We start from the raw sequence: 71,636 nt of genomic DNA on the forward strand, positions 1-71,636 counted from the left end.
GTCCAACTCAAGGAGGAAAGAAACCTCAGCAGCGCCAACTAAGCACCCGGCTAGCGAGCGCGTTCGGAGGGGTGTGTGGCCATAGCCATGTGCTCCTCCGCGGAGAGATATAGTACCCTCGCCCCGCCCGGACCCGCCCCGCCCCACCCCGCCCGGACCCGCCCGTCAGTGTTGCAGGGTGTGAGGCTTGCTCTTCCTCCCCGCTACGTGGGCTTTAGACCCTCAGAAATGCATAATTGACCTACATCTATTAAGTCCCTGTGATGTGTTCTGTGTCCCCCCTAAAGGGAAGATGTGGAGCGACCCTCGCTGATTCCCGTCCTCGCAGGTGGCGCTTCTTTGCAGTCGCCAGGCGCGTTAGGGAAAACAATTGCCAGCAAGGAAGGAGAAAAACTTCCCACATCCTAAAATCCTTGCTCGGGTTGATCCCTTGTTTAGGAGCGCAGGGCTCAGCACCCCGACTCTCGGAGAAGAACCCTCATGTTCACTTCTGTTTCTAGAAGGACCAATGTCCCTCCCTATCTCCCCCAAGGCTAGGTGCCCCCGAGGGGCTAGAAATGAGGGTTTGATACAAACAATCCGGTGGCCAGCTCTTTCACCACAGTTTGCTCAGGTACGGTGAAAACTGTCACGCCTTAACTCACAGCAATTTGAGAAGCGGAGCCCGGAACCAGATCTAGCTGGGTTTCAACTACAGGTATGGCTCACTTTCTGGAGCCAGACTAACAGCTGTGAGGTTGCACTGGGGAACAGTAACTTCACAGCCCAGGAATCAAGAAAACCTGCGGGGAAGAAATGCTACCTGGTTATAATCACTGCTCTACGAACCCAGCTAAGAAAATGAAATCTTGTGGATTTCTTGAAATTCCCAATTTAACCTCCAAACATCTGTGGTTTTGACACATGAGGGTTTGGATTATCTGATTTTTTCCTGCAACTATCCTTCTTCGAAGCGTATGTTGTAATGGGCTTCTCTGGCATTCCTCCAGGTGCCTGCCTTGTCTTCATGTGAAACTCGTTCTTTGATCTAAAGGGATAGTCACCAGTTTATTACTGTTTCTTAAACGCAAAGATTTGTTCAGAAATACCTCCCCATAGAAACAGTACATCACATTTCTTTCCAGGTGTCCCTGGAGTGGGAAGTGTCTACTGTGACTTGTTCATGTCAAGCCAGATCCTGATGTTAGAAAGAGATCCCAGAATGCTAACAAGTTGAGAATTCTTGGGTAAGTTCCCTTATGCCTGGACCTCTGTTCTCTAGATTGCGGAATGAAAAGATCAGATTAGACAGCTTCCAGATTGCTTTCCAGCTGTAGTATTTGATCCTGCTATGAAGAAATTGAACCCTAACCTAATTGTGTCATATTTAGAACTGTATTTAGAACTATTCCTGTTTCTAGTACTTTCAGCTTTTCAAAGTTGCTTTAAAATTTTTTTTTCCTCTTTTTTTGGTTTTTCAAGACAGGGTTTCTCTGTATAGCTCTGGCTGTCCTGGAACTCACTTTGTAGACCTGGCTGGCCTCGAACTCAGAAATCCGCCTGCCTCTGCCCCAGGATCAGTGAATTATACCCTTGACCTGTGAGTGCCTTCGAGATGGGGGCCTCTTCAATATGTGCTTATATTTTCTACACACAGTAAATTGGCTTTTGAGCTCTAGTCCAGAGAAGGTCCACTGAAGGAGGGAAGGAATGGTTTTATTCCATTCCAGGTCAGTGGTAGAAGAGCCTAGAGTTGATCTGATGAATTACCAAAAAAAAAAAAAAAAAAAAAAGCAACTAGTAAAACGTCTGCAGTGTAGAGGTTACAGCTCCTCTTCTTGACTTATCTCTAATTTTGGTTTTTAAATTAAGGGCATGTCATGGAAGAATCATAGATATTAAATAACTATACTCTCTTTAGAATGCATGACTTTGTTTTGAAGAATACCAAGATTTAGAAGAAACTTTTTTTAAAAAAACGAAACAGGGCTGGCGAGATGGCTCAGCAGGTAAGAGCACTGACTGCTCTTCCCCAGGTCCTGAGTTCAAATCCCAGCAACCACATGATGGCTCACAACACACCCTCTTCTGGTGTGTCTGAAGACAGCTACAGTGTACTTATATATAATAATAAATAAATCTTTGGGCTGGAGCTAGCAGGGGCTGAGCAAGTGCAATTGACTGGAGTGAGCAGGGTTGACTGGAGCAAGCAGAGGTCCTAAAAATTCAGTTTCCAACAACTACATGAAGGCTCACAACCATCTGTACAGCTACAGTGTACTCACATACATAAAATAAATAAATCCTTAAAAAACCAAAACAAGCTGGGTGTGGTGGCACACGCCTTTAATCCCAGCACTCGGGAGGCAGAGGCAGGCCTGGTCTACAAAGTGAGTTCCAGGACAGCCAGGGCTATACAGAGAAACCCTGTCTCGAAAAACCAAAAAAAAACCCAAACAAACAAAAAAAAAACCAAAAAAACACCAAACCAAAACAATGTGAGTCGTTCAAACACTTCATTGGTGTTCCGTCTTGTTGCTTCTCTGGCCTTTTGTGAAGAGACAGTGTCCTCTCCCAGCTTTTGACTGTCTCTTTTTCCCTACCTTTTTTTTTTTTTGGTAATTTGGAGGAATAAATATCAGGATCACTTCTTGAGTAGACATGGCCTCCTCTGGTCTGACTAATTTATACAAGTGCCTTAAGACACAGTGGCACTCTATACTCTCAATCACAGAAAGGCTCCCTGGCCTGACTTTCCCCTTTTCCTGAGAAGAAACTGAACTCCTGAGAGTGAGAAGCAGGGGCTGGCGCAAGCTTTGGGATCTCGCTACACTACTGATTCCTTTGACTTTGGACCTCTGAAAACATTGTACTCAAAGAGCCGTTGTAATAAGGAAAGCGGGGAGTGTTATCATTCTCAGGACCTCCCAGTGATTATGGGAAAGCCTACGATGATTCGATTCACTTTGGACTTTGTTATTTCACTTGAGGACTGGCTGTGCAGAAGTGTTCTCTCCCAGCTAGGCCTTATCTATATACTGCTGGTTTAAAATCTTTGACCTTCATCTAAGTTGCTGACACCGTCTTGTGTTAAGCCTTAAGGTCTCTCTGCTTCTCTCCTCTTCAGGGTGGCCCTATTTCCTTTCCTCAATCCCAGAAGATCACAGAGAAGTGGTTTTTTTTTTTTTTTTTTTTTTTTAAGATGGTTAGCAAAAGAATGTAGCTACACAATTAACATTTTGTGTAACATTCTGAAGTTGTTTTTTTTTTAAGAAAATGGTAAAGTGCTAATTAATAATAATCAATAGTCATGCACCCATATTCCCAGAGCTTAAGAAACTGAGGCAGGAGGATGATAAGCTTGGGATCAGCCTGGGCTACATAAAGATAGTGAGGATGTAGGGAGAGGAGGAGAAGGGGAAGGAAAAGAAGACAAAAGAAAATATGGGAGTGGTGTGTATGTGTGTGTGTGTGTGTAGTCCAGTTGATAGTGTGCTTTCCTTGAACACATGGAAGCTCTTGGTTCAAATCCAACATGGTAGTATATACCTGTCATCCCAGAATTGGGGAGTATAAACAGGAGGGTCAAAAGGTCACAATTTTATTTTCATTTCACATTATGCAACTTTTAGCTGGCGTCTTCAGTTCTTTTCCAGGTGGTTCCACAGGTATGGCTGGGCTTGTTTAACCCACTGTGCTCTTTCCCAGATCAAAGTGCTCACTGCCTGGCTTTAACAGCACACTGACTCCCTAACTGAGCAAAAATCCAGAGGGTAGGAATGGCCAGGCCTTGGAGGCCTGTGGTCCTGCCATCCGGAACATGGGCTGCAGTCTGCATTGCAAACCACAGAGAGAAAACACAGAGCTGGGTGCTTTTGTTTAGCCTCTGCCTTGCTTTAGAGTTTGAACGTTGAAAATGCTTCTATGAAAAGCACTCACTAGAGCATCTACAGTAAGGTTTTCGTGTTGCAGTTGAGTTCTGATTGTTTTCCCAGGTTTCCAACTTGATGTGAAACAAGCACTCCTCTGAAACTGTGTTCAACACGTAGAGCTGGAGCACCAAAATCAGTGGTCTTGAGTCACAAATCTCCTGGGCTTTGGAAGACATCGATGACCCAGCAGCATGCCTTAGGAGTGGTGGCATGGTGGGGAGCTCAGGAGCCCAGGGCTTCTGACCTTTGGAGCCTGCCTGTTGAGGGTGCTAATTCTCCTACTGCTCACCCCTCCTACTTGATCCTTCAGCTCTTCACTTTTGGTTCTGAATTGACTTCAGACTTACTCTGCTGTTTTGGCAGACTGATCTTTCAAAGACTGAAGGGAAGAAGCACAGTCTTTGTATGTCTCTGAAGCTTATTGTTTGCAAGCTAATTCCACGTGTGTTTTCCCTCGCATGTAACCCTCACACCAAGCCCAAGGTGTATCATCATTACACCGGTTTCACAGATTAAATAGTTGGTACTGGGGAGCAAAGGAAACAAGCAACCTTGGAAACTACACGATGCTGTTTTACAATTTTGTCTTTTGCTTGGGAAGTCACTGTTTCTTTGTCAGAACTAAATGAAAAAAGCCCAGTAGCCTGCCATTGAAACAGTGCAGAATTTCTGCATTTCATTTGGCTTATAGAAGAGGATGTGAAATGGAAGGGAGTGTAGCTATACTCATTTGTACAATGGAAAACGCACTTAAAAGGACTTCTTTTCATTGATCACGTAAATCAGCCATGCTATTGTGATGCCTAGAGTTGGTTAATTGGTCAATGGCTCAGAGGATAAATAAAACTCCAGAAGCCTCTTCATTAGATTTGGGCAGAGAGATAGCTTTTTCAAAGTCCAATTTGCCTTTAGTATTTATTTCCTTCATTATAAAAAGCAAGGAATGGAGCTAGTTATGTAACGTCCCGAAGAGAACTGCAGACAAAGATGGATCAGCCTTTTGGCTACCCCATTAGGGCAGAAGGCACAGGTCAGAGTCAAAGCAGGGACAGTTGAGCATGTTCTTGGAGCCATGTGAGGGTACCACCAAATTAGGAAAGAGAGATTTTGTGGTAGGTCATCAATAAAGAGACTTCTTTTGCTTTGTTCAATTTAATTTCTACGTCTTCTGTTCTCTACGGTTCCAGAAGTGACTGCACTACATCTAATTCAATAATCTATTAATATTGGTTGAGCCAAAACTACTGTGGTTTGAATATGCTCTACCCAGGGAGTGACTAATACTATTTGAAGTGTGGCCTTGAAGTAGGTGTGGCCTTGTTGAAGGAAGTGTGTCACTGTGGGCATGGGCTTTAAGACCCTCATCCTAGCTGCCTGGAGTCCAGTTTTCTCCTAGCAGCCTTCAAATGAAGATGCAGAACCCTCAGCTCCTCCTGTACCATGCCTGCCTGGACACTGCCATGATCCTTCCTTGATGATAATGGACTGAACCTCTGAGCCTGTAACACAGCCCCGATTAAATTACTGTCCTTATAAGAGTTACCTTGGAGCCGGGCTTGGTGGCGCACGCCTTTAATCCCAGCACTTGAGAGGCAGAGGCAGACGGATTTCTGAGTTCGAGGCCAGCCTGGTCTACAAAGTGAGTTCCAGGACAGCCAGGGCTACACAGAGAAACCCTGTCTCGAAACCCCCCCCCCCCAAAAAAAAAAAAAAAGAGTTGCCTTGGTCATGGTGTCTGTTCACAGCAGTAAAACCCTAACTAAGACAACTATCTTGAGTTCAAAGAGTATAAGGTGGTAATGATTGAGGAGGTTTGAATGGAAAGAAGCCACTGAAGATGCAGAGCATGTCAACTAAACATGCTGACATGTCGAAACTAACATGGCATTTGTGTCTTCGGGGATCAGCAAAGGGGTGGTTCATTGCTCTAAACAAAGAATCGTAGCTGTGAGTTTTAGGATGCTGGGGGTGTCAGGACCACTGATCTAAGCACTCATGAATCCATCTTTCTTTTTTTAAAATGTCAATGATACCACCCAACAGAAGTTTATCCAGTGATGCTTTCTTCTGCACTGTCCAATGCAGTAACCGCCATCTTTATGGGATTATGTATTGCTAGCAGAGCTGAAGAAATAAATTTAAATTTCTTGCTTTAAATAGCTACACATGATTAGTGGCTACTGTAATGGATAGTTTAGCTCTGGATGGACAAAGGCTATTATTCACTATGAATAAAAATCCAATCATACTATTATTTTACTAGATCCCTTTATGTTTGTGTGTGTGTGTGTGGTGTGAAAGCATGTGAGGGTGCACATGTCTGTGTGGAACACAGGAGTATAGAGAAGGAGTCAGATGTCTTCCTCTATCACCCTCTCTTGTCTTACTGTCTCAAAAAAGGGTCTCTTGCCGGGCGTGGTGGCGCACGCCTTTAATCCCAGCACTCGGGAGGCAGAGGCAGGTGGATTTCTGAGTTCGAGGCCAGCCTGGTCTACAAAGTGAGTTCCAGGACAGCCAGGGCTATACAGAGAAATCCTGTCTCGAAAAATCAAAAAAAAAAAAAAAAAAAAAAAGGGTCTCTCACGGAGGGGTTTGATTATGCTTGGCCCTTCAGAGGTGGCACTGTTAGGAGGTGTGGCCTTACTGGAGGAAGTGCAGCCTTGTTAGAGGAAGTGTGTCACTGTGAAGGCGGGGCCTTTAGGTCTCATCTATATGCTGAAGTCTGACCAGTGTGATCTAGACCCTCCTGGTTGCCTGCAGAAGAGAGGGCTCCCTTCAGATCAAGATGTAGAAATCTCAGCTCCTTCTCCAGCACTGTGTCTGCCTGCACACTGCCATCTTTCCTGCCATGATGATAATGGACTACACCTCTGAAACTATAAGCCAGCCCCAATTAAATGTTTGCCATTGTAAGAGTTGCCTTGGACATGGTATCTCTTCACAGCAATGAAATCGAAATTAAGATTGAACTGGAAGCTGGCTGTTAAGGCTGCCTGCCTGGTTGGCTGATTTGCTAGTGAGATCCCAGCATCTGTCTATCTCCCTGTCTTCCAATGCTAGAATTACAGTCACATAAAGCCATGCCTATCTTTTTATGTGGCTGCTGGGGATTCAAACCCAGCTCCTCGTGTTTATGCAGCAAGCCCTCTCACCCCACTGTACCATTTCCCTGTCTCCTACTAATTGGATCCTAACTTGTGGAATTGTCGAGACCATTTTCTTTGATATATTCTGCAATCAGCATCAATTTGTCTAATTTAGCGTTACAGTTCAGTTTTATGCCCATCAAGGTCTTGGTAACATTCCAACGTGTGTCAATCGCTACCTCTGCTCTTTAAGAAAACTGAGTCACAAAAAAACCCCAAACCAAACCAACAACAAGAACAACAACAACGACAACAACAAGAGCAACAACAAAACCCTACCATGCCAGTTGACTGTGATCCTCCCAAGACCGAACAATTACTGAAAGTCCGTTGTCATAAATCCGGGTTATGATGAGACCCCTCCCCTACACATCTAGAAGAAGTGGTACGTTACTGACTATACTTTGAATACTGATTCAAGGTAATTTTTGCATTTGGCTTTTGGTTAAGGAAAATAGTTGCTTAATTATTTCCCAAATGATATGATTTAAAGGTTTGGTCTTGGTAGCATGCCCCTAAAATCCCAGCATTCCAGAAGGAGAGGCCGCTAGAGTAGTAAGTTCAAGAGCTGCCTGGGTTTCATAGAGAATTCTAGGCTGGCCTGAACTGCATGGCAAGACTCTCAAAAAAGCTAAACAAAACAAAAAAAAACAAAAACCCCTACATTACACAATCTGTCAGATGCCTCTTTTTAAAGGAGCTTGAATTCAGTCTGTTTGGGTTCCAGATGCTTTCAAACATTCCCCAAAGCTAACACAGTCAGATTCTTCACAGCAAAATCCCTCACTTAGATACCAATATCTGTTCTAGTTTGTTTTCTATTGCTGCAGTAAATACCATGACCAAAATAAATTGGGGCAGGAAAGGGTTTACTTTAGCTTACTGGTTATATAGCCCATCAGAGAAGCTCCTAGGCAGGAGCTCAAGGCAGAAGCCAAAGGATGCATGCTGGTTACCAGCGTGCTTCCTCACCCCAGCCAGCTTAGTGCTCAGCTAAGGTTCCTAGATGGCCCAGGCCCACCTGCCTAGGGACGGCACCACCCATAGCAGGCTGAAACCCTCCTGCATCAACCACAAATTAAGAAAATGCCTCACAGAGATGGCCACATATCAGTCTGATTTGGGCAGTTCTTCAGTTGAAGTCCTCTCTTCCCAGGTGACTCTAAGTTTGAATCAAGTGGAAGGCTGAAGTTAACTATGACATCACCCTTTGGCTCACACTCACGGATATGCATCATTTTTCGTTCAGTTGTTTTAACTGAAAGCATAAAACTAAGATCTTATCCCGTTGGACATTTTACTCTCTCAAAGCATGCACTCGGTTCCTATGTCTCTATAACCAACGGCTGCTTGTGACTTAAGAGTTCAGTTGGTCAAAGCATAGAGATAATGAGGTCCAAGACGAGCCAGTTATTTCTCTGTGTCCTGGCTCCCTATCGCTGACTCCATCGTGTTGTGTTGTATATGGCTTTGGGGAAGGTATGGAAACATTTGGAACTTTAAGCTGGAAAACCTGTTAAGCCCTCAGTATTTAGTGGACTTTTCTCTAAGAACTTGGAAGACAAGATGACTGAAATAAATGCAGATGATGGAGGCCTGGCCTGGAAAGGTCCAGAGGGAACTGTGCCACTCAGAGACGTTACCAGGGTCGTTCATGCGATATATTTGAATTAAGACCCTTTGGAAGGGCTAGAGAGATGGCTCAGCAGGTAAGAGTACTTGCTCTTGTAGAGAAACCTGGGTTCAATTCTCGGAACCCACATGGTGGCTCACACCCATCTATAACCTCAGTTACAGGGAATCCAACAGACCTGGGACACATATATGCATATAAAGTAAAGTAAATAAATCTAAAACTTTTAAAAAGGGTCTGTGGACGTGAAGCCTTTGCTTCACTTGGACAATGAGTACTGCTCATGTAGGACAGAAAAATCAGCTGTGATTATAGAAGACACCCGGCTTGCTGAGGTAAAAGCCTTCTGGAACTATTTCCTTCGTGTCAGCACACAGAAGCTGTGGTCCAGAGGGGCCAAGGCTGCGCCACAAGCTGGCAGCTGAGCTTGGCAATGCTTACGAGCCTCCCACGTGGTACTGGTTTGGGCAGCGTGAAAGCTGGATTGAAGGGGTTCCTGAGAGGAGCTGAGGCTTGGCACAGGGTGGTCGAGATTCCTGGCCCGGGGCTGCATTCTTCTTACTTCTCTTCTATCTAGCATGATTTAATTTAAATGATTTCACATAGAACTACTTTCTTTAAATATCACAGAATGTTCCATAGGCTTTTGGGTTCTTAGTATATTATGGCATTTTTATGTGGCTTTTAAAAATTGCTGACCTCTTCATAAATTAAGACGTTAATTCACTGGGACATGAACATTCAGTGGACCTATGTTGTCAGACAGAAAACCTGACGTATGAAGTAGGCAAGTCTCTAACATTGTATCTTTAAATTTTCAGATACTGATTTCACTAATATACAATCTAATATTAGAGCCCTGAGCAAAGGCTCACGCTCTAGTTTATGCCCAATCACCGCCTCACAGGAAGATCCTGGGCAAGTCACTTGACCTTCTTATATTTCAGTGTGTGAAACTAGCCATAAAACTGTGCAAAGCATGACCTCATTACAAACCCACTACACTTGAAAGCTAAGACGCGCTTTGATATGTTAAAGAATTCCAAAAGAGCACTCATTTGTAAAATATAAACAAACAGAAAATTGTTCTATGAGGATTAAGATAATTCTAAGGTGAATTGCACTTAGCAAGTAAAGTCATGAAAAGGTTTCAAAGCACTTTATTCGGTGAAATCGTTAAATGACACAGGAAAGTATTTGACAGGTTTTGCAAAACCATAGATTGTAGCTATGTAAGCAAAATAACTATAAGGGATGGAAGACTACCAGAAACAAAAGGACCCCAATAATTAAACATATTTTCATTTTTAGGACATCATTTCTCCCTTGTCACTGCATACCAAATGTTAAAATGCATTTAGCTAACTTCCTTAGGAAGTCTGACAGAAAAAAAATATCCAAATTTCTTTAGTAATCATTAGTTATAATGAGCTTGGCTATGTAGACCTGTAATTCACTGGATTATTGACTATGCTTTAAACTGAATTTGTATTAGTCTCTTTTCTGTGAACATAGGGATATTATGTGTCTGGCTGTGAATGGTTTTTAAACCATTTGCAAGAGGGTCAGCAGTACCCTTGGGGGGTGGGGGCTTGCCTGCTACAGCTTCTCCTTAAACAGCAGGTTAACCCTTTCTGTAGCATTCTAGAAAGAACAAATTGAAGCGCAGTCCCACAGTTGCTGACATTCTGTCTGAGGTGATCCTAAGAAGTCCTCTGATGTTTGCAATGTTCAGGGACATTTTTGAATCTTTTAAAACACCTATCTGCAAACTTTGACAAAGCCAGGAAAGAAAGATAGCTAGTCTTTCCGGAGAGGAGCATGCTAATCACACATTTTGCCACAATTTCTGAAAGAAGAAACAACCTGCAGCTTGTCCTGGCCTTGCAAACAAAAGATCAGATTCTGCGCTTTGTCTTGGCAAGAAACGAAACTGCAGCATTTTGTTAAGATTTTCCTCTTCTTCTTTAAGTTCCAGACTCCAAACTAAGACCTGAAACAATTTTTGGTCGTCCCTGTCCCCACCCCCACCCTAGTTTACAGAAGAATGAAGAATAGTAAATTTGAAGGTTAAAACATTATTTAAGGACTATAATTAAGATTGTAATTAAGATAGTGGAGCGCCCTACTAGAATCAATTGGCTGTGCAAGTTCCAGCTGTAATCAGAGTGATCCCGTGTATCTTTCCCCTTCTTTGTAAATATCAATTTATGAATTTTCAGGACCAGGACAATTAGGAAAAACTCAAAAGCATGGGCTCTGAGGGCGACATAAGCCGCTCACTACGTTAATTTTAGAAGCAGGCCTAATAGAATTTGCCACAGGAAATAAGGAACAAACCTAGCAAGGGACAACTCTTCAAGCATCTTTAAAATTTTAGTAGGTATGTAAAAACACGAAAACTAGACTGGTTGAGTGTGTCAACACCACACAGACTTAGCAACTGAGCTTCTAACTGTGCCTCGGACACTTCTCCAAAATGAGAAAAGTAACATTATCTGACCAATTTCTTCCCCAAGGCCAACCACTGTGTCTTCAACACAGTCCTTTCGCCTCTGCAGCTAAGGTTGATTCCCCCTCCCCCGCGGCTGTCCTCAGCCCCTAGATCTCCTGCAAGTCCTCCCCTGTGGGGGACCCAGGCTTGGTGGCTCTGCAACCTCGAAGCCCCCAGGAGTGGTGGGAGGGGGACACACAGGTGAAGTGGGGCTGAGTGACGGACACGCGCCTGGAAGCCCGGGACGGCCCCCCAGATCTCGCTACGCAGGCTTTCCAGCTCTAGAGGACTCTTGCAGCAACAGACCAGCACCCTTGCTCAGGTCTCCGACTCCCCAGGTGCCCCCTGCCCGCGTAATAGGCCCGCCGCGCCGGGCGCGCCTGGGGGGCGGAGCCTTGCGCTGAGGTCCGGCTGCCGCAGCGCCGCCCTGCGCGAGGCGGTACTGCCGCGGCGGAGGGATACCGCTCACCGTATATATATCGCGGCACACAGGCTCGCGCTACGGCAGTGGTGCTGGGAGTCTCGTGTCCGTGGTGCCGTTACTCGAAGTCGGGCGGCGGCTGAGGCTCAGCGCACAACGCAGGTAGCGCGTTAGCAGCAGCAGCGGAGGCAACTCGGCGGTCACAGCCCCTGCGCTGGTGCAGCCACCCTCGCCTGCTCCGTTCTTCCTTCCTTCGCTCGCACCATGGTAGGTTGGGATCGGCAGTGGCAGAGGTAGCAGCTGCCCGAGCTTTCTGAACAGATTTGTAGTTGAGTCTTGGGGTCTCCCCCTTTTCCTGGTTGAGGTTACCCCCCAACCCATTTTGCCAGGTGTTACGCAGCAGCTGCAGTGAAAGGGGCTGTATTTTCGGGTGTGCATCTCCGCTTTGGCTGCCAGGGAACCTCCCCTGAGTTTTGGGCGCCTCTGGGGCTGGACTCTACAGCGGCTGGAGCCGCTGCCACAGCTGCACCGGGGCCTTCCGCATCCACCCCCTCCGCCAGCCCCGCACCCACTGCATCCAACGCGCCGCACCCGGGCTGCCTGCAGCGCAGCGCCTCGGCCGGGGCCAGCGGGGCGGGGGAGCCGGGCGGGGCAGGCCGCGACGTCCCGGTAGTCAGTCCCCGACCGCGGAGAATGAATGGGTCGCGGCGAGCCGGGAGACGTACAGGGCTTGGACCGCGGACTCCGGGTGTCCTCAGCCACCTTCAGACCCCCTGACCAACCCAGTCGGGCGTCCTCCCTCGCCTGCGGTCCCCTCCTTCCTCCCGGGGGGCGCGGCGCGGGCGTGAGCTGGGAAGGAAGGAGCCGGGGAAGGGTGGGGTTGGGGGCAGGAAGGCGAAGGCTGGGGGGCGGAGAGGGCGGAAGCGGCCGCCCTGCGCCCGGGCGGGGCCCCGAAGGGTGGCCGCGCGCGTGGCTGGGCCGTGCGACCCCGGTCCCCTTCCCGGTGCCGCGTGAGACGGGCGCGATCGCTCGTGTCCGCGGGGAGGCCCCTTCCCGCGGGAGGTGCTCGGCTCGCGCTAATTGGGGCGGCAGGGCGGGGGAGGAGAGAGTTGGCGCGCTCCTCGGTTTCCATTAGAGACGCAAAGTTTCTGCTGGGGAGGAGGCGGCGGCAGGCTCAGTGCCTGGGGGAGCAGGAGCGGTGGGAGGTGCTGGAGATAGGCAGCACCAAGGTCCTGGGGCCCTTTTGGGTCTTCACCCTAGTGCGGCCCCACGCCCGGCATGCCCCTTGTCCCTCGCTGCTCCCTGGGCAGCAGGGAGATGCCCATCCGTACGTTTCCGCTTTCTCTGCCGCCTCTGGATTGCCAGATGCGAATATGTGGTTGGCCGTGTGCGTGTGTGCCGTAGCCCCCTTCTCCCTCGCCAGGCAGAGCTGACATCACCAGCAGCACCTCCTGCCCTGGCAAGGCGGCTAGGTCTTTCTCGGCAGGTTCTGGAACTCCTTTGACCCAAGGCCAGAATGACTTGGGGTTGAGGTGGGGGAGTCGTTGTCCCGAAGGCACTTGACAGGCCTCTAGTCAGAGAATTTTCCCGAGGAGGTGGAACTCCTCTCCTTGGTGAGCTGGTTTCTCCTACGAGGTGTGACAGTGCTTCCTGTCGTGCAAGACTGACATGGCGAGCATTACATAAATCGTGTCTCCATTTGCCTTAAAAGTAGCTTCCAGTAATGGATAGAAGGGAAGACCCACTTAGAATTTAAAAAGTAGAAGTTCTTTCTCTCCCAAATCGATAATTAAGGCGAGTTGCCACAGAAAAGAAATGAGCTCCAGTGCCACCGGATTTCTCTTGGGGTTTATTTTATAACTGGCTTTATTAAAGCATATATTCTCCTGGCTAGAGGCACAGGTTCAGAGGTGCAGAAACTAAATAAATATTAATGCAAATGAAAACCACCTTTGTGGCCATTTAGTACCTAGAACATGGAAATACTGAGTGTTGGCATTAAAGCAGCGTCCCTGTCAATCTTAAGGTGGGCAGGATTAATACCAGGAAATGATAATAGTTACTCCTGTACACGAGGAAAGGGGTAACGTATCGCCTCATAATTGTGGTGGTTTCTGTGTGCTTTATTTTTGCAGTTTTGTAACAGTCCTAGGATTCAATCTTTTTCTAGCTTTAGAATCATAGGATAATTTGACTGAAAGGCATTAGCCATTGTAAATGGTAGGCTTTTAGCAAATAACTGCCTAATTTAAATGATTGGAAAGCATTTATTATACTGAAATGAAACCTGGGTTGGTAACCCATTACTGTATATTTTTCTACTTAATTGTTTCTCATAAAATGGGCATAAAAGCCTGTTAATCCAACCCAATACCATTATGTAACGCCAGTGTGGAGATTTTGGAGGGCCCAAAGCTATGCGCAAGGTGCACTAAAAAGCCTGCCCCTGGACAGGATCCTGGTCCTGGCTGCCTTGTCCGCGGCATTGGGCTGGGTCTCTCGGATGAAATCAGCAACCGCAGTGTTTATGGCGCAGTAGATGGCGCTCTTCCTTCTCTGCCTGCTGCTGCAGCTGCTGCTGAGGGTACTTTCACCACTAGAGGCGCCATTTCCCACATTACGACTGACTGGTTTCTTTGCAGTGCTTAGCGCAAGCCGCAGGCCAAGCAAGCCAAGCAAGCCAAGCAAGCCAAGCAAGCCGCAGGCCACAGAAATGAAGCCAGCAGAGGCTGTCACTTCTTTGTCACCCTTTATTGTTAAGCTAGCTTGAACAGTTTTCCTTTATTGTAGTAACTGCCACTAAATGCCAGTACTAATGATTTCAGCACACTTTTTAAAATACTGATTAGGAAAAAAAGCCCCACAATTTTAAAGTATAATTAGGAAAGCTAGGTTATTATCAACCAAATTTGTCTAGATTAAATTATGATCTTTTCTTTCTCTGCGTAGGCTGATCAGCTGACTGAAGAGCAGATTGCTGGTAAGTTGAAGACTCTGGAGAGGCCCCAGGAAACTGGGACTAGGCTCTGCTTTGGCCTTGTGTCTCCTCTCTTGTCCCTCCCATCTACAATCTGTGTGGTTTTCTAAGAATTCTTAAGCAGCAACAGTGAGGTCAGGTATTTTAGGGATGACATGGAATGGGCTCTGCTATGCCTGTCACACTCGGGTGTGCATAGCTGTGCTGTAGAATGAGATCCACCGAAGCTGCTACTCTGAAATAGACTTCATAGTTCTTAGGCCATAAATCTTTTAGTAATCTACCAGGAAAACTCTAAAACACATGGAAAGGTAAACATTAGAGTTGTAATAATTGGAAAGTGAGACATCAACTTGGGTTTTGTTTTGAGATGGATGTCTTATACTGTAGCTCCGGTTATTCTGGGACTTGCTATGTAGACCAGGCCAGATTTGAACTTAGATCTGTAGTTTGCCTCCAGAGTGCCACCATGCCCAGCAACTTTACCCTTTTAATGTTCCCACCTTAATGTATTAAGGACGCTCATTGGGCAAGGACACTAGCTGCTCTTTGCAGAGGACTCAGGTTAGGGTCCCAGGACCCATATGGAAATTTGCAGTGGCTTAGAACTAGTTCCAAGGGGTCCAATGCTGCCCTCTACCCTCTGCAGACAGCAGGAACGAATGTGGTATACATAAAGACACATATACAGGGGATGCAGGCAAGCACTATACATAAAATTAATCAATAAAAATGTTTCTGTTTAGGACTTCTGAAAAAATGTCCTGAGTGTGACAGAGAAAGAGTGTGGTGACTGCCTGGGAGTGCATGTGTCTAGTAACCACGTTGCTATGAAACAAGCTCACTGTGGCTATAAAAGTGCAGCAGGAAGGGACTCTGTTGAAGGGACTTTATTGTACCTGGTAAATCGGCAGTCTCGGATTACACTTAGTGACCCATTTAAGTATGTTCAAGCTAGTTTTCTCAAAAAGTAGGATATTGTGACTTTATTGAGCCTGGTCACTAGTGTTTGTTTTCTGGGCTACTGTGTGTTAGCCAGACCAACAGGTCGATTGTGATCGTTATTTCAGTAGGTTGAGGCCAGGTGGGTCCTGGCAACTCAGACAGCTTGTTGTGGCAAGCCCCAGTGAGGTGTGTGTCACAACAGTGTTGGGTAAAAACATTGATTCTAAAGAGTCAACTTCTCTTTTCAGAATTCAAGGAAGCTTTCTCCCTATTCGATAAAGATGGTGACGGCACCATCACAACCAAGGAACTGGGGACCGTCATGCGGTCACTGGGTCAGAACCCAACAGAAGCCGAGCTGCAGGATATGATCAACGAAGTGGATGCTGATGGTAAGGGCTTTAGAACTGAGTGAGCACCAGGGTTGTGTAGTTCAAGTTCAGACTCATTACAGAATGTTTCTAAGGTCCCTAGAGCAAAGCTGTGTGCAGAGTCACTTTCTCTGGTTGCCTTGGCCTCCTGACATTAGAATAGAAGACTGTAGGCCTGCCTGTCAGGTCGCCCTGCTGGCTGCCTAGTCTAGAGCATTTCCTGGATTGGATCACTATTGTTCTTTTCTGCTTACTGAGAGCTACAGCCCAGTCTTTTATCAGCTGCCTGCTGAGGCTGCACCAAATCCTGTGTGGGAAGTAAAAACAAGTTGCCGGAGAACCTGCTCCTTAAAGGAGCTGTTGTTTCTCAAAGGAGGAAGAGCCCGAGGGCATTGGGTGGAGGGCGCACCCCTCAACTTTAGCAGAGTCTGAAGACTATAAGGAATTTGTGGAATCTGAGAAGGAAAGCTGTGCAAGGCTCTGGGCCAGCAAAGCCAGCAGCTTCCCCATGACCATTGACTGTTCCTCCTCTAGATTACAAACTTACTGCTCCTATTTGTCAGTGTTTGGAGGCACCCTCTCCCCTAATTGAAAAGTCACATATACGTAGGAATGATAAGTGTTAAAGGAGCTAAGAAGGTACAATATGAATCTAAGGTGTGCTTTCTAGACAGTTGCTATGAGAGGAGCCATTAAGTGTCGTGATGGACTTGGGTTTTGTGTGCACACTGAAAGACTTCTAAAGGTTCTGCTTCTCGGCGCTGCTTCTGAGTTGATCCTCTGTACGGCAGCATGGGCTGGGCCTTTCCTGTTGTATGTAAATCCTGGGAGGCCAGGCTCAGTAGGGAGCGTGTATTTGACTATCATATCATATGGAACAGTGGGAGAGGTTGAATAAAGCCTTGTTTTGATACCAAAGGCTATCTTCTCATGCTTATAGATAACACTTAGTTTTATTTTGCCTTACATGAATAGAGAGTCTTTGATGGTGTGTTCGCTTATATTGGTATGTCACTGTGGGGATTGAACCGAGGGCATGAAGCCATCCATACACACCAGCCTTGGCAGTTACTTGTTTTAAATGTTCTGGTGAAAATGAATTGTAAATAACTACTGGTTTTTTGGTTTTTTGTTTTTTCCCTAATTTTATTTTCATTGATTTGAAGCTAGTGTTAATCTGGGATTTGTCTTTGGGAATATTTATCCCTTAGCTTTAGAGGAGTCACTGAGAATATTGGCTTTTGAGTGGATTCCTCTGACAGTTTCTTGAACATTAATGATCCTAAACTGAAAATGGTTTCTGAGCTTTTTCCCCCTTCGTTGGGGGTTTAGGAGCAAGGGTGAGTGAGTGCTCAGCGTATAAGAGCCCTGGTTCAATCCTCAGTACCGAAAAAGGCCCTGCTGGGTAGGGACGTGGCTAGAAAGGACTAGGGCTGGGAGTGCACCTGGACAGGCCTAGGGAGACTGGCCAGGGGGTAGCAAGGTGTTTTCTTCTCTCATCTTTTTCCCCTAAAACATTTTGTACATCACTAGGGCATTATTAGTCAGGCCTGAGGAGTCTCCCTGGACAGGCAGTTGCACACTTCCTTTTTCTTTGCCCTGCCTCAGTTTTCATAGTTGAGAGTTCAGGTGCAGCTTCCTTTGCACCTGTAGGTGCTCTGGGCACCGCCTAGCAGTGGAGTCACATGATGTTGTTGCTCTGGGAGATGTTGGAGCATTTTGGCTAAAGAAGGTTAACCTAAGAAAAACAGTAGTTTATCATTCTGGTTAGCACTTGAATCCCTGCAGATGCCGGGACATTCCATACCATGGCTCTTAAGATTATCGCTGCACAGGAGTGTCAGCGTGATACTTACCCAGCATGAACTGTTTCTCTTTTAATTAAAGGGAATGGCACCATTGACTTCCCAGAGTTCTTGACTATGATGGCTAGAAAAATGAAAGACACAGATAGCGAAGAAGAGATCCGCGAGGCATTCCGAGTCTTTGACAAGGTAATCTTGCACACTTGCCTTGGAGAGGCACATATCATGGTGCCCTGTGCTGGCACTGCTGAAAGTTGTACCTGTTGGCTGGTTAGAGTTGGCCTGAGTGTCTGACTCCTGTAAGTGACAGTATTGGCCTGGCTGAGGTGAGGTCCAGCAGAGAGAAACACTGAATTGACTGACCCCATCTTTGTTCTGTTTGGTGTCTGTGTGCTTTTGAAACCCGTCTGCATTCTGTGTTTGATAACTGGTGGGGATGGGGATGGGGAGGGCTGCTGTGCAGAGTTGGCATAACTCTGGGAGGAAGAAGAGTGAGTTCACTCAGAGAGATTGTTCTCTTAAAACCGCCACCCCAGTGCCTTGTGACGTCATTGCTTGTTCACAGGATGGAAACGGTTACATCAGTGCAGCAGAACTGCGCCACGTCATGACAAACTTAGGAGAGAAGCTAACAGATGAAGAAGTAGATGAAATGATCAGAGAAGCAGATATTGATGGAGACGGACAAGTCAACTATGAAGGTAAAGGCTAAGTGTAGCTTCAGCCTGGTTTTCAGTAGCCCTCGGGTCTGTTGCATCAGGTCAGCGCCTGCTGTGGATGGTCACCGCTGTGCTGTACACAGTAGGTGTGTTGGCCACAGCTGCTTTTGAAGATACTGAAATGTTATGGTTATTTGTCTTTTCAGAATTCGTACAGATGATGACTGCAAAATGAAGACCTACTTTCAACTACTTTCCCCCTCTAGAAGAATCAAATTGAAATCTTTTACTTACCTCTTACAAAAAAAGAAAAAAAAAGAAAAAGTTCATTTCTTCACTCTGTTTGTATCTAGCGAAGCTGAATGTCAGAAGCACCTTCTGTCCACACACAAAGTCTGCATGTATTGGTCGGTGGTCCTGCCCCTAAAGTCAAGCCCTACATCAGTTTTACAGTATAAATACTCGTACTACCTTATAAGGAAGCACTTAGTGGACTCCTTAAAGTTCCATTTGCTAATGATTAATACACTGTTTGGGCTGGCCAGTTTCTCATGCATGCAGCTTGATGATTGAGCACAGTCAGGCATTTGTATTAAAACTGAAAAATGGAAAAAACAAATTCAAAATCTCAGATGGCTTCTAGTTCAATCTGTTCAGATAAATTGTCAGCAGCCAGTTTACTGCAAGCAAACATTTAAAATTGGTTTACCTCAGGATGATTGATGTGCAGAGAATGGGTGAAGGCTAAACTCTGAGACACAGCCCCAGAAGTAGGACAGTCCTCATCAAGTGCCCCAGTCCCATGGTGACAGTGACACCCTGGTGGCGAGCCCGAGTGTGATGGTTCATTGCTGTGCGCATTGCATTGGAGTGACTGAACAGCAAGGCTGTCACCAAATCCCACACATTTTATTAAGGAATGTTTCCTAAGGGAGCACCTTTGGACTGTGTTTTAGAACCTGGTGAACCATGACTCGGAGCCAGCAGAGTAGGCTGTGTCTGTGGACTTGAGCACACCATCAACATTGCTGTTCAGGAAATGATAATTTACGTCCATTCCAAGTTGTAAATGCTAGTCTTTTATTTTTTTTTTCCAATAAAAAGACCATTAACTTAAAAGTGGTGTTAAATGCTTTGTAAAGCTGAGATTGGAAGGGGGACAAGACCAAGGCCGCTGGAGGGGAGGTCAGCATACACAGAGACACCCAACATCCAGTGCAAGCTGGATTTCCCACCAGGTTCTCTAGCCACAACTCCTGAAACCAGACAGACTCGGAGTTCTTTGCCATCTATGACCACGTAAGTCTTGTTATTTTCTGTGTCATGTGCACATGCACAGATCACAGTCAGTTGATGTTCAGACTAGAGCCCTGGTGAGGGAAGGCCTCTCCAGCATACAGTTAGGATGTCTTGGCTGTGCGGCTGCTGACCTATTGTAACTACATGAGGCCATCTGTGCAGGAGACATGATTTAGTGTGTCTATATTCCTATATTCACTGTGTATGACAGAAGCAGGCCAAACAAAGACACTACCTTTGATTCAGTTTGTAATTTATGGTTATACTTTAGCCTCTATACTTTATTATTATTTAAGTTAACTGCTTTTTCTCCCCGTTAAGTACAGTTAATGCATAACACTCTAGCTTGAGAGCAAAGAAACGAAACAATATCCCAGAATGAATTCCCTGTCTAATTACAAACCTGTAACCAAATCGTAGACCTGCTGGTACTGGTCCCTTCCAAGGCACTGGTCTACTTAAAAAGCCCCCCTTAGAAGTGTGTTGCATTTAAAAAACAAGGGCCTTATACATTTTTCAGGGTGTTAACTGGTTGTATCTAACTAGCAAGGAGCTTTGGCTTCCAAGTTCGGGGGTGTCGGAACTGGCAGGCTTCTAGCAAGGCAATGAGAAGCCCTTGGCAACCACGTGGTGCACACGGGGCAAACCTCTAGATCCCTGGTTGCTCCCTCTTCCTGCTCCCTGTCTTTCTGGCGATTTGTAGCTCCTTAGATTTTTTTTTTTTTTTTTTTCTGCCAGAGGGATGGGTCCGAGCAGTAGAGAGGAAGACATTGCCTGAGCACTTCTGTTCATCCTTGGACTGGGTGGTTGGCACAGGCTGATGACTTTGACTTTGGTATCTGAATCGTTAGGTATTCCCTCCTGGTAGAGAGGACTGGGGTGGGTGGGTGTTCCAGGTGTGAAGAAGTGAATGGCAGTGGATATGTCTTGTAAGAGGATTAAATCACCCAGTCTATGACCCAGTCTCAGGCTTGTCTGTAACCTCTTGGTAATTTCAAAGGGGTTTGGAGGTGACTTTTTAAAAAATTGCCTCCTATCTTTTACCAAGTCTGTAGAAGCTGGGTAGATGATGCTTTAACAGCCCCATAGCCTGTCCTAAAAGGTTACCTCCAAAGCAGGATTCTTGTGTAACTAGGATTCCTGCATGAGAACCAGAAACCCTAACCCCCGGGGAATGTGAAGCTGGGGTTTGGAACTGTAAGGAGGCAGAGCCCCCCCCCCCCCCTTGAGCCTTCTGGCATCCTGGGGCACAGGCAGCCCAGGGCTTGGTGTTGGCAGTTTGAGTTTGTGAGGTAGAGTGGGGTGTCAAGGCAGTACCCCTGAGGTCAGATAGCACTTTCCTGTAAACTGTCCCTCACTTATAACTACTCTATAAATATATACATATATTTATATAAATATATATATATAAAGTGACTGACTAGTTAACTGGCATCCTGCTTTAGCCTGAGACTTGCCCTAAGACACTGCTGAGCCCTTGGCACACCTCTACATAGTGTGTTTTCTGTCTGTTGGGGGGAGCTGTTGAACAAGGCAAACATCTTGATAGTTCAGACGGGCTTTAGTGTACTGTTGCCAGGGAAGGCTTTTTCTGATTTTTTGACAAATTTTTGCACACTTTAATTGGTGTCTTTGAGCAACTTAAACACATTGAAGATGAGCTATTGTACATATTTTTATATTCTCTTTGTAAGTGCATGTCCAGCTTGTAACCATATTGTAAGGAATGGCTGCCCGGTAGGCCTAGTGTTACTGTCACACAAGAGGAATAGCATCTATCATTCGCCCTTCAGCATCCTGGGAACTTCTTCTTGAATGAAGACTGTAAATTTGGTCAAGTCAACTCTTAGTTCAGTTATCTTAATCATTTGAATGATTTATCGTGTGTCCTATGTGTATTTCTCTTTGGCAGCGACCAGAGTTACACTGATGTGTCCCAACTGACCCACTCAGCTGGCGGTCACCTACTTAATTTTTTTCAATACCCCTTGAAGTTGTCCGGTAGAAGACAGATTATTTGCTATCTATCCCTTTGAGTAAGAAATGAGGGATGTGTGCTCTTCCCCTATATCTACGATGTTCGTTAAAACACTATAGCAAGGATGGCGGTAGTCCTTCTGTTGCGGAAGTCACCCTTCACTGTGGCTGTTTGACAAGGAGTTGTACTTGGGCGTTGTGTAAATCTTGAGATAAACTTTTGGAGATTTAACCACCTCTCTGACGGGGGACCAACTCTATGGAAATTGTAAATAAGTTTTATTTATAAACCTGGCACTGTATTCAATAAACATTTCTGCAGCCTTTCATCTCTTAACTGTGAACTGTGTAGGTTTTTAGCTCTTATAGCTTCCAGTTCCCTTTGCGGTATACAAGATAAACCTTCCTGCCCCCAAGTAGAATCCCCAGGGCCTATCTAGCAGGTGAGAGTGTGGAGCTGGAGATAGCAGGGGCAACAGAGGGCCTATGGAGTCTATTCTAGCATTAAGTAGTTTGGGGGTTACCCAAACTCCAATACCACCTGGACTTTGAGAAATGTACTTTTAAGCTGGCTGTGGTAAAGCAGAGACAAATGGATCTCTTGAGTTTAAGGCCGGTTGGGCTTACTGGAGTTCCAAGTCAGCTAAGGCTGCATATGGAAACTCAGAACAAACATAAAAAGAAACTAAAGAAATGGACATTTTAGGTGGCAGGATGGAGGTGTAGTTCAGCTGGTAGAGTTCTTGTTCACCATACACGAAGCCTAGGTTTTACACTTGGCACCAGACATCCTAAGCTGGATGTGATGACGCACAAGTGTGATCTCGACACTGAACGTTGGAGAGGTAGAGGTGGGAGGATTAGAAATTCAAGAACATCCACAGTGACACAGTGCTGCCCCAGAACCTTGTTCCTGTACTTACTGTACCTTCAGAGAGATTTTATCCAAACTCCCTCTTCCCCTAGTTAACTTTCCTATTCTTGCAGAATGCAGGGAGGACTAGAAGCGGGGAAGGGTGTAGGGGATCAGAACGAGACCCTGCTTGGCTAGAAGAAAGCTGTATCCGTAGAGCCCCTCTCGAGCACACAAACTGGGACTACAGCAGAGGTCCACCTGGGATGTGGTTAGGGCTGTGCTCAGATTTGTCCCTGGGTAGCGTTGGGCAGGTTCCCTACCGTCTTGGCCTGAAAATAAGATTGGACCAGAACCTGTGCCTGTGGCTCTCGGGGATTCTGCCCAAAGCTGGTTTGGCATCATTGCTTGGTGTCTAAATCAATCGAAATTGAAGCCTAAAGAATAAGTCCCATAGGAGTTGCTGTGTCCTTTGAAATGACAATGGGACTTCAGCATTCTCAGCAGCTCCATCTGGGTGGGTAGAATGGAGGGTAAGCTTACCGTTAGGACTATGAAAGGTCAGGAAAGTGGAGAGGTGACTTCCATTCTCCCAAGAACAGAACAGGAAACACCACTGAGCCTGTAAGAGGCTGGGTCCAACTGACCCTGCGTTTGGTTTGTCAGTGGCTCTAGCAGGGAAACAAAAAAACCCAAGCACATGCACATGACCAATCTGAAGGGAACTGTCTTGGGCACCCAGTGACTGAGGATGTCTTAGAAGAGGAGAAAACAAAGCTTTTCATAGTTCCTGCTTTCCTCTGACTGCCCGCCACTCACTGCCTGGCGGAGTGCGGAGAGCCAGCTCATGCGGCAGAGCCACACCCCAAAACTGACGGCATAGTCGGCTAGAGGCTGGCTTGGCCAGTTTCCCAGTCTTGACAATCTGAACTTGGGGCTGCAGGTGGGAGGAGGCCAGTTCCCCTCATAAGCATGGCTCACTGTATGTGTCAGCAGCCTTTGGGCTGAGTGTGAATCGACTCTTTCCCAGAGTATTTCAGCATCTTAACATTTTATCACCAGGCTTACAAGGACCAAAGAGATGACCCTTAACAGTTTTATTTATATCTGTGTGTTTGTATATGCACGTGCATATGCATGATTGTGTGTGTGTGTGTGTAGATGCACATGCTACATACAGTGCATACAAGTAGAGGTCAGAGGACAACTTGTGGGGTTGGTTTTCTCTTTCTCTGTGTGAGCTCCAGGGATGGAAACTTTGCCAAGCTTCCCCAGCAAGCACCTTTATCAGCTTAGCCATCTCACAGCCCCTCCCCCGGCCCCCATGAGTTCTCAAGGATTTTATTAGAATGTAATCTGTCTGGGTTTTGTAGAAACATGCAGAGTTTGACTTTAAACTAATATTCTTTCCCTTTATAAGTTTTAGTATACTCATTAAGCTGCAATATTTCTCTGTAGTTACTCATTTTATAATAAGTCAGATTTATTATTATTATTAAAAGGAAATGGGGGAAATATATAGCATGGTGGAGCACATGCTTAACTTGTATGAGGAGGCCCTGTAAAGGATCCACACTGTATTGTGACAGGGTGGCACGTGTCAGCAATGGACGAACACAGAAGGCAGAGGCAGGAAGCTCAGGAGTTGCAGACCACACATATAATTAGTTTGAAGACAGCCTGGGCTACAGTGGGACCCTGTTGGAACACAAAACAATGACCAGTGTGACTGCAGGAGAAATACCTGTTAAGAACACACATTGCTCTTGCAAAGGACCTGAGTTTGGTTCTCAGCACCCACATCAGCACAGCTGTGGGGACCCAGTGTGTCTGCAGATGGAGGCACATACCCACTGAAAGGAAAAGTCTCTGCTCAGGATGCCCAAGACCAAGTTCTCAGCACAAAGGAGATGTATTTGCCCCAGAGAGGCAAAGGGTAGGGAATAAGAGACAAGGATAGGAGATAGAAATCAAGGAAGAAGGGGAAGGAAACAAGGGAGAGAGGCAGGGAACAGACAAAGAACTGCCTTTGGGTAGAGAGGAGATTACCGAGGCACAGGGCAAGTGGCGGTTACTAAAGGAGAAGGGGGAAACCTGCATTGGGATGAGGTGTTTAATTTTAACTGGGCATGTTACTTAGGTGAGCCAAAGGGTGGGGGTTGATGGCTAAACCTTGGCAGTCAGCCTCAGAAGGAGGAAGTGGTCAAACAAGGAATAGAGCTTGGGGGTCAGCTGCAGGAATAGATAAGCCAACAGGCTTTTATCCAGGTAGAGGGAACTGGGGAGGAGGGCGAGGCCTGCCAGAACCATGTCATGTGCTTGAGTGTCTCTTCACACACCCCCATATACACATAATGAAAAATAAAATACAGTGGCGGGTGTACTCAGGAGGCACAGGCAGGCAGATTTCTGTGAGTTCAAGGCCAGCCTGGTCTATGGCATGAGTTCCAGGACAACCGGGGCTAAACAGCGAAACCCTGTCTTGAAAAATCAAAAAGAAAAAAAAAAAATTGAAGTGAACCAAGAACATTATAAAAGGTACTGTTAGAGAGATGACTTATTCCAAGTATGAGGGCCTGAGTTGAGTTTGGATTTCTGACACCCATGTATAAAGCTGGATACAGCAATGCAATAACCACAGCCAAGAAAGGCAGAGACAGGTAGATTCCTAGAGCTTGATGGCCAACGAGCTTAGTCAAGTCAGTAATCTCAAGGGCCCTCCATGGTCTGTGAAGGACCCTACTTACACTCACACACACACACACACACACACACACACACACACGAAAGAGCCTGGTGAAGTAGCTCTGGTAAAGGATTCTGCCACGTAGAACCAGGCAACCCGAGTTTGGCCTCTGGAAATCATGGCAGAGAGGTTTGACCTCTGAAAGTTGTTCTCTGACTTTCAGATGTGAGCCATGCCACATCCATTCACACAAATGACATTGTAGCTAAAGGTACTTATTAAGTCAAATCTCCTGCCAACACAACAAATGTCTGTGTCTGATGGTGTTCAAACTTTTTGGATTGTTTCCAATGACAAGGAACTTAACCCTAGGTTATCCTTCCTTATTTTCTGAAAGCATTCTTCCGAGTCCAGAAGAAATTCTATTGTGTAAAACTTGTAACATCAGCTGGGTATGATAGCACACTCTGGTAATCATAGCTGTTGGGAGGTAGAAACAGAGACTTAGGAGTGCAAGGCTATCCCTGGCTTCATATCAAGTTTGAGGCCAGCTCAGGCTACAATAGACCTTACCTTCCAACTATGTCAAATCACCCACTACCTTATAAACAGTCATGATTACTTTGTATTTCCTTCCAGAATCTTTTTTGGCCATATAGATTCAGAGATATAGTTTACATATTGGGGGATGCCTTAGTTTCTTTCCTTGCTGCTATGATAAAATATCTTGACAGAAGCAACTTAAGGGAGAAAGGATTTATTTTGGCTCACAGTTTAAGGCTACAGTCCTTCATGGTGAGGGTACCAAGGGATTAGGAACTTGAAACATAGGGCATTCACAGTTAGAAACAGAGAGCTGTGAGTATATGCTAGTGCTCAATGCCCTTTCTCTATCTACACAGTCCAAAGTCCCAGCCTAGGGTTTGGTGCCACCCATAGTGGCCTTTCAACTTAACATAAGCCAATTCCCAACTGGAATGCCCAGACATCCATTTCCCATGTGCTTCTAGATCCTATCAAGTTAACAATTAACACCATGGCCATCACAAAATCTTCATGCAGTTTTAAAAAAGAATTAAGTATAATAGTCTTTAGTATTACAATTACACACACACACACACATGCAGACAAACAGGTCTGTATTTGTGGCCTGCTTTCTCCACAGATATAAACTTTGGCAAGTGCTGTTTCTGTGCTCTAGTGTGTCCATCTGAGAAGTGGGAACACATTTTCCTCTCAAGGTGGCCACGAGAGTAAACGAGATGGTAGAATTTTCTGGCACAACAGCTCGCCCGTGGAAGATGTGTGAAAATCCTCTCATCCACACACTGTGAGTGAATCACCATAGAAAGAACGAGGCAGTTCGACAGCTGCTCTGGTTTAATCTGGTTTCTTGGGGTATAATAGCGAAAGTGTCCAGAGTTTAGTATTCTGGTACATACCCTGCCAAGCTGATGGAGAGAGTTGCTGAGCCTCCAGCACTAGGGGAGACCTGGGAACATCCGGCTCATTTTCTCAGTGGGTCCATCTGTAATATCTGCAGCATTTGGGGCATGTGAGGGTTTGCTACTATCAGAGGCTGACAGAGTCACCTAAACCAGGAAGAGGCTGGGGTTTAGGCTTCTCCTTCCTCTGTGAACATTCACTCAGATGTCCCACCCCTGGGCAGAGACCAGCCTCTTCCTGCTCATTCTCTTTGCTAACTCCTGTGGTTCTACCAGACATTGACTAATTCTTGAGAATTAGTCCAAGCCTGAAGTGATTCTCTAGTGTGGCTGGATGAATCCCAAACTTCTCTAGCATCATGGGAAGTGAAGCCATCTGCTCGAGTCTCACTGCCTCTCTTCTCTGCCAAAGTCTTGAAACTTCAGCTTTAAAAAAAAAAAAAAAAATCACCTGATTCCTTTCAATAGTCAAGCTCTTCGGATTCCAATTCAAGGTCAAACTCCTTGTGGGAAGCCCAGAAGTAGGCACTGAGCCAAGAGTTGGCTAAATCATAGTGAGCTGTGATGCTGTGCAGGGAGGAGAAACTTGGTCTGGGCACAGCTGTTCAAACAAGGTAAATACTTTAGCTCAGTTTGCCAAACACTTCTGGGTCTTTGCAGTCAGCCTAGCACCTGCAACCATGTGAGAATTCATCATGTACTTCCTTATCTGTTTCTTTTCTAGTGGAAGATCTATCTAATTAAAGGGAAGAGAGTCAGTGTGGTAGCTTGGGTGAGATCCCCTCCCCACCCCCATAGGCTCATATGTCTGATCGAACTATTTGGGAAGGATCAGGGGGTATAGCCTTGTTGGAAGAGGCATCAATCACTGGAGACTGACTTCAATATTTCAGCAGGCCAGGCCATTCTTAGTATTCTCTCTACCTTTTGCTTCTGAATCAAAGATCAGTTCTCAGTGACTGCTCCATAGCCAGGCTTGTCTGCTTGCCTGCTGCCATGCTACCTGCCATGATGTTCATGGACTCTATGACCCTCTGGAACCAAGAGTACCAATTAAATGATCTTTTTTTTTTTTTTTCTTTTTTAAAGTTGCCTTGGTGTTTGGTCAGCTCCTGCTTCCTGACCTGCTTCCTGCTTGCATTCCAGTCCTGATTTCGTTTGGTGATAAACAGCAGTGTGGAAGTGTAAGTTAAATAAACCCTTTCCTCCCCAACTTGCTTCTTGGTCATGATGTTTTGTGCAGGAATAGAAACCCTGACTAAGACACTCTCCAACAACCTTTTTGGTCATGGAGTTTCATTCTAGCAATAGAAACCCTAACTTAGATACACAGCAAGAGCCTGGCAGACAGCAGTGCTGAGAATAATATGGATGACAGAGGCAAACAATATTAACAACTGAGATAGAGATTATTTCTGTGATAATTTGGCTGGTTTTTTTGGTCCTAACAATCTGCTTGAGGCTCGGCTGAAAAGTTTTGGTCTAATTTCATTGGCAGAGGAGACTCCAAGGCAGCCTAGTATTGACTGAGCCACCTGGTGACTAGTGATCACTCTTATGAAGATCTACAGTAAAAAAAAAGAGCAAGCAGAACAAGAAGAAACACAAAGTCAACTTGAAGAGAAAAAGGGACCAGAGAATGTAAGGTTGGAGCCAAGACTTGTGTTCAAAGACATGGGATGTTTAAAGAAATGCTTGATGTGAAATGAAATTGAATCATAAAATTGAATAATGGGGTTGTGCCCTCTGGGAAAGACCCCACCCAGCTAAGCTTTCAACTTGTAGAAAGGAAATGCTCCGGGTTTATTCTGCTCCTAAAGTAAAGCAAATCTTATTAAAAAAAAATCAACAAATCAAAATCATGCAGAGTCTGTCCTAAGCAGGCAGCATTAAGCTAACAATATTGGCCATTTGGCTCTGGCTTTGGGGTCATGAAGGATAGATACAGACACATGAAGGATAGATACAGACACATGAAGGATGATACAAAGGGGCTGTGGAATCTATCTCCACGGTTAAGGAAAGCCATTGAGGCCATGTGTGTGTGTGTGTGTGTGTGTGTGTGTGTGTGTTCCCCTGCGTGGAGGTCTAGAGAGGCCATTGTATCAATCAGTAAAGGTGAGGCTTAAATTATATTGGAGACTTCAAGATGTTGGAGTTGCTAGAGCCATGGCCATGTCTGCAGATAGGGAATGGGAACAGCCCACAAGAGAGAGTCAGCAAAGCTGGAAGGTTGAGCCATCTAAGCTTTTTGATATCAGACATGGAGTTAGATGATTTGCTGCGTTTTAGACTTGCTTTGACCCACCATTTCCTCCCTGTGTCTCTGTTCCTCCTTTTTGCTGCGGTGATGTATATTTAGCACCATTGCATGCTGGGAGTGTGTAAGTTGCTTTTTTCTTTCTTTCTTTTTTTTTTAATTTTACAGGAGGTAACAGTGAAGAGATTGTTGTGAGTCTCAAATGAGACTTTGGACTCTTACACTGTCTTGAGACTGAAAGACTATGAGGAGTTTTGAACTTGGACTAAATTCATTTTGCATTGTATTGTGGCCACAAACCCGTCAGGGCCAGAAAGTAGAATGTAGTTTGAGTGAGAGTGGCCCCAGGCTCATATGTTTCATGGAAATATTTGGGAAGTATTAGAAGGTGTGGTCTTGTTGGAGGAGGTGGGCCCACTAAGGGTGGGCTTTGAGATTTCTGAAGCCCACGTCATTTCCAGTTAGCTATCTCTGTCTGTCTCTGTTGCAGGATTTTCCCTGTGCAATCACATTAGGGCAGTGGGAGGCCTGTGATTGGACAGAGAAAGGGGAGGTGGAGCTAAGAGTTGCAGGGAGAGGGAGCAGAGTAGGAGGAGAAGAGCCAAGATGGCTTCAGATGTGTACCCGTGTGGGTACACATAGCCACCACAAGTAGCTATGATTTCACAAAGTTAGAAAAATTGGGATAAAGCTTTATCATTATCAATTGGCTTTGAAATCATTGTGTTGGCATCTTGTAAATTGTGATATTATTGACACATAAATCTGATTGGTTAATTAAGCTTTAAGAGTTATGATTCAGCCGGGCGTGGTGGTGCACGCCTTTAATCCCAGCACTCGGGAGGCAGAGGCAGGCGGATGTCTGAGTTAGAGGCCAGCCTGGTCTACAGAGTGAGTTCCAGGACAGCCAGGGCTATACAGAGAAACCCTGTCTCGAAAAACCAAAAAAAAAAAAAAAGAGTTAGGATTCTACCAGGGTACTAGGTATTATGTTATCAAACCATGAGGATGGTGGATCTATTTGGATACTGGAGTGTGGAACCTCCAATTACAGGGGATTATAGCAGACAGGAACTAGTGGCTCACGGGTCAAGCGAGTCAAATGCTGCGGGAGCTAACAGGAGCATGCATGGTCCGGTCCCGTGGAGAGTTGGCAGATTCATTTTTTTTTCCCATAACACCTCTCTCTCTCTCTCTCTCTCTCTCTCTCTCTCTCTCTCTCTCTCTCTCTCTCTCCCTCCCTGCCTGCCTGCCTGCCTGCCTGCCTGCCTCTGTCTTTCACTCTCTCTTTGCCTGGTGCTTGTGAATCAAAGGTAAGTTCTTAGATACTGTTCCAGAGTCATGCCTGTTTTCCTGCTGCCATGTTCCCTGACGTGTTGGTCATGGATTCTACTGCCCTCTGGAGCTGTGAGCCCCAATTAAATGCTTTCTTTTGTAAGTTGTCCAAGTCATGGTGTTTTGTCATGGCAGTAAAAATGACTATGACAGTGAGGGAATTGTATTCTTGTGATTTGTCCTCAGGTTTGAAGTTTACAATGTTCAAAGGTCTAAATTACTGTATTTCAAAATCCTGGAAGGCACAACTCTACTGTTTAAGGAGCTTTGCTTTTTGTTTAATAGAAACAAAATTATTCAACCCAACTGAATGGGTCAATAAGAAATCCTAATGAAAATCTACAAGATGTTTAAGATTGAATGAAAGAAGTCTGCAGGGGCTGGAGAGATGGCTTAGTGGTTAAGAGCAGACTGCTCTTTCAGAGGTTCTGAGTTCAATTCCCAGCAATCACATGGTGGTTCACAACTATCTGTAATGAGATCTGATGCCCCATTACATCGGAATATGTAATGATATACACATTCTGAAGATAGCTACAGTGTACTCAAAAATAAATATTTTTTTTTAAAAAGACGTCTACAGATCAAAACCCAGGTGCAAATAAAAAGTCAACAAAACAATTCAGAATGGTAAGAAACAGTGTATTGTTTTGTCAGATATTGAAAGTGGGATTTCAATATTCTCTAGCAACTCCTTTCCTAAGTAGATGTCTCAAAGAATTGACTGTGTATTTGTAGGTATTTGCATAACCATGTTCATAGGAATATTATTCAAAGCAGTCAAAACCCTATTTTTATGGACCCAAGTGTCCATTGATGTGGTGTATGTGTGGCATCCATGCACCTGGGGCTGGGGATGGAGGTGCGGGTAGGCATATACACCCTAGAGTGTTATTTAACCTTTGAAAGAAAAGATGTCCTGTCACATGATCTGTCATGGAAGAGTCCTGATTATGTTACATGAAATATGTCAAAAAGGCAAATGCTGTATAATAAGCTCATATACTACTTGTTCGTAGTGTTTGTATGAAGTTCATGAGTAATAAACTTATAGACACAGATGGAAGAATGTGCCATTTCCATATATACCACTGGCAGGGTGATAGGGAAATCCTGTTGACTTGCCTTACAGCTTCAGTTCTGCAAGATAAAGAACATCCGAGGACATATGACATGATGCCCACCAATGAGAGCATACTCCACTGAACCTGGAACTCACTTTGTAGACCAGGCTGGCCTAGAACTTAGAGATCTGCCTGTCTCTACCTCCCAAGGGATGGAATTGAAGGTATATACTACTATTCACCATTGCCGGCCATATTTTTCTATTATCTTTGGAAGCATCTTCATGTTTCTCAGGACTGGATAACATTTGATTTTAGACTTGTCAATGCTGAGAAACTCTACCATCATATAAATACATGGTACAAAATAGAAGATGCCTATACAGGATCATTTCAGAAGCTGTTGGAAACCTTGTCCCAATCCCAAGCCAAGAGTCAGTTAACAGTCTTTGTAATGCCTCAAGCAGCAATTTTTAAAAATTTTAAAATGGAACCTCTTTACACAATCCAATCAAAAGATATCCAAGTGTGCTGTGTGCTGAGGAATGGTTGTAGGAAAATAGTGTCTGTCTTTGTTTTTCATAATTAAGTCATTATGTTTCTATAAGAGCAGAAAATTTTGTGTGTGCAGTAAAAAAAAAAAAATAAACCCACTGCAATACATAATATGCAAGAATCAGGAACCTAAACTGAGGCAGTTTGGGAGGTGTTGGTTTGTTGTTGCATGGCGTGATGGCACACACAATGTAAACTGCCCATGTGGTTCAGAGGTAAGGCTGCAATGGAATCCTGCAACACACCCAGAGAGAGCCCTGCCAGGAGCACCCCAGATTTGTTGTACGAAGATATGAAATATCTATTTATTTTCACCCAATGAGCCATCTCAATATCCCTCATCAAACTTTTGACTTTGAATTAATTTTAGGTGGTTGTGTGTTTACAAACCTTTTGTTGATGTTGTTGCTGTTGAGATTTTGTGTGTGTGTGTGTGACTCCCACATTCTGTTACAGTGTAAGTAGCTGGGTTCTAGACTAACTCAGACGTCTAGCTTGACCAGGCATGAATTCCTCACCTGCAAAGTCATGAGATAAATGAGTCGTGATTGTTCTAAGCTACTAAACATACAGGTTCATCCTGTTTTGAAGTGATAGATGAAGCTACCAGAACCAAAGACATTCTCCCATTGTTTTGGCTGTATTTATACAGGGCTCGGACACAGTAGAATGTGTAACTAAGGGGCTGGTGGGATGACTCAACAGTTAGGAGCACTTATTGCTCTTGCAGAGGACCTAGGTTCAGATCCCAGCACCTACACAGCAGCTCACACTCATTTGTAACTCCAGTTCCACGATGTCTGATGCTCTTTCACCTCTTCTGGCCTCTATGGGCAACATACACATAGACACTAATTCCCAGAAAATAAAAATAAACAAATCTTTAAAGAATGTGTGACTTGCAGGGTGTTAGTGGCAGCAGCACACTCCTTTAATCCCAACACTTGGGAGGCAGAGGCAAGAGGATCTCTGTGAGTTAGAGGAGTTCCAGGGCAGCCAGGAATCCATAGAAAACCCCTGTCTTGAAAAAGACATGTATGACTCAGTGGCATTTAGTATCACATGCTGAGCAGTCACTATCTCTGTCAAGTTCCAAACATTGTCATCAGTCAGAAGAAAACCTTGTGCTCATAAGAAGTTGGTCCCTAACGCCTCCTCTTGTGGACACCGTGATTTGTCCTTTGCTGTGGATTTACCTATTAAGAACATTTTATTGCCATAAAAGATCACAGTCTGGGCTTCTGCTGCGTGGCTTCCTTCATCCAGCAAGGGTTTTTCAGTGCTGTGCATTACAGGTAAAAGAAGCACACCAGCTTGAACGGTGAGGTTCCCCACAAGATGACCATATTGAGGGGCTCCCAGCAGGTACACAAGGCTTGTGTCAGAGTGAGGACCCCAGTGTCTGGACTCTGGATTGACCCCCCCCCAAAAAAAAAACCCAAAGAAATAGGTACAGGAACCTTAGTGTACCAGACGGTGGTTTTTCCTCCCTTGGTGTATGCATCGTTCCCATGGCTCCCTGCTAATGCTCATGCTTCACTGACCACGGAGTAAGGGAGACCTCAAGGTGGAAGCAACGCACATGCCCACTGATGATCTAAAGATGAAGGAAATAAGTCCATCTCTCAATGGATCATCATTTAGTCCTGAAGAGAAACAATGTTACTTTTTGGAGGGTGGGGGTTGTTTGTTTGTTTGTTTGTTTGTTTGTTTTCGAGATATCCCTGGCTGTCCTGGAACTCACTCTGTAGACCAGGCTGGCCTCGAACTCAGAAATCCACCTGCCTCTGCCTCCCAAGTGCTGGGATCAAAGGCCTGCGCCATCACACCCTGCAAGAAACAATGTTACTTAATAAGAGGCACAACCTTGAAAACATCATGCTGAGTAAAGAAAGCCAGATGTGTGTGTGGGCGCGCGCGCATACACACACACACACACTCTCTCTCTGCATGATAGATTCTATCGCTGTGCTGGGCGTGGTGGCGCACGCCTTTAATCCCAGCACTCGGGAGGCAGAGGCAGGTGGATTTCTGAGTTCGAGGCCAGCCTGGTCTACAAAGTGAGCTCCAGGACAGCCAGGGCTATACAGAGAAACCCTGTCTCGAAAAACAAAACAAAAACAAAAACAAAAACAAAAAAAAAAAAAAAGAAAGATTCATAGTAGGTAAATCCAGAGCGATCCCCGAAGGCAGTTCCCAGGAGGAGCTGTCCAACAAGGCTCTCTGACGGTCCAGGCAGTGGTGCCCCGAGCATCCAAGACAGGCATCGCAGAAAGCAGTAGACTGTAGGTGGGAGCAGCCTGTTCTCCACTCCTGCCCTGACACCTCCTGCAGTATTCAGCTAGTTCTCTTCAGCTTCCAGCACACATCCTGCCACCCTGCAGCGCCACTGAAAGCGTCCACAGGCAGATGTGGGAAGAAAGAGGACTGGAACCAATGAGGGGCTTGTTCAGTCTCTTACTTATGTCCCCTTGGGGTCAGAGTCCCAAAAAGCAGTTCCAGATGAGGCTTGTTCCCTCTCCAAGCCTGGACCTTGGAACTCTGACCCAAACATACTCAGGAAGCTAGGACGGCTGCCGAGGTGTCTCCAGAAAACTGAAGAGAACAAAGAAGACTTGCCAGTTTCCATGGAAACCATCCAAAATTTAAAAGACTAGGAGTTTAATATCTCTCACACACACCCCTGCCTCTCTCCCCCCTCCTGCCCCTCCCCTCTCTCCCCCACTCCACACTCACACACAAATCCCATGGTGCTGCATTATTCTGATGAGACCTTGGCGGGGCTGCGAGAGGATTCAGGATTTGGGGCTTTCTGTAGAACACGGAGCCCTAGAATTCATTTTATGGGTTTAAACTAAAGCATGAAGAAACATTTGGAATGCAAAATACCTAAATCCTCTATGCCACGGAAGATAAAAAAATAAAAATAAAAATAAAAGAGGTGAAAGCTTTTTGCTAGATTAAAAGGAAAGAAGATGTGGGGGTGGGGTGGGGGTGGGGTGAGGAAGGTTGGGAGCCTGTCTCTGGAGCTCAGCTGTCATTCCAGCCCACCCTGTCCAGTGTCTCCTTCTCTGAGGCTGCTGCAGATGACAGGACTGGACCTATTTTATTGCTTAGGTAGAAGACCCAATCAGAGCAAGGGACTAGTAATAAGATGTTCCTTGGGCTTCCGAGAGGGATGGCCTCTGCTGCTGTGGTCTGAAGTTTCTACATGAACAGCATTACCCAACTGGGAACTGGGTGGGGGTAGGGGGTGGGACAGGGAGCATCAAACTGCACATGAACCAAACACAGATTCTCTTGTCGTTATTCCCTAAACAATCCTAACAGCCACTTAGAAAGTGTTTATATTGCATTAAAGCATCTAGAGATGGCTCAAAGCACATGCATGTTGTGTGACTAACCACTTTCCATAGGAGCGTTGAGTACTGGGGTTTAAGCATCTGCCTGAACACGCTCGTGCATGCGTGTGTGTGTGTGTGTATGTGTGTGTGTGTGTGTGTGTATGTGTGTGTGTGGTTATCCTGGAACCAGACTCCTGGAAACTGACTTGTACTGTGAGCCTATACCTGCACTATTTGTTTTTTTAAACCTTCTGAGCCCTTCCCTCTTTCCCAGACATCTTATCTTGTATATTTGCTCTAACTGCCCAGGTCTTGCTGCCCCTCACCTCATCAGTGGTCCATGTATTCCACTGATCAGCCTCTGGCTTTATTCAATAACTTTTTTTTTTTTTTGAGATAGAGACTCACTATGTATATCTCTGACTGGCTGGAACTCACTAATCCAGCTGGCACTGAGCTCACAGAGGTCTAACTAGCTCTGCTACCCGAGAACCACCAGACCTGGCACTATTCTTAGTCCATGGAATATTTCAGCCAGGAAGCCATGCCTATGAGGCAGGACCTATTCCTGCCTCATTTATAAAGAAAATAAAATGATCCTCATTTTCTCAGAGTCCCCACAACAATCCAGCAAGGTCCAAGGCTTTATTACTGTACAAACATGAGCTTGAATCTTGAGAGATTTTCAGTGGCTTGCCTAAGGTCTCATGGCCCTGTACCCACTGTGTTTTCTGTTTTTATTTCTCTTGATGAAGATGAGTCTGAATGTGTGTGGGGTGAGCCTGTGTACTTGCCCTAGGCCCTGCTAGCCCAGGGTGTCCCTTATCCCACTTGGCTGCTGGTCTTCATGATGTACCAGCAGGCCAGTTACCAGGTAGCTTGGGGATCTTAAACAGCGCATAGCAGGCCAGTCTTGTGTCCCTGACCATGTCAAACCCCAGAGACCTCTTTGAAGTGCTGTGACGCTCCAGATGAACAACATAAATTCATGGAAATGTTTCACAAGGGCGTTTTTCCTCTGCCGGTCTCCATTTCCGTGAAAAACACAGCCTTGGAGGTAAACACTGCTGCAAAAAGGGAGCGAGAACTGATTTCCCTCCACGCCCCCAGCCCCGAGCTCTGTTTCCTCTGCCTTTCCGCCCTGCAACATGCAGGGTCCCCCAGAGGCCCAAGCTCCAAAGATGGATGACAGATGCTCCAGGGACATCTGGAGCCTCAACAGTTTCCAGGTCTCCTCAGTGAACTCCCCATCTGTCCTGGAGAAGCAAAGTTGGGGAGGGGCTTTGAGGATAGAAATGGCTGCTTTTAGCCTGAAACCGAGGCTCCATCTCCAGTGGGAAAATAGACCGTGGGCTTGAACACTGCTTTCTTTTTACCTCCAGATCCTGGAATTTGCTCGTAAACAACACGTTGTTAGCTCAATTTTCTGCTTCTGGAAACTAAATGCTCTGTTAGGACAGATTTGCAAATTTCCAACTACAGGGAGCCGAGTCAGAGGAACTTCTGTTTGTCTGCGCTTTCTGTTTTATACTTGCAAAATGCTTCAAAACATATTTTATTTTATTTTATTTTTGGTTTTTCGAGACAGGGTTTCTCTGTGTAGCCCTGGCTGATCCTGGAACTCACTCTGTAGACCAGGCTGGCCTCGAACTCAGAAATCCAGCTGCCTCTGCCTCCCGAGTGCTGGGATTAAAGGCGTGCTCCACCACGCCCGGCCATATTTTATTTTATACCAAAGATCCACACCCCTTCTAAGATCCTACTGGAAACATTCTTTTTTGGGGATGGGGAGGGGATAGAGGGAGGAAAGCAGAGGTGGAGTGACCTATGCCGACCTGGGAGACTGTGGTTTTGGTAGTTCACAGGCGTGCTTCTGCCACAGCCTCCCAGGCACCGAGATTTCGTGCCCCTGACAACAACGTGACCTGCTTTGAGCGATGGCAACAGCATAAAAGTGATGATATACTGGTTCTTTGCCTTCATCCTACAGCTATCTTTATAACAGCAACTTTCTCCAAAAGTCCTGTTAACCCTGAGATTTGCTGGAGTTAAAACAAAACAAAACAATTCCACCATATCGGCGCAAATTTAAAGCAAGCTTTAGTAAACATTAAATATTGATGAAGAGATGGATTTAAACATTGATGAAGAGATGGATTTTGCTCAGGACCATTCCCTAGAATTTTCCAGCTGAATGGCACTTTGTGTTGTAGGGTTTTTTAAGAACAAACTTATAGGCCACCATACTTTCCCATGAAGGGGTTGCTATTTTTCAAGAACTACAATTCCCAGCATTCCAGATAGTTATCTTGGTCAGGTAGGGCTTACAGGTTAATTTTGGGCAGAATCGTCCTTTATCCTGGACTTGAGTTTGGGAGTTTGGGAAAGAGACTCACTTCTGCTGATCTGAAACCCTTTGACTATGAATGGATGTTGGCTTTGTGAACTCTCTGTTTGGAGGCAGCTTGTTACACAGCACGTTGTGATATTAACTGACCGATACAAATACTTAGCTGGTGTTCGTTAGGCAGGATGGTTGCTGATGGCACTATTTGCCCAATTTTATTTCTTTAGATTTCCTTTTTCTTTTGTGTCTGGCACTGTGTTGAGTGTTAGGATATTTAAAAAAAAAACAGAAATCAGTAAAATAATAATAATAATAATAACAATTATTATTATTAAGCACTTTTTGTTTCTAGAAATCGTGCTTAACTCTTCGTATCTTTCATTTATTCTCATAACATCCCTATGAGGAAACTGAGGAAAACAAGGATTTGAGGATGGAAGTAACCTCTTCCAGATTATCTAGCTCTGACGACCCAGTTCCTGTTCCCAAGAAGCCCAAGACCTGCTGAAGAACATGAGGTGCACGACTGCTTGGTGACTGGGCTGATGGCTGCTGTCCAGGCAGTAGTGAGCAAGCAAAGGCAGGCTGGCAGGTTTGGTAGGAGAGCCTGCCTTGCTCCCATCTGTAGGCAGAACCTTTGAGATGAGGCTGTTGGGGAATCAGGGGACAGTGGGGTATTGACCTGGCCCTCACTGCATGGAGGTGATCATGCCAGGAACCCCACAGAGCCTTGGGAAAAGTTTCCGAGTTGTACAAGCTTAAGACAGTTTCTGTAGTTCTGAGCCTACCCCTTGCTCCAGCAAGATATGTGGCCTTGGGTCTACCCCTTGGAAGCTGTCAAGCGGCGCAGACAGGAAGGATCCGAGTCTTACTTAGATGGGTGCTAGCTCTGGCTGAGGTTACCACTTGCTATATATACCCTAGGTCTTCATCCTGTTCCACAAACATCAGGGAGGGCTGGTGAGATGGAACCGTAGGTAAACACACTTCCATCCAAGACTTGCAACCTGAGCTCCATCCCTGGGACCCACATTGGTGGAAGGGGAGAACCAACTCCTGCAAGCTGTCCCCCGACTTCCACATATGTGTCAGGACATGGCATGACCCCTTTCCACACTGGATAAATAAATGTATAAAAGGAAAAGAAAACAAAAAACACTGGGGAAGGCAGCTCCTGGGAATGGGTCCTATCTAAGGAGTAGCCTGGACCCTCTTTATACATTGAATTGATATTAATTTGCACCTTTTCACCATGCAAATTACGTGTCACTCTCCTTGAGGTAATTCTGTGGCTCCGGAGAGGAAGCTGGTAGGACTGGTGAGAGGGGGTTTTGAGATTTGTTTTCTTTTCCTGTTCATATTCTAGACGCTGTCTCTACACCCCCACCCCCACCCCCACCCCCACCCCCTGTCTGCTTCAGCTCCACCTCCATTTGTGTAACTACTCCAGGCTCTTTGGGGCCACCATATGTCTCTTCTTATGCCTCCCTGGAAACTCCATCTTTCTCTGTAGATTCTGCCTGCCTGCCTGCCTGCCTGCCTGCCTGCCTGCCTGTCTGTCTGTCTGTCTGTGACATTATCTCTTGCTCTTTCTCCCCCCCGCCCCCACTCCTCTTTAATCAGGAAGAAGAGAGCTGGCTGTTCTGAATGCACAGCTCCTATCTCTTTGCTAATTTCATCACCTCAATTAATCAATCAAAACTCACGTGGGAAAGGGCCAATCACATGTGCAAGCTGTAGGTCAGTCCTTCAGTCTCATTATCCCCTTTCCTCTCTCCCTCGGAGCAGGAGGTGGCAGCCATCAGTGGCTGGCTTCTCTGTGGGAAACAGCCACTGGAGGCCTTTGCACCACTGTCCCTGCTGTGGACAGCAGCGATGACACAGAAAGTCCCCACAGGCTACAGTAGGGAGTCTGTGATGAACACAGAGATGTGAAGTTGTTTCCCCTCAGTGTCCACAGATTCTTCCCGGGTGACTGTGAGGAAGGCTGGCACTGTCTCCATGGGAACTGAGGGTCTGAGGATCAAGTAAAGTGACTCACCATAGGCCACACAAGTGGATTACTGCACGGGCAAGAATGATGTGTGCATGTGTGCTTGTGTGTGCTTGTTCACATTTGTAGAGTTGTACGTGTGTGCTCGCTGCGTGCACCTTGAATGTAGAAGTTAGAAGGACAATTGTTCCTCGGGCACCTCATTTATTTATTTTAATTTATTAAATTTATATTTAATTATGTATATGTCTGTGTGTGGGTGTGTACATACATTGACCGCAGATGCCCTTGAAGGCCAGAGGCATTGAATCCCCTGGAGATGGAATTTCAGGTGGTTGTGAGCCTTCCTTCCCAAATGGGTGCCTGGAATGAAAGTCAAGTCCTTTGCAAGGGCAATATGCACTCTTAGACACGGAGCCATCTTCCCAGCCCCTCCACCTTGATTTTTGAAACAAGATTTCTCTTCATCCTGGAGCTGGGCACATAGGCTAGATGGGCTAGCCCAAGAGCCTGGGCATCTGCTGGTCTCCACCTACCCAACCCTTGGATTATAAAGATATACCACCACTCAGATTTCTTTCTTTCTTTCTTTCTTTCTTTCTTTCTTTCTTTCTTTCTTTCTTTCTTTCTTTCTTTCTTTCCTTCCTTCCTTCCTTCCTTCCTTCCTTCCTTCCTTCCTTCCTTCCTTCCTTTTTGGTTTTTCAAAACAGGGTTTCTCTGTATAGCCTGTATAGAACTCACTTTGTAGACCAGGCTGGCCTCGAACTCAGAAATCCACCTGCCTCTGCATCCCGAGTGCTGGGATTAAAGGCGTGCGCCACCACGCCCAGCTTCAGATTTCTAATATGAGGCTCAAACTCAGGCACTTGTGTTTGCCAGGCACAAGAACTTTCTCCACTAATCCATTTCTTAGCCCAGGACTGCTGCCTTTTGACCCAAACCTTCATTCGCCTTCTCTGAGATTGAGTAAGACAGAAACTTCAGGAGAACTAGTAAATACCAGTGGTAAGAGAATAGAGGGGACCGGAGGCTTAGAAGTTAGACTCCCCCCACATGTCATCTCCTTTTCTTTGGAAAACGCTGATGATGTTCTCTGCTCCCTGCAAGATCCTCTTCTGCATGGTGGAGGATCCAGAGGGTAGGGGCCGGGGGGAGAGCTGGGAAGGGGTTTCTCCCATGTCTCCTTGTGGGCTGGAGACAGCTGAGGCTAGCAAGCTAGGACTATATGTTGCCCTCTTGTCACCCAGAACTTCTAATGAAGTCTTGATTTAAGATTGTAGTCTGATCTTGGACAGGCCAAAGGAACTGGAGGGAAATAGCCACGCCCCTCTCTGCCCCACAACCCTGCATGACATTGTATACATACATGACAGTAGTGCAAATCCTCAGAGTTGACTGGGGATCTCCACAGCTGCAGCTCAGGGGACCAAGCACCGCTCCACGTGAAGACTTACCTTTGGGTCAGGTTTGCAGGGTTGGTTTAAGCTGGACTTGGTAGATTTGGGAGTTGAGGCAGAGTCACAAGTCTCCAGCCCATTTCTTCTCATTCTGGGAACCTACCAGAGGCGAAAGGGGAAAAGTTCTCAAGAACTGAGCTCGAAGCTTAGTCAGCTGCTTGCCAGTCCCAACTTTCTTCACCTCGAGGGGACTCGGGGAGCATCAGTCTCATTGTATAGTGTGGCATCCTGGTTCAGAAGGGTGACGCAGGGGACAAGAAAGGATGGCTGTGCCTCTTCTGGCTTTCATGTGCATGTACATGGGCACGTATGCCTGTACATGAAAATATACACCCACACATACATATATACATACATACGTACATTATACACACACTCTCACACACACACACACATACATATATATATGTGTATATATATATACTTGGAGCATTTATTGAGCACCAACGGTTTACCAGGTCTGTGACATACTTGACATTTATTTGGCAGTTGTGTGACTTGAACTTGGCATAAAGTAGGCCCACAAGTGTTTGCTGAATGAATGAAGTGGATGAATGAATGAATGCCTTCTCCCAGGGCAGATTTCACAGGTGTACAACCTGAACATCCAACTCAGAAGGACCCACACTTAGCATAATGCCCTGTACCATCCTGAAGATCATGATAACTTTGGCCAAGGCCCTCACATTTGCCTGTCAGGCCCAGATATTTTTGCATCTGGTCCTGTTTCTTCTGGTCCCAGCTTGGACTGGATCTGCCTGCACAGACAAATAGTGAACCCTGGAAAAGGGAAGCAAAGTTACCCATTCTTTAAACTGCATCCAGGGCCCAGGCCTGGTCCTTCCCGAGGTAGGATGCATCATATTATGGCCTCAAGCCTGGCTGGGGACCTATGACAGGTCTACAGACTCCAGTTTCCCTTCAGTTCTTAGAGGTTAAGGGTCTCAGCGTCTTTGGAAATGCTCGCAATTTCTAAGAAACCTGACCACTTGGAATTCAGTCTTCCTACCGTTATTATTTTTTGTTCTGAAAGACAAGAGAGAGGGACATGGGAAAAGGACAGAGAAGCACCATCCTCATGGAGAGCCAGCACTCTCCTTAGGTGGAGTGTGGCAAGGGGATACAGACAGACAGCAGAGAGCAGCCCCTCACCCTGTCTGCCTTGGGCCAGACAAGCTGGTCCCCTTCTAGAACAAAGGGAGGCTGATGTAGCTTAGTCACTGCTAATGTCTGGCAAATTACCGGCCTCAGGAACAAGACTGCTTGCAAAGTTCCTGTTGGCTCCAAGCTGGTTTATGCAGAGGGAAATAAGGCTGTGTTTGCTGAGGTGAGGGGCAGACAAAGAGCTGTTTTCAAGCCACACTGTCTGAGCCAGAATCTTTTCTCTCCCTGCAGCAGGCCCGTGTTCCTCCCCATCTAGTTCTTAAGGAGAGAGCCTGGCAGGAGGATGCTCAGGAGCAGGGATGTGAGCTGGGGAAGGTTGCACTCATTTTTTAAAAATATCAGAAAGCCTGCACCGCTTTGAGGCTGAGCGCATCTGAATGGAGAATGTAGGCGGGAAGAAACTGCCAGTGTCCCCCTTCCCCCAGCCCGAGGTGGATTTGAGAAGCAGAGGAAATGGTCTGTGGGTTCCTGATTCTCCCACACACCCGAGAAGCTGAAGGCAAGAAGAGAGCCAGCCTCAAGTCCCCGAAGAACACATACTACAGGGCTTCAACCTTTGGGACGGTTGTATGTGTATTGTGTGTATGTGGGGAGGGGTTGGGGGAGGGTGGGGGTTGGGAGAGAGTAGGACAGAAGGAAGGCTAGAGGTACTGCTTTCTTAGGCCTTAGATTGCTCCTTCATAAGACGGGACACTGGTGGCTGGACAAATGGATCTTTTCTAGTTTGTACACTTTGAATTATGAACCTAAAGAAAAAAATTCAGGCTGGGAGAGGTTGGTCAGGAGCCCTAACAGGTGGGTGTTAGAACACAGGCCCCATCCTATAGCCTAACTCAGGCCACACCTCCCTGGACTCTGTCTGGAACACAGAGTTAAGAAGCCACCCTCAATTTGTGGTACCTGGCTCCTGCATGCTCCTGTTCTAAAAGGGTTATAAAGGTCAGACTTTTCTATTGCTCTGGGATTGGTGGAGACGCCTCAGGGAGGCAGCTTGAGGTTGCTCCTGACACGGTGACTGCCCCCTGAAGAGGCTTATCTTAGATTTAGCAAGAAGCCTCTCCTTCATTTTAAGGCCCCATCATCTTTGGATGTGGCTGTATATGGTACAGTTTCTGTCTATTGCTGTCTCCCTCACCAAGCGGCCTGATCACGAGGTCTTTCATTATAATAAACGCCCCCAAAGGGAAATATGTGCCAGTGTCCCCGGCAGACTGACTGCTGAAGCTTTCATCACTATTGTTTTTAAACAGTGAGCAGCAGTTTATAGTTCACAAGACTCTGTAAACCGACTGTCCATTTCCATTCATCATTGTCAGAGCAGACACACAGAAAAGACAAACAGTATGAGGGGTATGAGCAACAGGCTGAGGGGCAGCTCAGTGAAGTGTTGGGCATCCAAGCATGTGGGCTTGGATGTGATCCGCATAACACATGTGTGTTGGTGTGTGCATATAATGTCAGCACTGGGAGTCAGAGGCAGGAGGATTCCTGAGCTCACTGGCTGGCCAGACTAGAATACTTGGCAAGCTCTAGGTTAGTAAGAGACTCCAAAACACAAGATAGGGTGACTCTCCCTTGAGCCTGTACCCACACTTGGGTGCATTTTGCTTTCTGAGACTCTAGTCGGAGAAGCCCATACTGTGTCCTGGGCTTTCTTCTGAGCGCCTCTGTTTCTCTTAACTCTTTTTTTTTTTTTTTTTGATTTATTTATTTATTATATGTAGCTGTCTCCAGACACTCCAGAAGAGGGCGCCAGATCTCGTTACGGATGGTTGTTAGCCACCATGTGGTTGCTGGGATTTGAACTCTGGACCTTTGGAAGAGCAGTCGGGTGCTCTTACCCACTGAGCCATCTCACCAGCCCCTTCTCTTAACTCTTGTGCTTCAGCCTAGATTAGGGACTAGAGAGATGGCTCAGCAGTTAAGAGCACTGGTTGCTCTTGCATTAAGAACCCCGGGTTCAGTTCTCAGCACCCACACAGTCGTTTACGACTGCCTGTAACTCCAGATCTAAAGGATTCAACACCCTCTACTGATACTTGTGAGCTCAGGCACATATGCGACACATGTACAACTGCTCAGTCTCTCACACACATACACATAAAAAATAAATTAACATTTTTTAATATCTATTTATTAAACCCCAACTCTGCTTCCATAAGAAAAAAAAAACTTAAGCAATCAAAGTAGAGTAGCTCTGAGGAATGGTCTTTGGCCCCTGTACATATACATGTGTATACTCACACAGAGTCATCAGTAAGTGTGGCAGTCCTAGGCACCCATGTGACCCATCACCTAGATCCATGTGGAGTGATGGAGTGGTACCCACTTCCAGTGATGGAGTGGTACCTGCTTCCAGCCCTTCCCATCCATACACCCTACTAACTACTCCAGGTTCTTACTTGGTTTTGTTTTTTCATTCTAAGGTTTCTCTGTGTAGACCTGGCTATACTGGAACTTACTCCGTAGACCAGGCTGACCTCAAACTCACAGAGATCTGCCTGCTTCTGCCTTCCAAGTGCTGGGAATAAAGGCATGGGCTACCATGCCCAGCTCACTCCAGGTTTTTTATGAAGATAATTTTTTTTTTAAGATTTATTTATTTTTATTATATGTAAGTACACTGCAGCTGTCTTCAGACACTCCAGAAGAGGGCGCCAGATCTCGTTACGGATGGTTGTGAGCCACCATGTGGTTGCTGGGATTTGAACCTCGGACCTTTGGAAGAGCAGTTGGGTGCTCTTACCCACTGAGCCATCTCACCAGCCCTGAAGATAATTTTTTATCCGTTATTTTTATTTAATTTTTCAAGATGGGGGCACCTCACTATGTAGTCACATAGGCTGGCCTCTAATTCTTGGGCTCACATGATACTTCTGCTCCCACCTCTTAAGCAGCTGAGGACTGCTGGTGTGCATTCACTGTGCTGGGTCTCATTTCCTTCCAAAACCCAAATTACAACAGCATATATTTACCCGAAGTCACAAAGACGTGGACTGTTTCAGACGGCTCTGTCTTTGAATTCTTAAATTATGTGTTGTTTTTATCGAGCATCATTTATTCAAAGTCATGGTTGTGACACTTGACTGTCTTCCCAGAGTAGAAAAAAAAAAAAGGAGTTCCAGGGAGCTTGAATGACACGTCAGAAATGACATAACTAGTTACCGCAAATTGGGGTGTGGAGCTACACTCTCTCACTCTACTGCCTAGTGGTGAACTGAAGGTGGTGAGCTCTATTTCCAGCAGTATGGCCATCCTTGTGGGCTGAGAACAGAAGAGACAGTCCATGTCATTGAGCCAAACTCATAGACTCCAGGCAAGCAGCCTTACCCAAGGGCCCTGCCCCTGTGATCCCTGTGTGAAGGTGGTTATCCAGCCCCAAATAACACAACATCCTTCTATTCAGCATTTCTTGTGGTAGTCAACCTTACTGTTGACTTACTGTGACAAAATACCTGAGACATTCAGCTTAAAAAGAAGAAAGTCTTATTTTGGTTCATGGTTTCAGAGGTTTCAACTGGTTGCTTTGGGGACTGCAGTGAGTCAGAATGCCAAAAAAAGGGTCAAAAGAGACAGGAAGGGGCTGCCGTCCCAGGAACTGCTTCCAGAGTGTGTTCCTGGTGACCTAACACTCTTACCAGGTCTCATTTCCTGAAAGTTCCAACTCTCAGTTGGGTCAAGGCATTGGCACCAAAGGATTTACCACACAGATTTTTGAGGAACTTTCTAGAACCAATCTATGGCAGTAGGCTAATGCTTTTCGATTTCTTTACTTAATGGTCATGTGGGCATTTGTGGCAAGACAAGCTCTGAGAAATTTTGTGTGATATAATTTCTGTCATTGCGTAAATGTCACCAAGTATACTTACTAACCTATACGATAGCATATATCTAGGCTATATGTGCATATGTATAATATGATAACTTCTCTCCTTTCCTCCCTCCCATCTTAGGGTATGGGTATATGTGTGTGTGGGCATGTATGTGTGTGTGTGTGTAATAATCTATTGCTCCTAGGGCCATGATGAACAAAACAACATGAAATTAAACCAAGCCCAAGGGAGACTGATGCAATCCAGAGATGCTGTAAACATGAGCTGTGGGAGGCTGCCAGCATAATGCGGCCAACTGTTTGATGGTGCCCTTGTTTCCTTTCAAAATTAGGATTGTGTATTAATTAATTCATGGATTGATTTGAGAGAGTGGGCACATGACATGGTACATGTATGGAGGTCAGAGGCCCTGCAGGAGGGACTCAGGTCATTGGGTCTAGAAGCAAGCATTTTGACCTACTGAGGCATCTCCCCAGCTCTAATTTGTTTTTGTTGTCTGGCTTTCCTTTATTTATTTAATTTTATTTATTTATTCATGATCCTTTCAAGACAGAGTTTCTCTGTGTAGCTCTGGCTGTCCTGGGACTCACTTTGTAGGCAAGGCTGGCTTTGAACTCACAGAGATCTGCCTGTCTCTGCCTCCCAAGTGCTGGGATTAAAGGCATATGTTACCTTCCCTGGCTCTCTCATATATATGTGTGTGTAATAGAACACTTTAAAATAATAACAAAGTAGAGTAAATACACAAACCAGTAACAGTGATTTGTTACTACTAGTATACGCTAAGTCTTGGCTGTACTGTAATTGGATATTCTATGCTTTGATATGGCTGGTATGGTGGCAGGTCACTATAGAATCATCAAGGACATGAGCAATTCCTGTGCTGAGACATCAGAGCGCTGTTGCTGCCAGGCCTAGAAATTCTCAAGCTTCCTTATAATCTCATGGGATCACTGTAGTGCATGTGTTCTTCCATAGATAGAAAGCTCATTTTGCACATATGTCCATGTATAAGTTAGGCCATATTTGTCAGCCTGGAACGTAAGCCGGCACCCTCTCCTTTCAAACATTTTTAGACTGAGCTGGTGGAAACAGTGCTCTCCTGAGTTTCTTCTTAAAAGAAAAGTTGGGTTTTCACTTCATAGGTTCTTGCTCATGAAACTGAAACAAATGTCATATAAAATCTGATTTCCTGCACAAGCCCTTCACACAATCGGGCCTATCAACTTTCTGTTGTGTGTGTGTGTGTGTGTGTGTGTGTGTATGGGGGCACATAAGCCCTCCACCCCTTTCTGAAGAGGTACTAGCTGTTAATGGTTGCTGGGAGAGAGGGAGACATTTTCTTTAGTGGTGTAGCCACTAAATGTTGCCAGTGCTTTGGCAAATATCCTTTCCTGATGTGCAGACAAGCAACTCCAATAGCACTCAATGGGTAGCACAACAAAAGATATAAAAATAGAAGGGAATTAGTTTGGGAGAGGACAGGGGTCAAGAGGAGTGGGAGGGGGACATAAGAGAGTAACGAATGAAGAGTATATATGATCAAGATGCATTTTATATATACATACATATGTCATAATGAAATCCCATGGCTATATATAACTAAAATATGTTAATTTTAAAAACTGCATAAAATTGTGGCATTTTTTTGGCAGTGGGAAATCCCAGAGTAGACTCCCTGTTCCTTCCTGAAAAACTGCTCATTCATGTTGCTACAACTTTATTCGGCCTTTCAACTTCGGATGCTTAAGGTCTTGGAAACACTGTAATTTCCAACAGAGGCATGAATTAATTCCCTCACACCATCTAAAGCAACCCTGTGGAGGCAGTCACATCCTGGTTCCTTTCTCGAGGGTGAGACTTGGAAGAACCTCTGTCTGGCTAGAGAGAGGAGGCAGTGTAGGAGGTGGGGCCAGGGTTCCCTAAAGCCTGAAGAAGTTGGGCTGGCAGAGGTTGGAGTGTGTGTCAACAAGTCAGGCTAGATGAAAGGCAAAGCAAAACAAAAGAGAAACCAGACAAAGTGGGCATTTTAGAAACAAGGCTCAGGGGTCAGCATGCTTGGAAAGGAGACATGGATGCGACGTTAAGGACCTGACATGGCCACTGTCCCTGGGAAAACCTTCTGAACTGTTCATTATAGAAGACTCCTTTAGCCTCTTCTGGGATGGCCAAGTGCTTTCCCCAGGAACACCACAGACTCCAGCAAAGAAGACAGTTCAGGGCTGGAAGCTGGGGAGCCCACAGATGTGCCTTGAGCACCCCATGTGCTACCACACTTGAGAAAAACGTCCCAACAGTTTTATTGACACTGTCACTTTATCTCAACATGGAGCATTGCTGTTTCTGCCTCACAGATGGAGAAACTGAGGCACAGTGGAGCTAAATGATAGGCTTGGGGTCATTCAGTGGCGGAGCTAGGATTTGAACTCAGGCTCTTTGACTCCCCTGAGCCTCTCTCCCCTCTTTTATTTTTATGGTTAAAAAGCAAGGGGTTAGGAACTGGTGAGATCCAGGGTCTATTCTTGCTTGCAACTTCATTGCAGTCTGGTGTTACCCAAGGCAACAGAACCAACCTTTAAAAAAAAAAAAAAAAAAGAATCGTCTTTATAAAAAATGAGCCTGCCAGGCTAACCTGATTTCCTTCCTGGAGCTCATGAGATTATGAGTGAACAGCCAGCCTGGGGGCATATCCTGCTGGTGGTTTCTGGTACACTGCAGTAAGCCACGGGCCAGGAGGGGCTGCTTTGTTCTTCGTGTGTCTAAGATGGAGACAGGGTACTGTGAGAGTATCCTATAAGGTGAGCCCACCTCATCCTTTGACCACTCACTCATCTGCCACAAGGATGCTGCCCTGGTACTCATGGTCAGAAACACCAGGGCAGGGACTCACAGCCTGGACTCGTTCACCCTTTGCAGCCATTGTGAATTGGGGTTCACCCAAACAGGATTGGGTATCTGAGGCTTTGGCTGCATTGACTGCTGATGTCTGCTTACTCAGAAAAGCAAAGTGGCACAGCTGGGGTCATCTGGCTATTGTTAGTCAGAGAGGGGTAGACTTGGCCCCCTACTCTGGGGTTGAGCTCCATGTGGCAGGATCAGAGAGTTCTGTAGTAGTTGGAGTCCCTCCACCATCTTCTTCCTGCACAGAGGGTGAAGCTAGCTTGGAGACGCTTGCTCAAGTACAGGTAGAGAGGATGCTTGGGTGGCATCTGCTGAAGCAGAGTCTAATATCTGGTAGGCTTCCCCAGGTTTCCTTCTCATCCTATACCAGCTGAAGAAACCGTGGCCCAGAGGCCAAGGGCTGGCATCCAGAAGACCCCAACAAATGCCAACAAACACAGACACAAGTGTGTACTTGTCCCATTCTTTAAAGGACCTTTCTGAGAGTGTGGCTCACTCAGCCAGCCCTGCATTCTTGGAGTCAGAGCACAGGAGCGGGCCAGCCTGGCTGCTTCCAGTACCTCTCCAGGCCAGAAGGACACAGCCCAGCATGGGGCTCAGCTATCTCAGCCAGCAGGGCTCCGCATGGACATCTGTGCTGCGTCTTTAGGGAGGGCATTGCTCTGCTGTCTCGGCTCCCTTGACACTGTGATGCAAACAGAATAGCCATTGCACCTACATTGCACTGTCTGTGCTGAGAGTGAGCTCATCTCAACAGCACAGTCATCCAGTGAGACGCTTGTGTAATGGCGTGATATAACTCTATACAGGTGGGGACACTGAGGCGCAGAAAGGGGTAGAACCTTACTTGCATGTACAAATAAGAGGTAAAGTCAAGATTAGAGACCCAGGTCCTCGGATTCCCCATCCACCTGACAGCAACACGTGCTGCCTCCTGAAAGAAAATGAACACTCACTCTCCTCTCCCCCTCCCCTTCCCTCATGCCCTCCCCCATCCCTCCCTCCTTTCTCCTTTCTGTGGTGCTGCCATTCAACATTTTAAGGTCCTCCCCTTTAGGTCTGGGTTGGTCGTCTACATACCAAGCCCTGCCCAGTGGGTGGGCACCATGATTCATGCTGAGCCAATCAGACTCTGTAGATCTTAAATCTGAGGCTGAGTGACAAAGTTGCCTGACTCAGCCTCACAGTGGTATCCCACCAGAGCCCACGTCTTCCTTTGCTTCTTCCATTCCATGAGTCACACAGTTTGCTCCCAAACAAGGGTGTGGTTCTACACCTACAACTCAAGAGCCCTCTGGAAACGATCATCACAGGAATGAATGATTTACCTTCCGTTTTATGTAGAGTCAAATCCACGGGCGATTAGATCTAGCACCCTCACAAATAACAGAATCTGAAGCCGCTCAAGTTCGGTATATAAAATGACATGGTACTAGTGCGTGTGATGCATACCTGAAAGTATTTCTAGATGATATCTGATACGATGTAAATGATATCTGATACAATGTAAAGGGATGTGTTCTATACAGCTTAGTCAGTAGTGACAGGAAACGTTCTCTATTATCTTTGATACAGGCACAACTTTCCCTGCCAATTATTTTCAGTCCGGGTGGAATCTGTGAGTATGGAAAGTGTAGATTTGGAAGGCTGCTGTGAAGTTTTAGTAAGAACTGGGCACAGGCTCAGGCAGGACTAGGTTCAAATGGGGGTCTGCCACACAGAAGCTGTCGCCATCTTGACAAAGCGCCCTTGCCTCTGAGCAGGAGATCTTTCTTCTAAGAAGTAAGGATACCCTCCTGGTGGATAGGCTAGTGATCCAGGAAAAGAGAAGAGCAGGTCCAACACCCGCCTTGTCAGCAGGCGCAGGCCGCGTGGATGCCCTGCTTTGTTGGCCTTTTGTGATTCTATGACTTGGGCCCTGTTCCTTGGCTCATGTTGCATGGTTAGTTCTTTGGTTATCATGGAGGAGAGGTGTAGCAGTAGGTGATTAAATGCTTCTCAAATCAACCTGGTGGCAGTGGAGCCTGTTTCTTGTTACCTGCCCTAATATTCTGGGTTCCTGAATGAAAGGCACACACAAACACACACACACACACACACATGCACACACACACACATACATACACACACACTCAGACTACTATTTTAATATACTTTAAACAGCTCAATGGCTGGGCTACTCTCAAACCTTCACATGGCTAACACCTCCCCTCTGATAATCCTGAATTATTACTTATTAAAATCTATATTCCATCTTTGTTGCCCTAGACCCAGTTGGGGGTGGGAGTGGGATGCCTAGGGCTGCTCTTCCCACCTCTTACATGATTGGCATGCTCTCTCTGCTGCACCTCTCAGGCCTGGACCTTACTCCTTTTCCAGCATGGCAGTTCTTCTTCCTCCCCTATACCCTTTCCCATGAATCCTAAAGTCCTGCCTCTGTTTCCCTGACCAGCCATTAGCCGCCAACAACTTTATTTACCAATCCAAACCAACTAGGGGCAGGGACTCTCAGCGAATCTTACATGCAGATTCTCCTGTAATCTTGGGAACCCAATTAACATAATAGAAGCATTAGAGAGGCCCTTTCCTATCTCTTTGCTGTTTTTTGTTTGTTTTGTGTTTTTGAGACAGGGTCTATACTATGTAGTTCAGGCTTGAGCTTGCGATCCCCCTGCCTCAGTCTCATGAATACTGGGATTGCAGGCATGTTCTACCAGACTCAGCATTGTCTACCCACTGGCTCTGAACTTTGGCTTCAGCCACACATTTTGGGCACTAGATTTGACTTCAGCAGAGACTTGAGGAGTGCTTGCTGGGTCTCTTGTGCTGCTGCTGTTGCCTACACACAGGTCTACCCACGGTGGCCCACTGGGCCCTGCAGGAGGCGAGGAGCATTGGGAACAAAACCATCTCCAGCTGCGCTAACCCAGCTCCTGAGTTAACCCAGGCCAAACAAGCAAAACCAGGCAAGATCAGCTAGGAGTTGGCTGATTCAAAGATAATCGGCAAATAACAGATGATTGTTATTTTAAATCACCGAGATAATTAATTTTATCACGTAGCAATAGTAGATCAATAAGGAAGCTGGTACCCAGAAGTGGTATACTGCCAAGCAAAACCTAAAATGTGTTGTGTTTGATTTTTGGAATTGAAAGGGAAAATGCCTTACAGGGAGGCTGAAAAACTACAGTGCAAGAAAATGTCTATAGGAGACCAGGGGGGGAATGGCAGCCCATGTTACACAGTGGGGAATCATTTGGTAAAACCATTGGCCACAGTGACTGGGGAAATACAGCATCTAACTAATGAATCCCTGGTCTTGTGCAAAGACGTTTCCAGGCAGAATATTGAAAATATCTGTCTTAGTTAGGGCTTTACTGCTGCGAAGAGACACCATGACCAAGATAACTCTTATAAAAGAAAATATTTAATTGGGGCTGGCTTACAATTTCAGAGGTTCAGTCCATTATCATCATGGCGGGAAGCATGGCAGCATCCAGGCAGACATGGGGCTGGGAGAGCTGAGAATTCTACATCTTGATTCAAAGGGAGAAGCAGGAGACTGGCATCCACAGGCAGCCAGCAGGAGGGTCTCTTACACACTGAGTAGAGCTTGAATGCTAGTCACTCTCAAAGCCTGCCGAGCACAGTGACACACTTCCTCCAACAAGACCACACCTATCCCAACAAGGCCACACCTCCTAATGGTGCCACTTCCCATGGGCCAAGCTTTTTGAAACCACCACCGTCTCAGTCAACTTAAAGCTGAAATAACATTGATAAGGTGCTTCGAGTGAATATAAACCCAGTGCATGAGCTACCCAGTTCACAAACACTATTAGAAAGAGGGCTGACAAGATGGAACTGGTTTTTGCTGGTTTGTCTTCTGGTGTATGGAGTGCAATCGACTCAGTCAGATGAATAATGTTTAGAAAGCTGTGTTGTCACAAGGAAGTGAATGATTCCATGAGGTTCAAAATATAAAAAGGGGGCTGGAGAGATGGCTCAGAAGTTAAGAGCACTGACTTCCTGAAGTCCAGAGTTCAATTCCCAGCAACCACATGGTGGCTCACAACCATCTGTAATGGGTTCAGATGCCCTTTTCTGGTGTGTCTGAAGGCAGCAACAGTGTACTCATAAATATAAAATAAATAAGGATTTTCTGGGGGCTGGAGAGATGGCTCAGTGGTTAAGAGCACTGACTGTTCTTCCAGAGGTTCTGAGTTCAAGTCCCAGCAATCACACGGTGGCTCACAACCTTCTGAAATGGGATCCAATGCCCTCTTCTGGTGTGTCTGAAGATAGCTACTCATACACACACACACACACACACACACACACACACACACATATATATATATAAATGACCTCATGCAGGTAGCATCTTGAAGAACTGGCTTGAAGGATGTATCTTACAACATATGAGAAGAGGCATGAAGGATGGCAGAAAGGGGAAGACATCTCAAGAGGCAGGTGCCGTGGAGAATGGCTATGACATACATCTTGGGACTGATTGGAGAATGCCTCCACACCCAGGAATAATAACTAGAAGCATCTTCACAACAAGGTTTCAGAATTGCTACAGGCTGGCCGTTGCCATGGCTCTCTCCTCTCTCCAAGCTGAGTACCTGTGACTTTTGTAGCTGCCCTTAGTGGATAACTTGTCCATCGGAGTCTGGATCAAGAAGAGCTGCATTTGGTCCTGATGTGGAGCATGAGAGAGTGGCTTCTGAGCTTGGTGCCCCTGTTTACTATAGAGATGTAGTTGGGCCTGTGATGGGAATGTGGAGCAGGCAGAAAGATCCTGGACCATTAGGGTTGTGAGCATGCAGTGTGTAGGTTCCTCACCTCTCCCTGTGTCCATGGTCTTTGTCAAAGAACTTTGCAGCTCCTTCCAGCCTCTAGCCTTGGGATGGATGGCCTTTGGAGTTGCCATGGCAGCTGACGTCGCTGAAAGTGATGGTTGAATAGCTCCAAGCTCAAGTGGTAGAATCAGTCACATTGCAGCTGGCTGCCTCTTCAGAGTGTGCAAGCCTGGGCTAGCCTCTTGAAGGATGAGAGACCATACATATGCAACAGAGCCCAGTCGGCCCAGATGTCGCAACAAAGGCTCCAGACATGTGAGAGTCTAGCCCACGCCTGCTCTGCCAGGTGGCCGCAGAGTACGTGAGTGAGACCAGCTGTAATGAAAATGTCCTACAAAAGAAAAAGCATCCTTAGGCCACAGCACTTTGTGATTGACAACTGACAGCTGACACAAGGGGGGAGGAAGGCAGAGGGGAGGGAAGGACAAACACTCCGAAGATGAAGACTATGGGGGCTGTTTGAGGTCAGGGAATGAGCACCCAAATTTCTGGTTCAAAAGGGACTGAGGGCCACCCCAAGGTGTCCTCAACCCAGGCGATCCAAAGCCTCTGTTGTCTGGCTGGCTGGACTGGCTGTCAGGTGAATTAAATGAAGGTCTGATTACTTGGCTGTCAGGGACCAGACTGCAGGCTGGATGTCTGCCAAGCTCATTACCAAACAAGTTCACCTGGGGGAGGGTGTTTTATCAGGCTCTCGTTTTCCTTTTTCTTACTTTGCTGTGAAAAGCCGATTCTGCAGTCCTAGTTGGTCCTAATGTTCTTCTCACTGGATGGTGTTTCCTTGGTTCCTGTGCTGGAGCGCAAACAGGGGCTGGGTGAGAACCCACCCAGCCACACCCAAGTGGGAGGGCCAGGATTCTACCAGGCTGGGAGTGAATGTCCTGTATCTAGGTGAACCCCGCAGGTCAGGGATGGTCTTAGGCCTTTGAGTTGGTTGCTGGTGGTGTGTGTGCGTGTGCGTGTGCATGTGTGTGTGCGCATGTGTGTTAGGAAATGTAGGAACGTCTGGAAACATCTGAAAGCGGTTCCCCATCCCTTTGTGCCATTACCTCCTGGAGATGTGGCTCTGGGAGGCTCCTTCAAGTTCTCCATGTCCCTATTGTCCCTACTGTGTTGTTGGCCCTCTGAAATTAGCCCTCCTTCTAATAGCCTATGTGGGGCTTCAGGTAGATTTTGATGGCCTAGGAGGGATGGAATCAGGGCTTAGAGGTGTCCCCTTCTTTGCAGAGGTCACCAAGGCTGGTGCTGAAATATGCCTGAAACTTTCTAGTCTGACTCCTTCTTGCAGGAATGGGGAACTTGAGGCCAGGGCACAAACATTTGCCCTTGCATCTGCAGCCGATTCATAGGGCTCAGACAAACCACGGGCCAGGTATCCCATCATACCACCAGAAATTGCCTCTCTTCCAACTTCCTCAACCTACTGAAGTCAAGCTCCCCACCTCTGCCATCCCTCTTTGATGGTGAGGGACATGGGGCACCTGATCACAGAGCCAGTCCCTGTTTTGACACTGCTCTCCTAAGTTAGAACTCAATAAAGATCTTCCCTCGGCTTCCAAAGACTGCTAGATGTGTTGGGTGCTATAAGTTAGCAGACACTCATCAAGATCTAGTCATGGCTCCCTCATCTGTACTTCTGGCTGGTATGTCTACCCTTTGACAATTTGTATTTTAAAAAGGGAAGGAGGCTACCTCTGTGGGGTGCCTATTGTATGCTACAGGTCGCAGGCACTTCCCAGGATCTAGAAGGTTTCCAAAGAGTCATAAGACCATGTCCAGATCCAACGGCTAAAGTGTGTGTGAAGTGACCTGAGTAGTGAAGTGACCGTAATATGAAAGTGACCTAAGTTCAGACCAGCCAGCTCAGTGGGATGCCCCCCTGTGCAGGAACACAGATAGGGGCTGAGCAGGAAGCTCAGCCAGTCATACCCAAGTTGGAGGACCAGGGTTCTATGATGCTAGGGAGGAGAAGGTGAGGTGTGGACTTAGGCCTTTATGCTGGTTGCTCCATGCATGTGGGAGGTGGGGTGGGTGGGAAAATGTCTTAGGAAATGTCTTAGGAAATGTCTTAGGTACCTGAACACCTAGGTGGACTACCTCCCATCAGCACTTGGGACTGTTCGGTTTCAGGTAGAAGTGGCTTTGCAAGGCAGGCCTTGTCACCTCCCATTTTAAGCTCCCCAGCTCAAGCCTGCCCCTGCTGCTTCTGAAGCCTAGGTCAGTCTATGTTCTCTTACCTGTATGAGTTGAAAAACACTGACCTTGGCACCAGGCAGCCATGAATCTGATCCTCAATTTCCCCATCTGTAATCTGGGTAAGCAGTGAGACTTTCATTCAGGGCAGAAACGGGGGACCAGGGGCAGGGGCCTCCCAGTCTGCAACTTCGTCCATTTTAGAACCTCCAATTTGGAGCTCCTAGATCTCCCCTTAGGAGAAAGAAAAGCTACTCCTGTCTCTCCATGGCCTTTTGAACTTTGTTTGAGATAGGGTTTCTCTGTCTAGCTCTGTCTGTCCTGGAACTCACGCTGTAGACCAGGGAGTCCTCAAACTCAGAGATCTGCCTGCCTCCGTGCTGGGATTAAAGGCATTTGCCACCACACCTGGCTATCCACGGCCTGTTGAATGATTTTTTAAATTTAATTTATTAATTAATTTATTTTTTATTTTAAAAGTACAGCGGTCCCCAAGACAAACTCAAAATCCTGCGGAGCTCGGGGTTGTGGGCCCTACATTTGGGAACCTGTACTTATCTCAGAGGTCTGCCGTGGGTTGTGGGTATTGGAATGGCAAGCTTTATTTCTGCTTCCCCCTGGGCATCGGGCTGGCTCCTAGGCTGGCTCAGCGACTGCCTGACTCCTTTGGGCTCTCCTAGGGTTTGTTTCTCTCTGCCTGCAAGGAGCTGCTCTGCCCCAGGAGGTGAAGAAATAGAGGTGGTTAGATCTTTCTCTCTCCCCCCCCCCCCCCCGCTTCCCCCCGCCCTCCCTCTGGGCTCCCCTGGGAGCTGTGAACTTGGTAAAGGCCCAAGTTGCCTCTTTTGAAGGAGAGGGCACTGCTGGGTCAGCCACACACAAGACCTCCGACCCTCTCTGCCGCCGCCACGCTTTCTGCAGGAGAGAAGTGTCTGGAGCAGCCAATGACGGTAGAAGTTAAGCATTACATCATCACTATGTGCTCTCATTGGCCGACATCGCAGCCTCAGTCCCGGCTTGCTTGCAGATCAAGATTCCTAAACTGATGTAGGGCTTTGTAGGGAACGCCCCGGGCTGAGTAGAGCTCTGGACCTGCAGGAGGTCTGGCTCGGCCATTAATTAGGAAAGAGGCAGGGAGTCGGCAGGCGTAGGTTTCTTCAGCTCTGTCCCCCTCCTAGATTGCACCATCTGACAGAAACCGCCTACTCTAGGCCTTCCAGTTTAGGAGGTGCACACAGCTCACAGGGAAGGACCTCTCCAGGGCTGAGAGGTCTGCAGTCAGGTTTTTTTGTTTGTTTGTTTTTTTCGAGACAGGGTTTCTCTGTGTAGCCCTGACTGTCCTGGAACTCACTCTGTAGACCAGGCTGGCCTCAAACTCAGAAATCCACCTGCCTCTGCCTCCCAAGTGCTTAAAGGGATTAAAGGCATGTGCCACTGCTGCCCGGCTTGCAGTCAGTTTTGTCTGTCTTCTGCTCCTTTGGTGAAGTGGGCATTGGAATACTGGTTAACAGCATTTTATAAAGATCAGACTCTGGGCTGAGCCTCATCCTGGAGTTCGTACCTCTGGAAACTAGCAGCCCCAATTAATTGATTGCTTAGAGCTATTACCCAAGGGCTTTGAAGATGGGTGAGAGGAAGCTGTGCTGACTCTAGACCTTAGCGTTCTGGGAAAGACAGGGTTAAGTCAGTAGGGAGGCTATGTAATTCTTAACCCCTGGCCTGGGAAGGAAGGAGGCCACCGACCTTGACCTTCACCACGGTACTGAGTTTGAACCCCCAGCCTGGTGGATAGTTCTGGTGAGAGCCTCCCCAGCTGTCTGTCAGCACAGACCAGTTTGAGGAGCAGTCTTCGGGACCCCTGGAGAATTTCAGCTCCCCTGCCGCTGCAGGGATGGTGGGGTAGATAAATCAGAGGGAGCTGGCTCCTGTCAGGTCCACGGTGGCAATAGCTGCTCTCTCTTCCCTTCTGTTTGAGTGCCACAGATTTCCGTTTTCTTGTGAACCAGACTCCTTCTGTCCTCTTTCTTCTTTGGGCCTCAGCACTGGGAAAGAATGGCAACCTTCAGTCCTAGGGAAATCTAGAAAGTCCCACTCGCACTCTTGACCTGAGCGAGCTGACATGAGATCTGAGTTTGGTCCCTAGAGGTGCTAGCTCTGTGGGGCCAGAGTGGGGGAGTGGGTGTCTGGGGGCTCAGTAGAATGGGTGTCTCAGGCCTTGGGGAGTCTTCCAGGAAGCCAAACTTGTTGACTTAGATCATTCATGTTTAGATGTTAAATCATCGGCTTGCACATACTATGCCTGGTGGATGCTTGGAAGACATTGGAGAGAGATTCAGTTCCAAAGGGCTATCTGGTGGAAGAAACTACTAGCATTGGCAGGCTCACCAAAGGTCCCATAGCAACAACTTTGAAGCTACCCAGAATGAGCACCTTGTGGCAGTGAGTGAGCCTCCTGTCTGCAAAGGCAGGCAAGATAAACACTTTTTCTTCTTTCTGCTCTTTGGGGTTTTTGAGACAAAGTTTCTTTGTGTAGTCTTGGCTGTCCTAGAACTAGCTCTGTAGATCAGGCTGGCCTTGAACTCACAGAGATCTTTGCCTCTGCCTCTGCCTCTGCCTCTGCCTCTGCCTCTGCCTCTGCCTCTGCCTCTGCCTCTGCCTCTGCCTCTGCCTCTGCCTCTGCCTCTGCCTCTGCCTCCCAGGTGCTGGGATTAAAGGCTTGTGCCACTACTCCTGGGCAAGAAGAGCATTCAGACAGACCTATACAGGACACAGGGCTGAGTTCCCAGAGGAGCAGGTGAACCAGACACTGTAGCAGTCAACCACACTGAGGCCTGGGGAATGACAGTAAGAGCTGAGCAGGGAGCACAGGCAGAGAGTCTGGGAGCACAGGCAGAGAGTCTGGGAGCACAGGCAGGGGGTCTGGGAGCACAGGCAGGGGTCTGGGAGCACAGGCAGGGGGTCTGGGAGCACAGGCAGGGGTCTGGAAGCACAGGCAGGGGGTCTGGGAGCACAGGCAGGGGTCTGGGAGCACAGGCAGGGGTCTGGGAGCACAGGCAGGGGATCTGGGAGCACAGGCAGGGGGTCTGGGAGCACAGGCAGGGGGTCTGGGAGCACAGGCAGGGGGTCTGGGAGCACAGGCAGGGGTCTGGGAGCACAGGCAGGGGTCTGGGAGCACAGGCAGGGGGTCTGGGAGCACAGGCAGGGGGTCTGGGAGCACAGGCAGGGGGTCTGGGAGCACAGGCAGGGGGTCTGGGAGCACAGGCAGGGGGTCTGGGAGCACAGGCAGGGGGTCTGGGAGCACAGGCAGGGGGTCTGGGAGCACAGGCAGGGGGTCTGGGAGCACAGGCAGGGGTCTGGGAGCACAGGCAGGGGGTCTGGGAGCACAGGCAGGGGGTCTGGGAGCACAGGCAGGGGTCCTCAAGGCTGTTTCATAGTCTTCTGATAAGCCTTAATGGAAACAGGAAGCCCACAGTACAGAGACCCAGGAGAAGACTTGCCTTCACTCACAAACTGTTTCTGAAGTAGAAAGGCATGCTGCAGAAGAAACACAGGTAGCCCCAGAGAACAGGACTGGGGCAGGAGTCGACTTAAAAATGCACAGAGTGGCCTTTACCACAGGGTCAGAGTTGTTTCTTGGGCAGTGATGCTTCTGAGGGACATGTCCCCAACTCCATGGAGTCCTACGTGGGGCCTGGAGCCCCTGACAGGCCTGTTTGTAGGGCACTATCTCCTCCCACCCCCCAGCATGCCCTGCCCATTCTTGTCCATGAGCTGCTCCAGAAGGAAGCAGCTTGAGAAGGCTTTGGGAGCTTCGTATCCTAGCAACCTAGCAACCTCGGAGGCTGGCATCTGCAGGGCTAGGCCTAGACTCAAGGCTCTAATTCCCTAGCCATCTCTTAATGGGGAGCTTTCCCATAGGGATGTAGGAGGGGAGGAGGGAGGGATGGGGGTGCAGCATTACAGCCCAGGTCAAGCCTCTCCAGTGGGATAGCTAGGGATGACAAAAGGGAACTGAATGTAAGGGAGTGGTCCCATAGCTGGGTATGCTACCTGTCTGTTAGCCATTTAAAATACAGTGATTATCAATGACATATTACCAATTACAGGGCACAGAGAAACCTGCCTCTTTCGATGGAAGGCCACTATGCCAAAGCACTGAACCCCCAGTCACATCAAGCCTCTAGAAGTGACCCCAGCTGTGCGATTTGTTGGCACGACATAGAAGACAACCTGTCAACAGGTTTAATGTGTTTAAAGCACACCATACGGATGGCATCCGAGTTTATCTATGGGAAGAAAAAGAATAAAGAGGCAGTAGGGGTGGGGATGAAGCCGCCTGAGGATGTAGCTCAGTTGGTAGAGTATACGCCTCGTATACAGGAAGTGATGGGTTCGATTCCCAGGCACAGCAGAGAAAGACTAGATGAAGCGGCATGCACATGAAATCTCGGAGGTGGCAGAATCAGAAGTTCAAGGTCATCATTTAAAAAAAAAAGCTGAAGAGAAAGCAAGAGAATAACAGAAGCACCAGAGAAACACCTAGCGATGGTCACGCAGACAACAAACCACAGAACAGTCACCAGGATAGGAAGGAAAACATCCCCAAGACAACTGGCAGCACCTGTAACAGGCCAGACACAGCGATGTCAGGGATAACTTTCCTGTTTGAGGAGTGTGAAGATGGTATTGGGATATTGTCTAAAAGTAGTCTGATTTCTGATTCATATTGAAAAAAAAATTATGGGTGGAATGATCAGATGTATGGGGTGAACTTAAAAAATAATTCAAAAAATTCATAGTGGAGAGAGGGAGAGAGTAAAGGGTCAGACGAGCCAAGGTCAGTGCTGGCTGCCCCTTACTGGAGGTGGGCGGTGACAGACATGGTGAGGTGCTTTCGAAACATCCATTTTGTAGGAGACCAACTAATCCTTTGTATATATTTGAAAGCTTTCATGGTAAAGTGTTCTTATAGAAATGCTATTCTCGAGGTGATAAATAGGCTGAATATCCCGATTTGACCACTGCATACTGTACTAACATATCCACATGAAACTGTACCTTGAAATATTTGCAATTGTGATGTGCTGACCAAAGTTAAAACCATATTATTAAAATTCTTTTAGGTGAGGGTTACTGGCTCACCCTTGTAATTCCAGAACTGGAGAGGCAGCAACAGGAGGATAAGAATCTAGGCTAGCCTGGGCTACACATTGAGAACATCCATCTCAAAATAACGAAGGAGGGCAGGCAAGATAGCTCAGTGGGTAAAGGCACTTGCCACCAGGCTTGGCACCAGAGTTCAATTCCTGGAACCCACACAGTGAAAGAGGAGAACCTACTCATGCAAGTTGTCCTATGACTTCGACACATGTACTGTGACATCTAAACACACACACACACACACACACACACACACACTTTTAAAGGCAAAGAGTATGGCCCAAACTTAGATCAGCGTGAAAATTTGTAGGGCGTGTCAAAGAAGCAGCAGAGAAGAGTGCATTGCTAACAACGACAACACCAGGCACAGTGGGAGTAACAGTGTGCCTGCCTGTTATGGGCATCAGACTCCCAGAAACAGGCCTGGATCTATCAGAAATAAGGAAATGGCTCCATCGATATTTTAGTTATTCCATAAAGAACAATAAGAAGTCAAAGAATCCAAACAAGCAATAGACCAGTATGGAAAGGAAAGTTTTTGCTTATTGGATGGTGGAACCCAGGATCATTCTTGGATCATTAAAGTTCCCTGCAGGACATTACCTAAGACCCAGCAGTGGGCACAGAGACCTGGGATCCCAGAAGCCTGAAGGCTTGGACTCAGCTCTGGGAAGCACAGTGAATACCCTGTGTGTTTCTATAGCCATGGTTCCCCACTCGGAGGGAAGGCTGGTCTCTATGATAAGTTTCTTACTCGGTCCTCATTTTAGCTGACTATTGAGTCAATCATTTGACCAACCACCAAGGTCTTTTTGTTGTTGTTGTTAATGTCTTCCCTTTGCTGAGCCCTGTGTTGGCTGCTGTGGGCAGTCCAAGACTCTATCTCAAGTTCATGAGTAAAAGCTGGCTCTGTGTCTTCCAGCTTTTTGGCCTTGGACAAACCTCTACTTGGGCCTCGGTTTCTTTACTTGCAAATCCTGGATAATAATAGTTAAATAAGATAAAGTGTATAAACTTCTCAATGGTCTTTGATACATTGGAAGGCTCAATAAATGGTAAATATTATTGATAGCATTAGATGAAATCTGGTGTGCTTTACAAGTTCCAACTGTGGTTCTGAATGGCCTGTGACATAAGATATCCTTAGGGACAGTTGTCATTAAACTATGAAGAGTAAGAGAGTCCGAAAGCATTAGGTGACCTCTCTATATTGATTATCCTCCCCTTTAGTAGTTAACTGAGACTGTTTTTAAGTCTTCCTTACTGCGAGATGGAACCACATGACAAAGTCCTGGCCACAATCTGGGATTACAAGTATCATTTGAAACTTCTGGAAGGGCCAGTTGGTAGGAACTAATTCCACAAGAAAGAGAATTTGTCCTAATCTTTTTCCACCACTGGTTTGGAATACTGGCCAGTATTCCAGTATGGAATACTGATGGCTTGAGCGGCCGGCATCATCTCTGTGGGGAGAGTTGACCTTACAAATATAAAATGTTCATTGAACATGGTAGAAGCTTCCATTTCTGATGATACTATGGAGCCATTATAAGATCTCTGGGCTTTCTAGCACTCCCCTCCCCCTTTTCTGTTTATCTGTACATAAGAGAAGTAAACTCCTGTCCTGTTGAAGTCCCTTCCCTCCTTCTTTGTTGTACTGATAAATGTCTCTGAATCTAATACCAGAGGTGACGCCCCAAGTGTCTACCATCCGGAGTGGCAGAGTACTGACTAACAAGAGGGGACTCCTCCCAGAGTGCTAGAGCAGCTGAGAAAGGGATGGGGACCAAGTACAGATGTGACTTAATGTTCTAATCCCCAGTCCAGCCATCTCAGCGACAGCTGTGGGAAGCTTGTCCTGCCCAACCTTAATGAACATGGTGAGCAGTGAGAGAATATAGAATCAGCTAGAAAGATGAGGAGAAGGCTTTTCATAATCATGGGAGCCACTCAAAGGTTTAGAGCAATGGTTTTCAAGCTTTCTAATGCTGTGCTCTCGTAATACCTCGTGTTATGGTAACCTCAACCATCCAATTATTTCATTGCTACTTTATAAGTGTAATTTTGGCTGTTATGAATCATACTGTAAATACTGAATGTTCAGGATATCTGATAGATAAGCCCTATGAAAAAATTATTCTACCCAAAGGGGTTGTGACCCACGGGTTGAGGACCCTTGGTTTAGTGGGGGCTCAAAGCATAGGGGTTCCTTGAACAATGAGAACTGTAAACCTGTTTGACTTGAGAGCACAGAGGGATAGGGAGAGGACGGAGAGGGAGAGAGAAGAGGGGGAGAGAGAGAGAGGAGGAGAGAGGAGAGAGGAGAAAGAGAGAGAGAGGGAGGAGAGAGAGAGTTATAAGGGGACTTGGAAACCATCACTGGAAATAACATCCGTGAGGTCATAAGATTCAAATTATAGAGGCCATTGAGAGGCAGATCCAGCCTTACTCTTGAACTTGAGTCAATAAAAAGCACAGATGGGTGATGGAAACCAGATGACCACGGGAAGTGAGGAGCCTCGGTTTTAATGCTGTGCCATCTCAGTTACAATTGTATTATACTGAGCCATTCCTGCCAGCCGAAGAAATCACAAGGCAACGGATCAAAGGTGAGCAGTCACAAACAGGTGTCATCTCTCCACAGGAGGAACATCAAGGTCACAGCTGGGGAAGGCATCAGCGTGGACCAGTTACTATCACCTTTGGGAGCATCCCTGTGGGGCAGCGGGAGGTTTATGCACCTGTCTTGCTGAGAAGCCCCCCTCCCCCGCCCCTGGTGGATACCTTCTTTCTTAGCTGTTCCCCAGCCTGCTCCTGGGCATTTATTGCCTCTCACCATCTTCTAAATGGGATCCGCACTGTGCACCTAAATTATTTATGGAAAGCAACTGTATCTTCGGTGGAAGACGTCCAAGAAGGAACTTAAGCACTGAAGTAATAGCTAATGCAATCAAAAGGAAGCGAGTAGTTCTGACTCTTTAAATACAAGGAGAAGTGGATTCCTCAGTAGGAGGTGAGATATCCCCATCACTGTCCAAAAGGGCTGGGGCCATGAGTCATTCATTTAGCAGAATCTCCCGAGAGCCTGCTTGGTACCAAACACAGTGCTCCATCCAGGCTGCAGGTGAAGCCAGGCTAGTTTCCCCTTGCAAGTGCCTAACATATAGCAAGAGGATTGTATGAGAAAGGTGGACTATAACAGGCTTATGAGAGAGGGACTGGCCTCATGGAACTTTGACAGAAGACAAGATCGTCCAGGTGACCTTGGAAGGTCCCCGAAGGCTGGTTGTGTCAATCATGGCTAAATTTATTTGTTTGTTTGTTTGTTTGTTTGAGACAGGGTTTCTCTGTGTAGCCCTGGCTGTCCTGGAACTCACTCTGTAGACCAGGCTGTCCTGGAACTCAGAAATTCGCCTGTCTCTGCCTCCTGAGTGCTGGGATTAAAGGCGTGCGCCACCACGCCCGGTTTATGGCCGAAACTTTGTGTGTCTCATGGACCCAAAGTTTGAATCAATGTGTGTTATACAGTCATGTCCTGATATCTTATGGGGAACTTCCCTCTTTGAGTTAGGGTTTCTATTTCTATGTGATGAACACCATGACTACAAGCAACTAGGGAAGAAAGAGTTAAGTCTATCTTATAGCTCTCAGGCTGTATTACATTTCTGAGCGAAGTCAGGGCAGGGATTTGGAGGCAGGAACTAAAGGAGGCAGAGGCCATGGAGGAATGTTTCTGACACTTCTTACCCAAGGCTGAGTCAGCTTTTTTTTTTTTTTATAGAACCCCGGAGTGGTCCTACCCACAGTGGGCTGGGCCCTCCTATTTTACATAGCCCCTGGATATGTCCACAGACCATTGTGATAGAGGCAACTCCTCACCTGAGATTCTCTCGTCCCAGATACAGCTAGGTTTGTGTCAAATTGAGCAGATTCAACCAGCACCTCCCCTTCCCAACCCCTAGAGGGTCCTAAATGTATTGATGCCCAAGTCCCCTATATAAAACGGCATAGCATTTGCCTATAACTTGTATGCACATCTCTGGTATTCTTTTAATCCTTTCTGGATGAAGGCTTCTTAAATTTTTTTCTACTCACAACCCTTTTTACTGAAGAAATTTTTATGTGAACCTGGACATAAAGGTATGCAAAGCAGGCATGCTTGGGCTGTGAGATGTCTTAGGTGCTAACAGCTCTTCCTCCGAAGCCTGATGTGCCCCAGAACTCTGTAAAGCCAGAAGTGAGCCGACTGCATAGATTTGTGCTCTGACCTTAACGTGTACACTGTGGCGTTCATGCACATGGGTGCTGGCAACTGAACCCAGGTCCTCTCCAGGAGCTGCTTTTAAGCCGTCGAGACACCCCTTCACCCCCAGGCTTCTTTACTTTTATACAAAGCAGTGGTTCCCAATCTGTGGGTCACGACCCCCCCCCCAGGGCTGCATATCAGATATTTACATTATGACTCATAACAGTAGCAAAGTTACAGTTACGAAGTAGCAACAAACTAACTTTATGGTTGGGGGTCGCCACAACACCAGGAACTGTATTAAAGGGTCGCAGCCTTATGGAGGTTGAGAAGCCCTGACAAAAACCGATCTCTTGGCTAAGTGTTTGATACTGAGAGGCCCAAAGCATCAACAGTGCCTTTCAGAGCTCACGGATGCTTTCTTTGATCTTCAGATTGTCAACACTGAGAATGCTGCGTCACATAAATCTGCCCAACAAATGGCACAAGTATGAGTAGAGCCATTTCAGAAACTGTTCATAATTGCATCCCAATCCCAAGGCAAAATTAATTTAGTGATTTTCTTTTTTAAAAAAAAATGACAGTCAACTCAGCAACTCTAACAGCCATTTTCAGACTCAGATACTTTTCACAGCGTACAATACAACGATGCACTGATTTGATGTTTACACGCGGAGGAATGGCAGTAGGAAAATATTAAATGTCTTTGTTGTCCTTAATTAAACCATCATGCTTCTACAGCAGGAGAAAACATCACACGTGCAGTCGGCACACTGCAGCTCACAGTGTGTGGCAGGCTGGGATGTGGGCTCAAGTGTTGCAGGCAGCTTTGGCGGGTGCTGCAAGGTGTGTTGGGGTGTGGTGTGCAGTCCAACGTACGCAGTGAGCCAGTTGCATGTGTGCTTCCTTCAGACCCACGGGGAGGGGAGTTTGGGTGGGCTCCGCTAGAATCACTTCAGGTTCGTTACATGCCTGTTTTTGAACTAAATTTTGGTCATTGTGTAATTCTGGAACGGTGTGCGTGTGTGTGTGTGTGTGTGTGTGTGTGTGTGTGTGTGTGTGTGCGCGCACGTGTTACACACTTAACTACACAACCCCATATGGGCTCAGAAACCTATGTTTACGAGGTTAGGCTCCAGATTATTTACCCACACAATGAGAGCAACTATTTAGTTGTCGTCCTGTTTTGTTTTGGGAGTAATGAGGAAAACATCTGTACACATTCAGTACAGATGCAATTTTTCCTCCAAATATTTTCAGCCCATGGTTGGTTGAATCCACAGATGCCAATTATACAGCAATATGGGGTCACTCAGGGAGAGCAAACGTTTCAAGCCCAGAGGTGATCACCCAGTCATATTTAGGGCACTGCTGGGCCATCCACATTTTAAATGATCTCTGGGATTCACTGTTTAAATGAGGCAAACCAAACAAGCATGCTTTAAATGCCCTGTATCTTAAGGGAAAATCACCCATCCTTATGTAAGTTTTAATAGCATTCTGGTGCATCCTCTAATGTTCTCATAGCCCTGTGAGGAACTTTATCCCTGTTCTCTTCTTCAGGCTCAGCAAGTTTGAATGTCTTGCTTAAGGTCAAGGTCAGACAATCAAACTCAGAAATGGAACTCTAATCTCTCACAAGGTAGACAAGTCATTTCTCTGGCAACACCAGTTCTTCCATGAGGCCAGATGAAGGCCATTCAATCAATTGGGCTTGGTCGACTGCTGGCAAACTGGAGTGCTTGCCTGTGTGGCAGGGTCTTCTCAGCCAGGAAGGAATGTATTGCACATCTTAGCACCCACATTCTACTGTACAGAGCTGGACCTGTGTCAAGGCTTGGATGGTTACAAAATAAATCCTCCATCAGTCAGAGTCTTCCCAACACCTGAGTGTTTGGTGCTCACCGGTCATCTCTGCTACAAACCAGCACTGACTGGTTACATCTACCAAGCTGTCTTCGAAGAGGTGTGACTGTATTAGCACGGGGAATGGCCTGAGTCCTTGCTGCTGTGGTCTGAATGTCGACCTTCTCTAAAATACAAATTGAAACTTAATTGTCATGGAATTGAGAGGTGGGACCTTTAAGAAATGATGGTCGTGATGTCTTATTCTCTCTCTCTCTCTCTCTCTCTCTCTCACACACACACACACACACAGACACACAGACACACACACAGACACACAGACATACACACACACACACAGACACACACACACACACACACACACACACACACACTCACACACCACCATCTGTTATGAGATGGCACTTTCCAGGTATGCTTCCCAGATGATCTTGGATTTCAGGGCCTCCAGGACTGAAAGCCAGTACCTCTCTGTGTATTGTGAATGACAGCCTATTGTGTTCTGCCACAGCAGTACAAAATAGACACAGACTCCCACCATTTTAGGATAACGGATGTGAAGCACAAAGAATGGCTTAGTAATGAAGTACCAGCTGAGACTCCCACTCTGGCCCCTGGAGCCCAGCTGTGTCAACCCCACGTCCGGCTCAGTGGCTTCTCTTTTAGCTCCCAGTCTCCATCCAGGTCTGCCTTTTCATGTGTCAGGTGTCCCTTCTTCCCATACATCATTTCTTGGCTTTAACTCTCCCCTGTCTGCATGCTCCAAACATTTGGGCTTCTGTCTCTCTGAGCATCACATAAATCACTCACCACTGAGCCTAATCATGAGTTTATGCCTCCACAGTGCTGTGGTTCCTTCTGGAATGTTCTTCACTTCTTCCTAGTTCCTCAAGATGAGGCTCAGAAATCTCCCTCTGACTTCCCCAGACAGGCTGCTCTTCTATGTCCCTGGAGTCATAGGTCCTCACCTGTTCTACACTATCTTGTCAGGGTTCTCTACTTGAGTCTCTCTCTCCGGAACAGGATCAGCTCATTGCGGCCGCAACAGTTACATCCACTATCTTTTTCCATGGGATCCAGCGAGGGGCTGGCACTTCAGGGAGAGGGGTTGTGGTTCTAGGGCTGCCCCAAACCCTGCTGACTGTAGGCTAATTGGCAACTTGTCTGTGAAGGGAGCCTATGGTCTTGAACTCTGGCAGCCCGAAAATCAATATGGTGGCCATGTGCCACTCCCATGACCCGGTGTACAGTGTACTCTCTGTAGGGCCATTCCAACACAGGCAGGGCTGAGGACGAACACAAGCAAACTCAGTGCTCTTGACCCTTGCTGAAGTGCTAGTTCTGAGTTGATGGAGCTTGCAATTGGCTGGACTGTAGGTTCCAGGTCCTATCTGATTGGAAAGACTTTGATCCCTCCCACCCCAGGCCTGGCATTCAGGCCAGAAGGAAGAGGAGGAGGAGGAAGAGGAGGAGAAGGAGGAGGAGGAAGAAGAGGAGGAGGAGGAAGAGGAGGAGGAAGAAGAGGCCTATAGGCTTGAAAAGAGGTAAGGAGTGAGGAAAATGTGTGAAGCTGTGGCGGTTGGTCATGGACCCAAGAACAGGATGCAGTGTCACTTGGCACCTAATGGTACCTAGTAGCAAGGATGCTTGCATAACCACTGTCCTACCAGGGTTCTCCGACTCTACAAATCATGCCTGCAGGCTGTTGCCATGCGACAGACACTGCGCTAGAGTTTTCATTTACTAACTCAGCCCCTCCTCCCATTTTACAGATGAGTAAAGAGAGACACAGAAGAATCAAAGAGCACATTCTAGGCCACACAGCCAGGAGCTTGCAGAACCAGAATGTGGGCCCAGAGAGTGGGGTTCCAGGCTCTGCATGATTCATGCCTTTGCAGTGTTCCCTCTAGTTTCTGCACTAATGCATATTCATTTTTCTCACTGAATATTTCATGAGCTTCTGCCCTGGTCAGACTTGGGATTGCACACTGGGAACATAAGGGTGTAGCTGACAGGAGGGAGACCAACGGCAAACCCTGGGGATGAACTGGAAGGAATTTTGTTGTCCTTGGGTGAGGGTGGGAACCCCAGCTCCTTCAAGATTCTCTCTGAGGAGATGCTCTTGACATCTGACCCGGGCCCAAGCATGTGTCCTACTGTGCTAGAAGCCAGAGAACAGCCACAGGGCAACACGCAGGCCGGAGGCGGACAGCAGCCATGGGAGGCAGACAGCAGCCATGGACCCTGCTTGTGCACACAATGGTCTTTCTCTCCTAGCCAATCTCTAAGGACTTAAGTCCTTATCAGTCCCCTGTGCCCTCTCTAGGCCCTGACTTTCATGGTCACAGCCTGTGGACTTCATAACTACTTGCCTTTCAGAAAATCAATTCCATTCTGTTATTTACTAATTGCTTAGTTATTATTTTGATGGATGGAACGGGGCACTCAGCCCTCTGGGCTTCTGTAAAATAAATTGATGTTCAGCCCACATTACTGCATAAATAATAGATCCTCACATTGGGAGGTTGAGAGAGGTACCACAGGATACCATGTCCAGTGTTCTTGCTTCCAGGGACTCACAGGGTATGTCCCCCATCTGTCAGTCTCTCTAGAGACATTGATTTTCTTTCTTTTTTCTTTTCTTTTCTTTTCTTTTCTTTTCTTTTCTTTTCTTTCTTTTCTTTTCTTTCTTTTTTTTTAAGCTGAGAGGAAGGGGAGACTTGGGACAGAAACAGAATGAAACTGGAGAGAAACGGGCAAACCAAGGAAAGGTCAGCCCTGCCTGCCCTGTCCCAGGCCATCTCTTGCTGGATCACTGTATGTGATGGCATCGCGGCTTCCTCCATCAGGCTAGGGCTACCAGGCTCATCCATCAGCCAGGGTGAAGCTTATCACCCTGGGTAGAGGGTGTCACATGCCTCCCTTGGGAGGAGAGGGGCTAAGAACCCATACCTAGCTTGGCATCAGCCATTCATCTGTTGGATTGACTCTTGTTCCAAATAGGTCACAGGTGTGACTCATCCTTCCTGGGCTAAGTTATATCCTGGCATAGTTATTCATAGCCATTTTCCATCTGATCGGAGCCTGTGGGATTTTGCAATTTATATCACCAATTGAAGTACTTACTCCGAACCGAGTCCTATTTGGGTTGTTACCATGGCTCTATGAAGTAGATGTGATCCTCTGCACGTTTTTATTCAAAGATGAAGCCCAGAGCCAGGCCAACCTGTTTAACCTGGTAAGGAAGGAGCTGGCCTTTACCCCAGATGGCTGACCCTCAGCTAAACTGTTTCTCCTGCCCTCATCTACACTTGCCTTGGCTGTTACACACCTGCCTTGATCACTGTAAAATGGTCTCCACATTTTGGTCATGCATCCCTCCAGTTACAATTTTAGAGCATGATCCCCTCCAGTGAGTATCTGTTGGTGTGCTGGTTCAGGTTTGGTTTTGTTTGTTTGTTTGTTTGTTTGTTTGACAAGCACTGCAGCACGTGAACAGAATAGGAAAATGATAGACCAATCAACCAAACAGCAAGCTAAGAGAGGGACTAGGAACACTTGCCTTCAGGGACATACTGCTTACAGTAAGGTCATTCCTCCTTAAACTTCCCCAAAGAGCGTCACCAAATGAGGACCAGGTGTTCAAAAACATAAGCCTGTGGGGAATCCTTCCTTTTCATTCAAACCAGCACCACATACCTTTTGTGTTTCTGTCCAACACACACACACACACACACACACACACACACACACACACACAAGCTAACCATGAACTCTTTTCTGTATTTTGCTTGTCTCTTCATTTTACTTTGAAAATTGTTCCCTAGCCTTACTTGGAGATGATCCTCATTTTAAAAATATCAACTAAACTGCATAGTATTCCATTGGCTGTGTATGTTCAACTTATGCTTTATCATTAAATATTGGCCTAAAGGCCTTTCAGAGGCCCCACCCCTTAAAGGCTCCATCTATCTCCTAGTTGACGATGGATGGGGTCTGTCTCCAGATTTTTCTAGATTTACATACTGTACTGGCTAGTTTTGTGTCAACTTGACACAGCTGAAGTTATCACAGAGAAAGGAGCTTCAGTTGAGGAAATGCCTCCATGAGATCCAACTGTAAGGCATTTTCTCAATTAGTGATCAAGGGGGAAAGGCCCCTTGTGGGTGGGACCATCTCTGGGCTGGTAGTCTTCGGTTCTATAAGAGAGCAGGCTGAGCAAGCCAGGGGAAACCAGTCAGTAAGGAACATCCCTCCATGGCCTCTGCATCAGCTCCTGCTTCCTGACCTGCTTGAGTTCCAGTCCTGACTTCCTCTGGTGATGAACAGCAGTATGGAAGTGTAAGCCAAATAAATCCTTTCCTCCCCAACTTGCTTCTTGGTCATGATGTTTGTGCAGGAATAGAAACCCTGACTAAGACACATACCATAAGT

At 46.6% G+C, this 71,636-nt stretch overlaps 1 protein-coding gene and 1 long non-coding RNA gene across 2 annotated transcripts; both read left to right on the top strand.

Moving 5' to 3' along the window:
* Positions 1 to 211: 211 nt before the first annotated feature.
* Positions 212 to 5,003, top strand: LOC115032811 (uncharacterized). Its single transcript, XR_003838474.2, has 3 exons — positions 212 to 697; positions 1,125 to 1,226; positions 3,975 to 5,003. It is a non-coding gene; the product is annotated as an uncharacterized LOC115032811 (long non-coding RNA).
* A 6,661-nt stretch (positions 5,004 to 11,664) lies between these two features.
* Calm1 (calmodulin 1) lies at positions 11,665 to 19,481 on the top strand. The gene is made up of 6 exons (XM_021178562.3): positions 11,665 to 11,872; positions 14,555 to 14,585; positions 15,776 to 15,919; positions 17,786 to 17,892; positions 18,269 to 18,404; positions 18,569 to 19,481. Exons 1-6 carry the CDS (start codon positions 11,870 to 11,872, stop codon positions 18,595 to 18,597), a joined length of 450 nt encoding a protein of 149 aa, XP_021034221.1. The 5' UTR covers positions 11,665 to 11,869; the 3' UTR covers positions 18,598 to 19,481.
* The last annotated feature ends 52,155 nt before the right edge of the window (positions 19,482 to 71,636 follow it).

The sequence above is a fragment of the Mus caroli genome, unplaced genomic scaffold (assembly GCF_978045245.1).
Source record: "Mus caroli unplaced genomic scaffold, Mus_caroli_1 scaffold_14, whole genome shotgun sequence".
NCBI lineage: Eukaryota > Metazoa > Chordata > Mammalia > Rodentia > Muridae > Mus > Mus caroli.

What these genes read in the sequence shown, in the direction of transcription:
- Calm1 (XM_021178562.3), top strand. An exon ending in GACTGAAGAGCAGATTGCTG is followed by an intron (nt 14,586 to 15,775) that starts GTAAGTTGAAGA and finishes TTCTCTTTTCAG; the next exon opens with AATTCAAGGAAGCTTTCTCC. An exon ending in CGGACAAGTCAACTATGAAG is followed by an intron (nt 18,405 to 18,568) that starts GTAAAGGCTAAG and finishes TTGTCTTTTCAG; the next exon opens with AATTCGTACAGATGATGACT.